This window comes from Vicia villosa, linkage group LG2, assembly GCF_029867415.1.
Source record: "Vicia villosa cultivar HV-30 ecotype Madison, WI linkage group LG2, Vvil1.0, whole genome shotgun sequence".
Lineage (NCBI taxonomy): Eukaryota > Viridiplantae > Streptophyta > Magnoliopsida > Fabales > Fabaceae > Vicia > Vicia villosa.
The window spans coordinates 173559709-173631797 of NC_081181.1; the positions used below are offsets into that span (position 1 = coordinate 173559709).

General features: G+C 34.7%; 7 protein-coding genes across 7 annotated transcripts; 3 read left to right on the plus strand and 4 right to left on the minus strand.

The window, feature by feature from the left end:
- The first annotated feature begins 15807 nt into the window (after positions 1-15807).
- LOC131647469 (low temperature-induced protein lt101.2) lies at positions 15808-16584 on the plus strand. The gene is made up of 2 exons (XM_058917355.1): positions 15808-15964; positions 16419-16584. Exons 1-2 carry the CDS (start codon positions 15884-15886, stop codon positions 16500-16502), a joined length of 165 nt encoding a protein of 54 aa, XP_058773338.1. The 5' UTR covers positions 15808-15883; the 3' UTR covers positions 16503-16584.
- Positions 16585-18231: 1647 nt separating this feature from the next.
- On the minus strand, positions 18232-20491 carry LOC131652999 (pentatricopeptide repeat-containing protein At3g42630-like). Its single transcript, XM_058923015.1, has one exon. It carries the CDS (start codon positions 20377-20379, stop codon positions 19171-19173), a length of 1209 nt encoding a protein of 402 aa, XP_058778998.1. The 5' UTR covers positions 20380-20491; the 3' UTR covers positions 18232-19170.
- An 834-nt stretch (positions 20492-21325) lies between these two features.
- Positions 21326-23961, minus strand: LOC131653000 (uncharacterized). The gene is made up of 2 exons (XM_058923016.1): positions 23550-23961; positions 21326-21572 (listed from the first exon to the last, which is right to left on the minus strand). Exons 1-2 carry the CDS (start codon positions 23797-23799, stop codon positions 21553-21555), a joined length of 270 nt encoding a protein of 89 aa, XP_058778999.1. The 5' UTR covers positions 23800-23961; the 3' UTR covers positions 21326-21552.
- Positions 23962-24974: 1013 nt separating this feature from the next.
- Positions 24975-27987, minus strand: LOC131647470 (probable inactive shikimate kinase like 1, chloroplastic). The gene is made up of 10 exons (XM_058917356.1): positions 27717-27987; positions 27354-27400; positions 27184-27238; positions 27028-27100; positions 26850-26937; positions 26347-26429; positions 25834-25960; positions 25654-25732; positions 25494-25558; positions 24975-25264 (listed from the first exon to the last, which is right to left on the minus strand). Exons 1-10 carry the CDS (start codon positions 27889-27891, stop codon positions 25196-25198), a joined length of 861 nt encoding a protein of 286 aa, XP_058773339.1. The 5' UTR covers positions 27892-27987; the 3' UTR covers positions 24975-25195.
- A 1711-nt stretch (positions 27988-29698) lies between these two features.
- Positions 29699-30798, plus strand: LOC131647471 (NAD-dependent malic enzyme 59 kDa isoform, mitochondrial-like). Its single transcript, XM_058917357.1, has 4 exons — positions 29699-29823; positions 30173-30233; positions 30485-30588; positions 30713-30798. The coding sequence occupies exons 1-4, from the start codon at positions 29701-29703 to the stop codon at positions 30782-30784; spliced, it is 360 nt and encodes a 119-aa protein (XP_058773340.1). The 5' UTR covers positions 29699-29700; the 3' UTR covers positions 30785-30798.
- A 158-nt stretch (positions 30799-30956) lies between these two features.
- LOC131650687 (uncharacterized) lies at positions 30957-31948 on the minus strand. Its single transcript, XM_058920388.1, has 2 exons — positions 31922-31948; positions 30957-31745 (listed from the first exon to the last, which is right to left on the minus strand). Exons 1-2 carry the CDS (start codon positions 31946-31948, stop codon positions 30957-30959), a joined length of 816 nt encoding a protein of 271 aa, XP_058776371.1.
- An 8473-nt stretch (positions 31949-40421) lies between these two features.
- On the plus strand, positions 40422-51176 carry LOC131653001 (glutathione reductase, cytosolic). The gene is made up of 17 exons (XM_058923017.1): positions 40422-40658; positions 40839-41002; positions 41670-41734; positions 42151-42220; positions 44020-44091; positions 44648-44851; positions 45156-45229; positions 45312-45395; positions 45894-45981; positions 46098-46179; positions 46821-46894; positions 47875-47982; positions 48128-48192; positions 48350-48463; positions 48976-49075; positions 50208-50261; positions 50872-51176. The coding sequence occupies exons 2-17, from the start codon at positions 40856-40858 to the stop codon at positions 50959-50961; spliced, it is 1491 nt and encodes a 496-aa protein (XP_058779000.1). The 5' UTR covers positions 40422-40658; positions 40839-40855; the 3' UTR covers positions 50962-51176.
- The last annotated feature ends 20913 nt before the right edge of the window (positions 51177-72089 follow it).

Here is a 72089-nt window from a genome sequence, read left to right on the forward strand (position 1 = left end):
GGCTCCTTGGATCACAGCCTCGAGGTTCGCTTCCAATTTTGGTTGCCGACGGGAGGCTGTGAAATGGCTCAAAAAGAGTTCCTTGAGCTCGGTCCAGGAGTGGATGGAGTTGGGGCGAAGGTTCATGTACCAAGTCATTGCTCCTTTCCTGAGAGTGGTCGGAAAGATGCGGCATTTGATGGATCCCCGGACGAAGTGATAATCCATGACGGCTTCGATGCTCCGAATATGGTCGTCAGGGTCGGTTGTTCCGTCGTACTGGTCCAAGACTGGTGGTTTTTCCATCCCTCGTGGAAGACGAGCTCTTCGGATTTCTTCGGACAAGGGGCTGCGGAAATCTTCCTCGTCGCTAGGTCCAGGGGAGGTTGAGTTTCTGCCTCGCCTGGATTTCGTCTGTGTTTTGCCCAAATTTTTGCGGTTGTCCTTTGGAAGGGAATGCTCGCGGGGTTTCAACACAGCCTTGGAGGGGCCTCGGTAGTCCTGTTCGGGCGAGAGGCTCCTGGTTTCAGTGGTTTCAGGTCTCTGATTCTTTCTGCTCTTTCGCACTGGGGAGCGGGAATATGACCTTTGACGACGATACCTCTTAGGTGGGGAGTGCGAAGAGGATGGGGAACGCCGACGGTACCTCCTCGGCGGTGAGCGCGAGGAAGAGTAGGAGCGGGACCGGTAGTGTCTCCGCGGGGGGGAACGATACTGTTGCTTCCTCTTTAGCTCGTGAATGCGGTCGCCTTGAAGCTGGAGGAGACGGTTTGTCTTCTGCAGTTCTTTGAGCAAGAGGAAGGTGGTGGAGTCGGCCTCCTCGGGGATGTTGTCTTGCTCTTGTTCGTCTTCGTAGTGAACTCTCCGTCTCTCGGAGGTATGAGTGAATGAAGAAGAAAACTGCCCGTCTCTGGCGTCAGTTTCGTTCAGGTTCTGGAGCTGCTCGAGACCGTTCTCGGGTTGAGGTTGCCCGTTCCCACCGTTTTGAACCTGTTCGATGTTCTGAAGCTGCTGTCTTATGTTGGATTGTGAGGCCTCCTGCCTCTGTCCCCTTTGCCCGTCAGTGGTAGGCTGCTGCCCTTCCCGGCGAGGTCGATTCGTCCCCCCAGGGGTGGATTCCTCGATGAGCTGTTGCAGGTGGAAAGGATCAGCGCTTGGGACGTTGGTGTTGTTGTTGTTGCCAGCCATGACGATCGTGAATGGATTAGCTTTGATCTTTGTTAAAGAAGGGGAAGCAAGATTCCCACAGACGGCGCCACTGATCGTACCTGATCAGAAGAATCGTCGCTGGCTGCTCGGAATTGGATCTTCGAGAAATGAGGAGGGGGTGTACCTGCAAGGTACTCCAATGCCAAAGTGAGAAGAGGAGCAAAGGAGCGCAAGTACAAGCTAAAGTGAGTAAGAAGTGAATACCTGACCCTCTAGTGAAAGAGGGTATTTATAGCCCCCAGCGTTGGGCCATGATCTCGCTATTTGGGTTGGATGCCCAGGCCCAATTAGGAGACTGCCAGGTTTCCTGGACGGAAATATCGGAGGTGCGTGAGTGCCCTCTGTCCTGGTTAACCGCTCCGAAGTTTAAGGGAGACGCGGTCTTTTAGGGACTACGTGGACTCCGCATTATTCGGGGGGTTGGATGTGAAAGAGCCCTACGAGGAGCATGGTCCTCGGCAGAGAGTGCTCGCGGAGAGCAGGGTCCTCGGCAGAGAGGATGCTCGTGGGGGCATCCTTTGCCGGGCGTCAGACAGCTCACGAGGAGCATTATGTCGAGCATAGTGGAGACGAGCATTCCAGGCCCAATTATGGGGCACAGAGGGATTTGGACCTCTAAGGTTAACTGGGCCGAAATTAGGTTGGGCCTAGTCTTGGCCCAGTCCAGAACAATTAATGTTATATTATTATTTAATAATAATATCAATTATTATATTTAAAAATTCAAATAACATAAATTAAATTCAAATAATTTTTTTTAGTAATTTATATACTTTAAATAATATTTAAATTTTTTGAATTATTTTTTCTTAAAAGTTTTAAGAAATTAATTAGTTATAGAGATTGAGAAATTATACAAAACAAAATTTTCGTATAGGAGAGAAACAAACTCTCACCCTCATATGGATACAAGATCACCAAACTTATCAACTGAGCTACAGAGAAACAACATGATCAAAGAATGTTTTCCTTTCTTTCTTCTAACAATAAAGTCCCAGTCTAAACATGATGGAAGACCCCGCGCCGCCATTGCTTCTATTGCCATTAATTTATTATTATTATTAGCAGCGTTTAGACATGCACTCCCGTGTCCGTCTATCCGCTTTTTTAAATGTGCACAGAAGGGAAAAATAAATGCGTGTGTAGGAAAATGAAAGAATTTGAAGGTGCTCGCTACTTCTCATTTAACGTTATTATTTATATATACACCAAAATTCTATATTTACACATAGTCTATGTTTAGGATTGACATGTTATACCTAGAAACAAACATAAAATAGCAATATGGTCTATGGTCTATGTTTAGGATTGACATGCTCTACCAAGAAACAAACAAAGATAGCAATATTTAGGCCTATTTTTTAGGATCACTACAAGAAATTTTCCCTACGCCGACAACCACTTACATGGATTTACCTAAAATTATATTAAATTTATATTATTTTTTATTATTATATTTTATTAGAATATTTTTCTAAAACAAAAAAGACTCGGACTTTGGTGAATTTTTCGTTTTGTTTTTTTAGGTTTTAGTTATTGATTCTCCTCCTTCAATCCTACCTACTCTCAAAAGTCAAAACTTCAACCAAAATGTTAAATCCTCTCAAATAGTCATTCCTAGTCTCGATCATCGATCTATTTGAAGCAAATTTCAAAATAGATCCCATTCTAATAACTTAGAACTTCAAACCTCGCTCTTATTTGAATAGTTGAATCGATCCTATTCTAATAGTTGAAAAACTACAAACTTCCTTTCGATCTCAATCATCGAATCAATATCTCTCAATGGTTAAATCACTCTCAATTGTTGGAATCGCTCTTGACCATCAAATCGCTCTGAATCGTTCGTATCACTCTTAATGGTTCGATTCGCTCTTAAAGGTTCCTATCGCTCTTAATCTTTTGAATTGCTCTCAATCATCAAATCTCTCTCAATCGTTGAATTTCTCCTCAGTCGTTCAAAATGTAATTTTTTCATGCATTGATGTTAGTTAGGTTTATTGAATTTTTTATATATATCTTTTCAATTTTAATCATTAGTCGAAATATTTATTTTCATTCGGAGATTATCCTTGTTTATCTTTTTTGTTCTAGATCTTGTGAACAACACATATATCCCATAACACCTTCGCCAATTCAGCATGAGAGATTCTGTCAAAATTTGCATAATCGACGCCATCAGAATGCAATAGGCCGTCTGAATGTAATAGGCAGCCTTGCAATCCTTCTTCTTGGCTTCGGTGTGGGTTGTTTTCTGAGCGTCGGATGCATTTGCAACCAGCGCAGGAACGCCGTCTGTAACCACTTCTAGGGTATAATGAAAGCCAAACAGAGATTGCGTATATTTTCTCCGTCGAATCCAATTTTTGTTGTCAAGCTTTCGAAGCGAATTAGGAATGCCATTAGTGTCATTCATCTTTGCGGCGATTGATTCACATTCCCTGAAAGCACGGTCTCTGACGTGAAGTTCTCAAGAACAATAACCCGAAGCTCTGAATACCAATTTGTTGGTGCGTGAGGCACTTTAGTGAGAAGAGAAAGAGAGAATATAAAGAAAATAAGAATTATAGTGAATTAAATAGTACAAATAATGATACAGACTGTGACTATTTATATACAACCCTAATTGGGTTTGGGCTTACACAACTTGAATTATATTTGATATTATTAGATTAAATTATATTTAATATTATATCAATAATATATCAATTTCCAATAGTATCTCAACAATCCTCTTTATATATAGTTACGGATTATATATATAAATATATATTTCGAAACATCTATATAACAGTCAAAACAAGGATAAACATCTATATAATATAATTGTTGCACTACAGTAGGAATTTCAAGTAGAGATGTTGAATCAGGAGATGCTTCAGAATTTCTTGTAAGAAAAATGTTGGAAGTTGGCATTGGAGTTGATAAAATTTTAAGCAGAAGACCTTCTACACCAGCAACAAATCTTGACGATGTAAGTAGTCAAATCAATGACGTTACAACATATGAGATTACTATCATATCACAAACCTTATGTATAAAAAAGAAGGATGGTATATCACGGATAAAATGGAGGCCTAAGAGTTGTGTTTATTGTCTATAGCAACACCTTTTTACGCAACATATGAAAATTGTTGACGAAAACTGTTTTCTGGCAACAATTTGTACTTGTTGCCAACAATATAAAAGCAACATCACATTATCGTCCCCCAGAGTCTCTATGGGGACAGTTTTAATACGTTGTAAAAAAATATTTGACAATATTTGATAAATTTCCCATTAAATATTTGTAGGAACAACTAAACATGATTTCTAACAAAAAAAAAACTACATTTGTGATGCGTTGCTTAAAATTTTTACTGATTATTGGAAAATTTTGGCAAAAATGTTTCCTCTAAACATATAAATATTTTTTGTGACAAATATTATAGATTAAATTATATATATATATATATATATATATATATATATATATATATATATAATTCAGTTTTTTAAAATTAAAAATAGAATTTATTCTAATGCATGTCTCTCATTGGTTGACACTGTAAAAATACTTTACACTGTCAGTGCATTTCCTTTTTTCTCATATATATATATATATATATATATATATATATATATATATATATATATATATATATATATATATATATATATATATATATATATATATATATATATATATGAGAAAAAAGGAAATGCACTGACAGTGTAAAGTATTTTTACAGTGTCAACCAATGAGAGACATGCATTAGAATAAATTCTATTTTTAATTTTAAAAAACTGAAATTACATGGCAAATTAAAGCATTTTGATTGGTTGTATTTGTAAAACTGTTTTACAGTGACAGTGCACTATCTTTGAACTCATATATATATATATATATATATATATATATATATATATATATATATATATATATATATGAGGTTTGCTAACGTAGATCCACTTATTTTAGTGAAGGTCTATTTTAGCAAGCATTAACTAAAAAATGATTTAATGCACCTTAAGGTGCATGTTGCTAAAACACACCTTTATAAAAATAAGTGGGTGTATTTTAGCAAATTCTATAGGATTTGCTAAAATACACCTTCTTATTTTTATGTAGGTGTGTTTTAGCAAGCTTTAATTAAGAAATTATTAAATGAACCTTAAGGTGTATGTTGCTAAAATATATATATATATATATATATATATATATATATATATATATATATATATATATATATATATATATATATATATATATATATTCCTTATGGAATAAACATTTTTTTATTATAGAAGAGACCCTTCTCTCTCTTGGAACTCGTTTGAAGCCGTCACTCACATATTCAGTTAAAAAACCCAAATTTGTTCCACTTAAAAGTGAGAAATTGAAATTTTCATAATCAAAATTTTTCTTCTCTTAATCCAAATATTGTATTCTATCATTACAAATGGAAATCAATTCATCCCATAACTGAATTCCATTTCTTTTAACATTTAAATCGATTTCTAACATAATTCATGTTATAATATTTTTTAATAATATTATCAATTATTATATTAAAAAATTAAAATAATTTAAATTAAATTAAATTGATTTTATTAATAATTTATATTCTAAAAATAATATTTAAATTTTTTTGAATTATTTTTTTTAAAAGTTTGAAGAAATTAATTAGTTATAGAAATTGAGAAATTATACAAAAAGAGATTTTCGTATAGGAGAGACACAAACTCTCACTCTCATATGGATACAAGATCACCAAACTTATCAACTGAGCTACAGAGAAACAACAAGATCAAAGAATGTTTTCACACATGTCCATGTAAAAAGAATATTATTTGAACACAATTATTTAAAAATAAAGTAAGATACTAAAATATCCACTTTAAATATATTTTCATTATTTTTTATCGAAGCCCGAGTAATTGACATTAAAAAAAGTGTTCTTGAAATCAATTTAACAAAGCAAAAGATTAATTTTTATAATTATAATTTACAAAATATACTAAAATTCTAAAAAATTAAATGTTAAGTTTAGTCTCTCTCTCTCTCTCTCTCTCTCTCTCTCTCTCTCTCTCTCTCTCTCTCTCTCATGATCCTTCACCATTGACACATGCCTAAATTTGGTTATTTAATGTGTAACACCCATCTACCCCACATAGAGTTTCACATATAATTTAAACGAAAACAAAACAAACATTAACAAGAGTGTCACATCTTTATAATAACTGTTCTAGACTGGGCCAGCGCCTGTACAATCATAGCGAGAGGCCCGAACCCTTCTTATCCCAAGGAAAGGCCCGACCTAGCTCCTCGTCTCGGGGGCTTCACCTTTGCCCATACGCCGGGCATAAGTGACACTATATTTAACTTGACGAAACCACTAGTCCACAATCAGGCAGGACTACGCCCGAGCAAATCTTCTTGCTTGGCCTCAAGCAAGTGCTCCCTGCGAGCACCACTGCCTACCTCTTTCCTTGAGGATCTTCATCCTTGTAGGGTTCCTCCACCACGCAATCCTCCGAATAAGACAGAGTCCACGCATCTTCGAGAAGACCACGTCTCCCTTGAAACTTGGGAGTGGTTGACCCAGGATGGAGACCACGTGCTGGTCTCTACTATACACATAGGATCCTGGCAGTCTCCATTTTGGGCTTGGGCATCCAATCCAAGACGGAGATCTTGGCCCAGCGCTGGGGGCTATAAATTCCCTCTTCACTAGAGGGTAAGGTAACTTCATTCATTCTCATTCTTACCTTGTACTTGCACTCTAATTGCTCTCTCTTCTCACTTTGGCATCAGAGTACCTTGCAGGTACACACCCCAAGTTCACAAAAGCCTAAATCGTTGCAGGCCACGAAGATCTGTCTGATCAGGTACTATTAGTGGCGTCATCTGTGGGAACCCTTTTCTACCCCATCTTTTTGAACAAAGATCAAAGCAAATTCAAAACCACCTTCCTGTCATCATGGTCAGCAACAACAATCACCAAAATGGTGACCCTTTCAACATTGAGCAACTGCTTCAGAATCCCACGGCTGACGGGCAGGTCCAGCCCAGGCACCACGAGGTCAACCCAATGGATGGAAAGCTGGCTTCATCCTCCATACAAGCCTCTCGTCGGCTTGAAAACCAACAGGAGGATAACTACGGCCACGTAGACGTCCCCGTGCCCGAAAATGCCGTGGGTTGGGCATGACCTTTTTGAAAATTATCGTATTTCTCGCATTCCAAATCCTCCACAGTCCCGTGCATATCACTTGTATCAATCTCCCATCTTTCTTTTTAAGGACTTCAGCCACCCATTCAAAAACACCTCCTGAATCCGGCAGACGCACTCCAAGAAGGGAGGAGAAGAAAACTCGCTTATCAAAATCGCATTGCAAAAAAACATGTTTGGTTGTTTTAGAGTGCTTATAACAAACGAGGCACAAGTCTTCGAGAGGAATACCTTTCTTTGCCAAGTTGCGGTTAGTTGGAAGAATGTTGTTGAGCAATCTCCATACGAAATTCTTGGTTCTATCTTGTAGAGGTGTTTTCCATAGCTGCTTCCATAACTCTCCCCCCATGCAAGTAGAGGATCCCGCCTTCGCACTTTGGGCTAGCTTTCGCAATAAGTGGTAGGCAGATTTTACTGAATATTCTCCATCTTTCTCATAATGCCAAATGATTTGATCCTCTTGGGGGTGTCCTTGATAAAGATATGCTCTCAATGTGAATTGCGTCCGATGGTGCAAAATTCTCCCTTAAAATTCCAGCGTCCCACCTTCCAGATTCTCTTTCAATGAGGCTTGAGACTTTAACATTTGGCAGCACAGTTTCCTTAGTTGTATTAGGCTTGAAGCCCGGGATTGTTGGAATCCAATTGTCCTCAGCTATTCGAATGTTTTCCTCATTTCCTATTCTTCATCTACTGCCTTTAGAAACTATCTCCTTAGCACTACATATGCTGCGCCAGGCGTAGCTCGGTTTGTATCCCACTCCTGCTTCGGAAATACTGCATCTAGGGTAATATCTTCCCTTAAAGAACCTCTCAAGTAAGGAACCGTCACCTTTCATTAGTCTCCACCATTGTTTCCCGAGCAAGCTGCTATTGAAATATTTTATGCCTCTGAAGCCCAAATCTCCACTTCCTTAAGACTTTGACATTCGCTCCCAGCTCATCCAGTGTATTTTCCTTTCCCCATTTTTGGCTCCCTAACAGAATTTGGATAATATCATCTCAATTTTGTTGCAAACTCCATCGGAAATTATGTAGCAGCTCACAATGTATGTTGGTATAGCCTGTGCCATTGCTTTTAGAAGGATTTCCTTACCTGCCCTAGATAGGAAGCTCTCTTTCCAGCCTTTCACCTTTTTCCACACTTTGCCAACCACCAAGGAGAAGACTACTTACTTTGATCTACCAAAAACTACTGGTAGCCCGAGATACTTTGCATGACTATCTACTGCTTGGAACCCCAACTGACTGCGGATCGATTCCTTAATGTGACAAGATAGGTTGTTGCTGAAGGAGACTTCTAACTTGTTGAAATTCCCATTTACCCTGAAGCCCATTGGTATTTCCCCAGAATATTCAGAATTGTTGTAGCTTCGTTATCATTTGCTCGCGCAAAGATTAGGCTATCGTCTGCGAAGAATAGGTGAGAAATATTGGGTGCCTTTCGTGCTACCTTGACTCCATGTAACTCCTTTGATACAACAACATTCTTTAGCAAGCTTGAGAGAATATCTGCACAAACAACAAACAGGTAAGGTAAAAGAGGTTCTCCTTGACGGAGACCCCGTTCCAGCAAGAACTTTCTGCTAGGATTTCCATTTAACATGGTAAGAGGCAGTGGATATACATCGCTTGATCAGCATCACGAAATTAGGAGGGAAGCCAAAAGCTTCCAAAGGACCCACCAAAAATTCCCATTCGATTCGATCGTAGGCCTTAGACATATCTAGCTTTAAAGCCATGGTACCTTTCTTTCCCGTTTTTCTTGTTTTTCATCCAATGGAAGCATTCCATTGCGATTAGCGCATTGTCAGTTATCAACCTTCCTTTAATAAACGCACTTTGTTCTTCGCTAATGACAGAGGGCAGGATGACTTTCAGCCTATTGGCAATAGCTTTTGTAACTGCTTTCATTATCACGTTGCAAAGGCAAATGGGACGAAATTCACAAGGGGACCAAGGATTTTTTATCTTTGGGATTAAAGCAATGAAAGTAGAGTTTATTTCAGTCGGATCCCTTTGATTATTCAGAACATCCAAATCAACCGCCACTATATCTTTACAAACCGTGCTCCAATATCTTTGATAAAACAGTGCAGGAAGTCCATCCGGGCCAGGGGCTTTGGTGGGGTGCATCTGGAAAATCGCTTCTTTAACTTCATGTTCTTCAAAGGGTGCACCACATAATTCTTTGCTTCCATCATCAATCTCCTTTCCAACGGACCTACAAACCTCTTTGATACCAGTCGGGTTTGATGAAGAAAAAAGCTTGGAGAAATAATCAATGAGGATCCTCTCACACTATGCTGAACCCACACACCATTTGCCGTTAGCGTCCTTCAACCTCTTTATTGTGTTTGTTCTCCTTCTCTGACTTGCTTTTCCATGGAAAAAATTTGTGTTACGGTCTCCGTCCCTCAGCCATGTCGCTCTACTCCGTTGTCTCCAAATTGTTCCCTCAATTGCCAATAATTTTCTTCTTTGAGTCTCTAAGGCTTTGTATTTTTTGATCTCTTCCTCCTCTACTGACCATCTCTTATCGTCTTTCAGCAAAGATTCAATTCACTTGAGTTCCTTAGCCACATTCCATGTTCTATACTCCTTGAAAACCATGTTGAGATCTTGGACAGCTTTAACTTTTTGGACAAGAGAATCTGAAGCGCCTCTCCATATTTGTTTGATCAACTGTTCACACCGAGGATCCTTCGTCCATACTTCTTCGAATCTAAATAGATGCCCTCTTTTTTCTTTCATTTGATCTTTATCAATCACTATACGCAACACCGCATGGTCAGATCCATGTCTAGGCAAATGAACAACTGAGGTGAACGGAAAGACATCCTTGAATATAGCTGAGCATAAGGCTCTATCCAATCTACATTGAATAATTTCAATACCTTGTCGTACATTAGACCACGTGAAGGGGTAGCCAGCGAAGCCAAATCTTGCAACCCACATTGGTCTAAAACATCCCTGCTCCAAGAAAACTGTGAAATAGATCTGGTATTCCTCCCCCCCCCCATCTTTTCGCTCTTGTGAGTGATATCGTTGAAGTCACCAAACAGAACCACCCTTTCGTTAGCCTCACTATTACAATCCTTAACCAGTTACCAAGTATCCCTCTTCTGTTGCTCTTCCGGGAAGCTGTAGATACCCACAAAATCCCATTACTCTTCTTCATTTTCCATCTGGCATCTACCCCCAATATGGTTATGAAAGTGTGAAGTCATTTGGATAGTGACATCCTCATTCCACAATAAACTCTGACCTTCAGCTCTTCCGCGACCCGAACCTATGCATCCCACCGAAAATTAATTTTTGAAGCCCGATACCATCCGAAAACGATCCACTTCATCATAATTTAACCTGGTTTCCATGAGGAAAACCAGTTGGGAATTCTCTAAACGAAGGAGCCTCTAAAAGGCTCGAACTGCACGAGGGTGCCCCAAACCCCTGCAGTTCCAGCTTAATATTTTCATTGGGCTAGGCGGTGTTGGTTCTCCAACACCACCTCTGGTAATTTTTGTTGTTCACCTTGCTCATTTGTTTCTTGCTTTCTCTTTTTCTCTCCGCTTCCGCAAGCCTCAACAGGTCCTTCCGTGATCATGACATCCACCAACTGTCTCTTACTATTTTCAACACTCCTTGCATAAGTGACACTATATTTAACTTGACGAAACCACTAGCCCACAGTCAGGCAGGACTACGCCCGAGCAAATCTTCTTGCTTGGCCTCAAGCAAGTGCTCCCTGCGAGCACCACTGCCTACCTCTTTCCTTGAGGATCTTCATCCTTGTAGGGTCCCTCCACCATGCAATCCTCCGAATAAGACAGAATCCACGCACCTCCGAGAAGACCCCGTCTCCCTTGAAACTTTGGAGTGGTTGACCCAGGATGGAGACCACGTGCTGGTCTCTACTATACACATAGGATCCTGGCAGTCTCCATTTTGGGCTTGGGCATCCAATCCAAGATGGAGATCTTGGCCCAGTGCTGGGGGCTATAAATTCCCTCTTCACTAGAGGGTAAGGTAACTTCATTCATTCTCATTCTTACCTTGTACTTGCACTCTAATTGCTCTCTCTTCTCACTTTGGCATCAGAGTACCTTGGAGGTACACACCCTAAGTTCACAGAAGCCTAATTCGTTGCAGGCCACAAAGATCCGTCTGATCAGGTATGATTAGTTGCGTCATCTGTGGGAACCCTTTGCTACCCCATCTTTTTTAATAAAGATCAAAGCAACTTCAAAACCAACTTCCGGTCATCATGGTCAGCAACAACAATCACCAAAATGGCGACCCTTTCAACATTGAGCAACTGCTTCAGAATCCCACGGCTAACGGGCAGGTCCAGCCCAGGCACGACGAGGTCATCCCAATGGATGGACAGCTGGCTTCATCCTCCACACAAGCCTCTTGTCGGCTCGAAAACCAGTAGGAGGATAACTACGGCCACGTAGACGTCCCCGTGCCCAAAAATGCCGATCCTATCATGACACTCCTGCTCACAGGCATTAACCATACCAATTGTCTCTTGTACCAACAGAATTGAAGAATCACCACGTTGGAAAAGAGACAACTATCACGATCTCCCCCATGGAGATGTCGCCGATCACGCTCTCTTTCTCACTCCCGATCGCCGACGAGGAGGACCCATTGGTATAGGTCCTACACACCCTCTCCTTAACGAAGGGATACCCCATCCCCGAGATGGGGACAAGGACGACAAGACTCAGAAAGCCCCTCTCCCAGACCGCGGACTTGCGGCCCAGTACTGGAGCGGAAGGCGACTGAAAATAAGCAAGAACGGACTCCCCCAGAAGACTGGCGCCCTTCTCTAGTAGTGAAGGAAAGAACCCCTAGAAAGAAGCGACCCCGAATCCCTCCCCGGCATCGCCACCGTCACCGGGGAGGATATTCCCCATCTCCCATGGGCAGCGATGAAGACGATTTTCGCAGCCCCCTGTCCGAGGAGATCAGAAGAGTTCGCCTCCCCCGAGGTATGGAGAAGCCTCTGGCGCTGGACTCCTATGACGGAACCACCGGATTTTTCCAATAACCCTTAGGAAAGGCGCCATGACATAGTACAGGAATCTTTCGCCAAACTCCATTCACTCATGGGCGGAGCTGAAGAGTCTGTTCTCCAACCACTTCACAGCCTCCCGACGACACCCTAAATCTGAAGCCTCCCTAGAGGCCATAGTCCAAGGATCCGATGAACCCCTCTAAGCATACCTCGACAGGTTCAACCGAGAAGCCATCCAGGTCTAGACGACCGACCAGATGAAGAGATACCTCCTCGACCGAGGGCTGAATCCCGGCAGCGATTTCGAGAAACCTATCGGGATCGAAAAAATCCACTCCATGGACTCCCTCCTCCTTAAAGCGTGAGCATACATAGCTTACGAGAAGAAAGAAGATGCAACCAAAAGGGGGCCGATGAGCCAAGATACACCCCCGAAGCTCAGGGTACGACAATCCTCCTCGTCGAGGGGGAGAAAAAAGAAAGGACGATAGGTCTCGGGAAGCAAAAGACCAAAGAGGACCCTTTGTTTGCTTCACTGAGTACACACCGATGAACGCTTCCAGCGAGCGTATCATGGCTGAATGCAAAAGCATTGATTTCAAGAACTCCAGCGTACGCGCCTCGAAGCCGAACACGGCCCGTCCGAGAGCCGACAAATCTAAATAGTGAAAATACCACAAAAGTCACGGGCACCTCACTGAAGACCACGTCCATCTCAAAGACGCGATCGAGACTCTGATCAAAGAAGGGCGCCTCTCAAAATACACCAAAAGGCCAGACCAGGCCAAAAAACTGAGCCTATGATAGACCATAAGCCAGGCTTAGGCCTTTTAAGTTTATTGTAGATCAGACACAGACCTTCTTAAGTCTAACCTAACCTAGCCTATTTTCACTCCTATTCAACAGTATAAAAAAAAAAAAGGAAACATAGGTTACATAAGGAAAAACTAGATACATATAAAAGAGAAGTTCTATTTTCAAGCGATAGATAAATGTGTAGTAAAAAAATTCGTTACAATTTAAATATGTTGTTTTTAGAGTGAGAATAAGTCAGAATAAACTAAGTTTAGAAGGCCTAATTTTAGCTTGTTTCAAACAATTTATTTTATCTATTTCTTGATAATATAGTCTTTATATACTATTTAACCTATTTTTTTTTAGTAATAGATATGTATATATGAACCGTCATATAAAATTTTATAAGTTTTTCTTATAAACTAAATCTTTAATTAAATAAACTTTTAAAAAAATATAAGATTGGTTTTTTTATTAAATAAGTTAGGCCAGATCAAATTTAAATAGCCCAACTTATAGACTCCCTATAAATCTCATATATTCACATCTCTAATTGCTTCTATCACTTAACTAATTATTAGAGTTATTTAATTATTTTTCAAGAAATTTAAATATTAAGTATTTATCAAACTTGGTGGTATGTGATGGAATGAAATGGAGTGGAGTGGTAACTAATGAGGTTCCTGTTAGTGCGTGAGACACTTTTAGTGAGAAGAGAGAAAGAGAGAAAATAAGGATACAAACTATAACTATTTATATACAATCCTGATTGGACTTGGGCTTACACAAATTGGATTTTATTTGATATTAATAAATTAGATTATATTTGATATTATATCTAATATATCAATAATATATCAATCTCAATAATACTCAGCATATCCCCTATAATCCAAGTTCTTGATCCTACGCTAATCATAGTCGATCTGAATTATTCCTAATTTCTTTCTAAAATTCAGGAATCAATCGATCTTCAATCCTTTGGTGAAAATGGCGGTCGATTGTGCTTTGCTTGAGCAATGTCTTAATTCAAATTCACCTTGATTTACCTTTTCCCCAAGAAGTGAAATATAGCTTTGATATGCTTACTCCTTCCATGCAGAACTGGACTCTTCGTCAGGTTTATAGCTGACTTGTTGTCGATTTGCAACACAAGAGGTTTCTTTACTTTGACCTTCATTTCTTCACTTTAATCCTGCAATACATTCCGCTTCACGCAATGATAATGCCATGAAATTGGGACACCAAATACTTGAAAGAAATATCCAATTTTGTTTCTTCGGTCTTCCTTATCTCCACACAATCAGCATCTGAGTAGCAAGTAATAGTAGCTTCTTTACTCTCAGAAGCATCTGAGTCGATCTTCTTGTTACATGCCTTAGGTGCCTGCTTGAGACCATAGAGCGTTTTATGCAACTTATATACTTTACTCGCTTCCTTCTGAATCACAAATCCTGGAGGTTGTGTGACATAGACCTCTTCGTCTAAAGGACCATTCAGAAATGTTGATTTCACATCTAAATGAAATGTCGATCAACCTTAGTTGCATGCCAAGGCTACCACTAGTCGAATAGTCTCCAGCGTTGCTACTGGATCAAATATTTCAGAGTAGTTGAGTCCTGCTCTTTGAAGAAAACCTCGAGCTACTAATCTTGCTTTATGTCTTGCTATCAACTCATCATCATTGTGTTTCAACTTGAACACCCACTTTACTTTGATAGTTTTTGTATGTGCTGGCAATTCGACTAATTCTCATATGTTGTTTCTTTCGATTGTCTGTAACTCGTCGACCATATCAGACTTTCATTGTTTAATCTTTAAAGCCTCACTATAGTTAATTGGTTCAGCGCCTGCAAGTAAAGCAAAATGAACTAATTCTCCATCTAATGTGACTTCATCATCACCAACCACTTCATAGTCTCGAAGTCTTGCTGGAAGAAATCGAGTTCTTTGAGTTCATTGAGGTCTCATTGTTTGGATTAGCTAATAATGAATGGGATGGAATGGAACATGATGGAATACATTCCATCTCATTCCATCCAATTCTCTCATTTTTTTTTCATTCAATTTGGGGTGTATGTGATAGAATGGGACATTTTTAAAAAAATAACTAAACAATTGAGTGAGATATATATTTCATTTCGCTCCACTTCATTTTACTCTGTTACGTTTCTTTCCATCGATCTAATAAGGTTAGACTAATGTATGATCGTAATGTCGTAAATCATTAAGAACTAATTTAGGATCATAGTCTCATAAATCATTAAGAATGTATATCTCGATTTCATAAACTCATAAGAATTTATTAAAAATAGAATTTACGTATCTATTAACTTGTTTTGATGATTTAAAACTTTAGACTAATAAAGAGTTAAAATTTTAAAAATAATAATTTTCAAGTTTTGTGAAGCAAGATGCACATTCCCTATGGTCACTCACTCATGTCTATCTCTACCTTCTATTTTTAGACAAAGCAAATGACTTAATTCAGGTTAAAGTGACACGTGTGATCTGTGTAACACACGTGTCTTCAAATGTGGCTGCAATTCTGCCATAATGAATGAGATCTCCCACTGTAACCGTTTTCATTTGGTTCTAAAAATAACAACAACTACAACACTATTATTTCAATTTTGAGAACAAGAGAGTGAAAAGGAAAATGGGTTCTGAAACATTTATTGAAGTTATACTAGCAATACTCTTACCTCCTGTTGGTGTTTTCCTTCGTTATGGCTGTGGAGTAAGTTTTTCTCTTTCAATTTCTTCTTCAAATTATCAAACACTAACACAGACACACATAAACATCGCATGTGTTTTGTCGATGTCAGATATTAACATGTGTGATGTGTCGATAGATATTGTCAGTGTCACATGTTTATGTCTTTAATCTAAAGTATCGATGTTTTGATAAATTTAAGAGAAATGATAAGTTTACACCCATTTTTAACACCTACACTCTATTTCTATACATAATACATACTAATTTTGTTTTTTAATAATTTATTTACCTTGATTTCTGTGCAAAACCATTTAAATTTGTTGATTTATACGGTGTAACATACGTAGGTGTAGGAAAAAAAATTGTAAACATAGCACAGCTCTAAATTTAATGTTGATACATTTTATAAATAGTTGTTTGATTTTGTGATTTATTTGATTTAATTAGTTATTGGTGTTTGGAAATTGTAATGTAGGTGGAGTTCTGGATAGATCTGGTGCTTACATTACTGGGATACATTCCAGGGATTATATATGCCATTTATGTATTGGTTGGGTGATATTTAGATATTTAGCATTTTATTTTATTTTATTTCATGTATATTTCTCTTATTTTTTTTATATGTATGAGTTTTTCTTTAATGACTGTTTTTAAATTTTATTTGAGATTAATTGATATGCAATTAGAGTTGTGAAAATTTATGTGTGAAGATTGACATGTAGTAAGATCAAGTTCGTAGCACAAAGATTAGTAGCCAAAACTGAAATATTCACACCATCTCCTATACACCATACGTTTTCTTCTCTCAAAATAATTTTAGCACTACATATCATACATATGATACGACATATAAAGCTTGAGCTATCACTCCAATGAGCTAGACAAATATGTATCAAGAAAGTACCTAGCTTTGATAAGTTGCGATATAAGACATTACAGGTCAGTGAGATTACACCACTTTTGTTTATCAATTAAAGCAAGACTGAAAACTGTAAGATTTTTAAAACTCATACCTTCGTCATTTATGTATGTGGCCAATTTATCCCAAGACAACTAATGTATCCGTTTGAGCTAGTACCTGATTTCTCCACCAAAATAAATTCATCATTTTCTTAATTTCATCAATTAGGGAGGAAATTGAAAGGAATATGCTCATGAAATAGGTGGGGATAGATTGGATCACATATTTAATGAGGACTTCTCTTCCTACTCTCGAAAGACATTTGTTGTTCCATGAGTTGATCTTCTTCCAAACCTTATGATAAATTTGAAAATTTCCTTTTTACTCCTTCCAAGTTCCAACCATAGATGGCAGCCCCAAATACTTCCCTGTACCAAGAACAACTTGCAAACCAAGAACACCGACAATAAAATCTCTAACAACTTGTAGAGTATCTGGATTACGAAAGAACTTGAATTTTTGAAAATTGTCTGTTTGCTCCGATGCTGCTTTATAAGTTTCAAGAATGTTTTTATGGTTATGGCTTCATGAGTATTGACCCTGAAAAATTAAAAAGAATTCATTTGCAAATAAAAGGTGAAAATTTGTAGAAGCAATGCGATAAATCTTGACACCATGTATATCTCTACTAACTTCCACTTTTTAAATAAGAGTTGAGAGTTCTTACGCACATATAATAAACAAGTACGGATATAAGACAAATACAATTTTCGTAAACAATCAATTCGGAGAAACGAGGATCATATAAGACAAATACAATTTTCGTAAACAACATGATTCAAGAGATCCATTGTTTGCAAATACTCTCAATCAATTCGGAGAAACGAGGATCATATTCAATCGATTAGCAACGACTTTAGAAATTAATTTGTATGTGATATTACAAAGAGCAATCAAATGTCAATCCCTCATAGAATGGTGTTCATATCCGGTAGATATAAGTGGACTATTAGTGAGAAAATAGTAAAATGCTTCTTTTGCAAAAAAAATACATATCACATAAGATTTTTTTTAAAGAAAATAGTATAATTATATATTCTACCATAGAATAATATATTAAGATTAAAATGTCCTTATTAAAGAGTAAATGTTACATTAGTTATAGTGATTTAATGTAGTAGTAGTAGTTGCGGAGTTTAGTAAGTACAATTAGTTGTTTTAAAAATTGATTAAGTCATTGAATTTTTAATCAATTGAATTGCCAAGGTTACAAATTCAAAAGATCGGTAATCGAATAAAAAGGTTACACATTGAACTAACTTAAATTAAATCAAATAATTTGGTCACATAACTCAGTCTCTCGATAATAAAATTGTATAACTATTAAATCAAACTAAAACCACATGATAAAGTATTCATATTTTAACCAACAAAATTATATTTCTACCTCATTTCAATTATGTAATCACTGGAGGTACTAATACTACTTCAACCTTGAAACAATTATACATTGATCTTCTCAAGATTAAGGAACTCACCGATGTCCTATTCATAATTACTCCCTCAGTCCCATATTAAAAAATAGTAATAAATAAAAGAGTGAATAGTAACTTTACCAAATTATCTTTACCAAATTATCTTGTATTTAAATTAGCATTAATGTTAAGTGAGAAAACAATAAATTAAAAGTATTTATTAGAGAGTACAATTGGAAGATTAAATATAAAATTGTATTTGTAATCTAAAGTGACAAGTATTTTAGAACAAATGTTTTTTCTAAATGTGACACTTAATTTGGAACGGAGAGACTACCATATTATTTAATGCTGAAAATTTTCTTGTATATCTTTTACGAGCATCTGCTGAGACTAATTCCTCAAATTGAAAAGAACTTCAATGAACAGCAAAACTCTTCCTCAAAAATGCTGTTGCATGCACAAGGTTGAGTTCCAACTCTCATATTTAATGTTGAACACTTCCATATACATCATAGACTCATAGTAGATTTATTTAAACCATAATCTTCTGCATACCTCTTCATCTTCTCAATTAAACCTGCTACAGAGTCTGTTTGTTTCAAACTCAACAACTCCCCAAGAAATAGAAGGATGTGATTTTGCAAGAAAATTCTCGTTATTGATACCAACTAAGGACCTTTCCTTCCAAAGCCACCATCACAGTTTGCACTCTTTCTGCATCAATAACCATCTTGTTATCAAAATACCTTTCTAGTCAGCTCAATCACCCATATATGATTACACCCTCATCCGAAAATCGGTAAATTTTTACCATTCTCTCCTTGGATTCTACTCGGTTTTCAGAAGTGTTAGTAGTTCCAAAATATCTGGTCCCTCCTATAATGTTTCTTAACATATTTCTCTATCAAAACCCTATAACTCCATTTCTGTTCTTCTCTCTTATACTCCAAAAACGCCTCCGAAAACAAGTGAAAGTCTCCTTTACCTAAAACCTCAAACACAAAAGGATCCGTCGACAATCTCGGACGATCATCCACATCCATTTTATTCAAAACAAACTCCAAATTCCTTCCAAGCTTCCTATCCAAGTAACCATCCACAACACAACCATAACTAACCAAATCAGGAACAACCTCTTCACTTCTCATATGTTCAATACTAAGATGAAGATCCCAAAACAACGACATCCTCGAAAATGCCAATGCGCGAATATTAAACGTCGTAACATCTGGACGAAACCCTAATCCAACCATCCTAACAAACTCCCTCTGCAAATTCTTCATTTTAAAATTAGCAGCATAAGAAAGCAACAAAAGATTCCACAAAAGATTCCCTACATTTCTCCTACCTAAACCAACATCTCTAACAAACTCACCCAATTCATAGAATTTTCTCTTCTTTATATAACGATAAGCCATAGCCCTAATCACATTTTCCTCAATCAAAAACCTAGATCTCTTAAACCTTCCATAAGCATTCTCCATTTCATTCAAACTACCATAAACAGCATAGCATAAAAGAAATTCATTACCTGTTTTGGAATCCATTAGAAAACCCTTTGAAACCATTTCAATGGTTGTTTCTTCCATCAATTTTAGGTTTCCTGCACTTCCAAAACAGGAAATTGCTAATGAGTAAAATTGAGGTAATAAAGTTGAATTTTTGGAGTTTAGAGAATGGAGAATGTTGGTGATTTGATCAAAGTTTTGATTTTTTGTATATGATTTGAATAATTTTGAAATGAAATTGAAAGAGGGGTTGAAGGAACTGTTTAGGAGTTGTTCCCATGTGGTTTGGGATTGATGAAAGAGGGCATTTTCGGCATAGTATAACATCAATGAAGGTAGAGAAGAGGGTTTGTTATGATTGTGAGAAAGTAAGGAATTGGGTTGGTGAAAAAATGGTTTTTTTGTAGTGGGGTTTTGAAAGGATTTGGGTTTATTGCGGTGGCGAATTAGGTTATGACGGTGATGGTGTTGTTGTGGAGATGAAGATGATGAAGAAGAGGAGTGTTTGAGAAGAAGAATATTATGAGAAGTGAGAGAAACGGTTTCCATTTAGAATGGATGAAAGATTGGAGAAGCAACAGTAGAGATGAGATTACATAAGGCATAAGCTATATGCTTAAAGAATAGCTTATATCTATAAGCTAGTTTATAGTTTAGGTGATAACTTAGCTTATACACATAAGCTAGTTTAAGAGATAACTTATATTATCGCTTCATGTGTTACTATGTAGATGATAATTATTTGGCCACACCTTTTTTTTTTGAAACCATGTGTACATACAAGAAACTCCCCCATTCTTTTATAAATGTCACTTTTGTAAAAAAAAATATTTTAATTTAATTGTCATTTTTAAATTTTAATATAATAATCATATAATTTTGTCAAAATTGACCCTAATTAATTATTATAAAAGAGAAAAAATATATTAAAATAATTAAAAGTTAAAAATATTATAGATTAAAAAAAAATTAACAACTATTATTAACTTCTTTTAGTATGTACATAAACTCAAAATATGATAATTAAAAATAAACTGAGGGAGTAGTTGTTTCTTAAAAGGGCATGATGCTATTTGGGAGGTGGACAGAGCCAATCCGAAGTCATCTATTTCAGGATTTGGGGAAATGATTCACTTCCTTTAAATTAAGATAATTAAGAATGATTACATAAATGAGGATAAGGACTTTTTTTTTTTTACTCTATTTTAGAAACTGAGATGTCTTCGGACAACTAGAAAGACTAATCCTTTGGAAAAAATCAAATACCACATCTAGAAAGACTAATTCTTAGGAAAAAAAATCACAATACCACAATAGACAGTAAAGCTAGGATTTTGTTGTCTTTGCATGACCATAAATTTGAAAAAATCCAACTTTAACTTTTTTATCAAATTTTAATTATCTTCAACTTAACTCCGGATTATCAAGACCACTTCTTCTGAGAACTGTCAACACTTAACACACAAATTTGAGTTAGAAAATTTTCACCTTAGAATAAAACAAGCCAATGACATTTATTGTCTAGCATTAAAATCTAGGAATAATGAAATCCATTAACCAGCTGTACAGTTTTTGGCTCTTGTATGATAGTAACTCTGTTTGACACGAGCATTACAAATCACAGAGTAGAATAATTATATGCACAAAGTTTGATCCTTGTAACACAAGTTTTGTAACCATGACCTTGAAGACATAGTAGAAGTCAAGCCAGCCATTTGTTCCTTATTTCTCTTCGACACAAGCTTCAAAAGAGAACAAAAAACTAAAGTTAAGAAGATCACAAAAGAGTTCCAAAAAGAAAATCATGTTCAAAATGCACTTGAAATTCCTCAAGAAAGAAATGAAAGGAACAAGAGAAAATTTACAATGCCGTATAAAGAGAGTTCGGAAGATTCATTACAATGATCCAAAACAAAATCATATACATTTTAATGTTGGTAAAGATGTGGTAAGCAATTGTTATAGATGAGCTTACTCATTTGCATCAAGCATAGAAATGGACTCGTGTGGTGACTCGGCTACATTCTAAACTAAGTTTGTTTGCATACTATTAGAGTTGTCAACAGCGAACTGCGGAGTATGGTGGAACCCAAAAATCCGCCATTTAAACAAGCCACTGCGGCTTATGGTGTTGTCACAGCGGGCATCGCTACACGCCATTTCACCAAGGTTGCCATTTAACAACACTGCAGTCTATTATTACTCTGCTACTAATCATCTTATTTTATGCTACTATATAATCTTCTCTTGGCTGATGAAATCATCATTAAATGAGAAATTAGTTTGATCCATCATATCATCTTCATAGGAGGCTTTTCAACCCTCAAAGCAAGTGTTGTTGATGGCGGGGAGCCAAGATCCCGTCATACCAGCCGTTTTGCGGCACCATTATAGTAGATTATGGCACAAAAAAACTGCAATATCAGCCGATATTACCATTGCGGCGAGACCAAAAACCGCCATGTATATCTGCCATAGCCGCACTATGACAAGTATTTGATAACACTGCTTGAAGGATAGTAAATTACATCTTCCCATCCCTAAAACTTTGCTGAACACAGTCACAAACAAGTAGTAGATACGGGTCTTATATTGCTTGGACAAGAAGATACTACTTTTTTTTATAGAATTTTGTTGAACACAAGCACAAACAAACACAAACCTGCCTGTGTATGACACTGTTTTTGTTTCCTAAACATAAGCAACATCATCATATAGTAAGTAGTCTAACACAAACGGCCATTATCTAGAACCATGATTTGTTGCCTGAGTATGACACTGTTTTTGTTTCCTAAACATAAGCAACATCATGCAGTAAGTAGTCTAACACAAAAAGGCCATTATCTAGAACCATGATTTGTTTAAGGGTAGTATCATATGACATATACGGCTCACGCGGCCGGAGCGGCTACATCAGAACAGCGTCATTTCAAATTCAATCCCATTATCATGGTTGTTCCGGTCAAGCCACCCATTTGTGACGGAACGACACAGTCTGACACGGTTTTCTTGGTTTTTCTGTTCCATGCCGAGATAATAGACGGAACGGCCGAGTTTGATAACATAGCCTTAAGTACCCGACTGACTTTATCGCTCTAGAACATCTATGCCAGAAACATGGAACACTTTTGATCATGGTTTTAAACAAGGTTTTAAAAAACGGTCCGCAACCACGAAAACGGCTGCGACAAAATGGTATCAACAAATACTATTATTCACAGTTTTCATGTTAAAGAACAAATTGTGATTAATTCATACTGCAACGACTAATTCATACTGCAACGACTGCAATCACTATCACAACATCTCAAGCAAAATCGCAAAAGTCTTTACTCGGTCGCGACCATAATCTTAAAACCTTGGTTTTAAATTGCAGCAACCACAATCTAAAGAATTTTGTGGTTCCACAATGGTATCACAACTGCAATTTCGACCATACTAGCCACATTTTATGCATTTTTTTCGCGATAAATCCGCTCACAGCAGCGTAATTTAAAACCATGCTTTGGTAATTGATTTCAACTCCGATCAATCCCACCAAAAATCATAGTCAATTCATCAAACATCTCATGAACAATCATACATAAGCCAAGACAAACAATCAAAACCAAAACGTTCAGTAACTAATCAAAATTCACCGATTCCCTAATAGACAGTGCATGCAATTACACAATTGTAAGAGAAGAAAAAGCAAGAACTCAAAAGAGTAAAAGAATTACCACCGCAGCAGAAACAACAGTAACAGCAAGAAAAAATCAATAGAAGCTCATGACCTATGGAAGCTACCACTTCCACTCTAGTTTGGGGAGTGTCAACAACGTTGTTGTTGTCGTCGTCTTCCAACAGTTTCTGTTTGGTTGATGATTGACGTTGTTTGTCTTTTTCCATTCTTTGGTAGTTCCATTCGAGGTTTTTAAGGTAAGATAGCTTGAAGGAATCTCTGAGATTTTTTGTTGGCCAAAGATGCATCTCTCTCAATTCTCTTTTTCTCTGTGAATAAACCTACACAATGAAATAGCTAGAGCTCAAACTTGAAATGCGTGTGTTTGTCGAAAACTATATATATACCAAATTCTGGTGTTTGCTGTGCGGTTGGACCGATTCTGAAGTTAAAATTCATCAAAGATAAATTTACTCTTTCTTGAATTCGGTTTTAGACGATTAATTAAACAATCTTATCTAATTTCATGGGGGTTTACTTTGCATTAATTTTTTTAATTTTTAAAGGTTTAATTGTAACTTTAGTCTCTTGTCTTTTTTTTCTTTGATCTCTTTATTTTAAAAATTATTATTTTAGTTCATTTTTTAAATTTTTTGTATAATTTTCGTTCTCCTATTTTACTTTTTCTGTAAAATTAGTCTCTATTTTAGTTTTTTTTCCACGGAAAACTCAAAAGAAGTACCAAAATCGTGGTTTTGAAAATAGGAAACCAAAATCGAAAAAAAATAAAATAGGAGGACCAGAATTATAATTAAGCCTTTTTTAAATTACAAATTTTATTTATTTATAAGATTATAAAAATGGTAATAAATATTTCATTATATTTGATATAATATACTTCTAGTACTCCTTAATATTTCATATTTTATTTTTAGTCTTTCAAAAAATTTCCTTACAAAACTAACCCTTTTAAAAAATCTCATCCACATTTTTGTCTCTCCTATAATTTAGTGACAATTTATGAAGATAAATAAATATTCATATGAGTTCTTTAAATTTTATTATTTATCTTTTATCATTTAAATTTTTTTATTTTTCTTCTATTTTAAATTCACAATTCTATATTTCCTTATTTTAACTTTACAATCTAGATTTTTTGTTTTTCTTCTGTTTATAAAACTAATTTTACAATTAAAAATATTTGTGTTAATATATTCTAAACCATTTAATTAAATTATAATAGTCATCAACTGACATCTTGTTTATTTAAATATAAATTGTGATAGGTGAATTGAATTCCATGTTTATTTATTTTACTCTTTTAAAATATAATATATATTTGAATATGAATTACATTTCAACTATATTATGATATTCTTATAAAATCCATGATTAACAATAACAATGTTTAAAATTGTTGCTAATGATAGTTAAATTATTATTATTATTATGATATTTATTAATCACAATGCAATTAATCGCATGTTTAAAGTGCAATAAGCATTAAAATTGTTGTCTAAATTGTATTGAAATTTTATACAAATTAATTTTTTTGCTAAAAACAAAATGATACTTTCTGAATTTTGAAATGAAACTAGTATCATCAGATCATCCCAATAAACAACACCATATGTAAGCAAATAGGTAAATTCAAAAATACTGCTTGAATTTTGAAATTCGTAAGGCAAACATGCCCCAGATTGATTAAAATGGCCTTGCAGCTTCTTGCATCATCTTCTTTACTCTGGTCAACTTCTCAATCTCCCCAAGAACCTAAAATTTGGGAAAAGTTTGTAAGTAAAATAATGATTGATGGCTTAAAATGTCGACAAAATTTGTGAAGACCCATCCAACTCCAAGAGTTGGAAACAATGCCAAGTCATTATGGCAAATAATGGTGCTTATCACTTATCTGGTACAGTCCTAATATTAAAAAAATATATCGGTGCCACATGCTTCAAAGTTCAAATCGAAGCAAAATTTGCTTAATTAAAATTATAACCTCCAAAGCCATGTCCTCTGCTGTAATGTCATCTAAGTTGTCATAACCCAACTGAGAAGCTACTTCTGTAAAAAGAAAGAAGTTATTTTAGGAACTGAAGCAAACCACCCCTTGCTGGCAAAAAACGTAAAACTGCCCAGAAAGGTTATATAATATATACTTTGAAGTGAAATAGTTGCATCAGCTGTTGCGTAGCCATTTTTGTACTCGTCGTATAGAGCGCCCAGTTCATCCATTACCTGATGTCATTTAATGGAGACATTAACGATTAGGGTTTAGATTTCCTAGACGTGGAAGCTTGTAAACATATATGATTGAATTTAAACAGCAAGAAATCAACCTCTGGGTAAGATCCTGAAGTAGATATCTCAAATGAAGGAAATTGACTCTGATTTTCGGTTACATCCCTGGCCACAAAGTCTAAAGGCAAATCTATCCACAATGTAATCCCATGTCTCAGGAGTGCCCTATAACAATATAAGAGCATGTTAAAACAATAATGAAGTTAAAAAGTTATTATTTAGTAAAGAGCAAATCATCATTTTGGTCTCTATATATGTGTGAAGCGGTGTCACTATAGTTCTTGAATGTATTGAAATTACAAAAACATCCTTGAGTGTGTGTGTCTTTTGTTAGTAATTTTAAGGACTAAATTGCCTATCGGAAGACATATCCTGAGACAAAACTAAGTAACAAAAGACACATTTGACGACCAAACTCACTGAAGAAAGACATATTCCAAGATGTTTTTGTAATTATGTCACATTCAAGGACTACATTGACAACGCCCAAAATAACGGTTTACTCTTTCTTTAGTAAAGGTAGAAAAGTGAGTTCACAATTAAATCCATACAAATTAGTTTTATTTTGAACAGCACCATTTCCAGCACAAACTACTAGTCGAACCATAGACGACAATTGCTTAAGCACTTCAGTCTGCAGAGTATTTGACATGTAAAACATAAGTATAACCTATAGTCTAATTCATCAGAGATGATTCATCTTTATCCTGAAATTAAGTGAGAAGAAGAAGACATCAGCTCAACAAATTAGAAGAAATTTGTCAGGTAGGAATAGGATAGTATCAATCTGTTCTGATGCACAGATGAAACATAACGAATACATAAACATGAAGTCAGATCATGTTCGGATAAACAATTTAATTAAGCTCTTATAGCAGAAGTCCTTATGTATACTATTTCTCAAATAAACGACAAGTTGAAAATAGCTTATGGATAATGTTATAGGTTATTTCTATAAGTTCTCTCAAACTGTCTCACAATTATTTACACTAGTAGATAAACACACATAAGTAAATCCCAACAGGCCCCAAATCAGTATGAGACAATGAATTACCTCAGCGTCATTGAAGCCGGCTTCATCACTCTCTTTGAAGGATTTTGCAACTGATGCACCGCCTATAGCTTCTTCCACCAAATTATCGCTGACAGAGTACATAATCATCAAGTTTAGATAAACATTGGAAGCTACTTACACCTAAAATAAAACCTTTTATCGAAGAATAAACAAATACCTGTCAAAATAATAATATCGCAATACATCAGCCAGCAGTATTCCTAGACTGGTTTTAAGAGAGCTTTTCATACCTTCATCAAATAAATCAGGTTGAGTCACAATAAGCCAGAAACGCCGAAAGCCATTATTTGCATGCCTTAAAGTATATTCTTACCAACCAAAAATATGGAAGTGCCTTTCAACTCTGGGGATACATCTGCTGCTTTCTTCTGAATCATAGGTTAACAGTTAAAATGTGAGTTTTTGTTCAAATACATATATAGATAGAAACAATAATAACAAATTCTTGTATGGTAGTGAGTTGAACAAGAAGGGTAATCTCACCTTGACCGCAAGAGATAAATCTGAGGCAGCAGCCTTAGTCGCTGTAGCTGAATGAGCAGAATAAAGTAAGAACATCAATTTCTACATTACGGATTTGTTTGGATATACAGTTTATTTGCAGCTTATAGAAAAAGTGCTTATCAAAATAAGCGCTTATGTATTTTGTGACAATTTCATCCTTATTTCACCGGATAACTTAATTAATCTTGTAAACAGTACTTAATTCTGCCATTACAATTCAAAATTCGTTAATCATTTTAGACCTAATAACGAAACCCTAACGCATGTGTAGTGTATATCAAATATGAATCAGAAGTAGTAAACAATGAAATTGAGTTGAGAAATAGAGAAAGAGATAGTTACATGGAAGAGGAGAAGTAGCGTCAGGTAGTGAAGAAGAATTGATGGAAGAGTTTGTTTGGCTGCGTCGGAATCGGAAGGAACGAGAGGCTGGGAAATGGAGAATTGATGAAGATGGAGATTGAAGTGAGAATGAGCAGCAGCAAGTGCGTGTCAGAAGAAGATGACTACTCTCCATCGGAAGCAAAAGCTACTTTTTTTTTCCTTCAAAAAAAGCACTTATCTATCTTTCTATCCAGGACACTGTCTACTGTATGTCTTATTAATTCACTCAGGCTATATTTATGTAACTGGTCGAGATGGAATAGAGCAGAATGAAATAAATATATTATTTCATTGTTTAAGTATTTTATTTTTGAAGTAAAATGGAAATATATTACTATCAAAAAACAGTGATACACAAGGCGATCTATAGATTCAACCTTAAAAAAACCAATGAATCTATAACATTAATTGTGCTATGTAGTTTCTAGTTTTCTTATATTGTCAACCTCTATATATTATACTGTATAATGCTTTGTACAATATCTTTATGAATATCTATAATATAAGAAAATTTATTGGTCTGGTATTCACTAAAATACCCTTTGATTAACTTAGTCTAAAATAATATATTTGGGGCAAATAATGTCTTTTGGTGGTTTATTAAACCCATAATCAAAATGTGTGGTGGCCCACAACAACAACTCACACGTTTCATACTAAATATTTGCTATTATTACCTTTTCCTCTTTCCAAAACTTCTTTTCGTCTCTACACGACAATCCAAACAACCCTTTCTCTTCTCTTGCCCAAGTTGTTTTGGGAACCCTAATTTTGCGGACAAAAGCATGCTTTCTGGATTCAAACATGTCAGTTTTTACACGCTATTGTTTCTCTTCTTTTCCTTCAAACACAAACATAACATCTGCCTCACCAACAAATACCGCCATCTCTTCCACGCCAAACATCTCATCTTTTCTCCATCTTTTTTCCATCTCTCTCCACGACAAACATCTCACTATGGCCAGACCTTATGAGAAATGTCGTCAGAATCCATCACAAGTGGATAGTTTTCACAAAGAACAAAGAGCATTTCGAATTGATTCTCATTGATAAAGAGGTTTGTATTTTGTTTTCGAAATTTTCTTGAGTTTCATTTGAGGGTTTCTGGTAAAAAAATGAAATTGTAGCTGGTTTCGTATTAGTCTCCATATTGTTAATTTGTTTTCTTCTTAAAATGAATTTGAATTTTAGGGTTTCGATGTTGCTGTTGTTTTTTGTTTTAAACTTAACATGCTTGGTGATTTAAGAGTATAACCAATTTTGTGTTTGATTCGTATGTTGCTATTCTTCAGGTTCTTATTGACAATATTAAAGAGTTTTCTCCAATAATATATACTCCCACCGTTGGATTAGTGTGACAAAATTATTCAGGGTTATTTAGACGGCCACATGGAATGTATTTTAGTGCCAAAGACAAAGGGGAGATGATGTCAATGATCTATAACTAGCTAGCTCATGAGGTATTGCATTCGTTTCAGTAATACAAGATCATTTTCTTTTTAATTTCATTGTTGAAATTCGAAATAACTCTTTGGCTTTCATTCTTCCCATCTAATCCCTATAGCTTACTGTTCAAGATTATGAACAATTGAATCATTTAAATTTTCTAATCCTTATGCTTAATATAGTAAATTTCCAATCCCTTCAGTATTGATCTGGTACTGCAATAGTTTCTTATGAAGTAGTTTAATAAAAGAAATCCTTTTATAAACACCATGTCAATTTTTTTATCCTTTGTACAATCATTTTAGTTGCAGAGCAAATACGTACCATGAATAATGTTGATATTTTCACTTTGTATAGATTTTTTTGATGACTTAGATCTCGTACTCCAATTGTGCTTACTTTTTCATCACTCAGTTCTTTAATTGAAAACAGATTGTCTCACATTTTTTCATATTATGTTTCGTTTCAACATCTTATTGCTCTTTTACAGGTAGACATGATTGCCTTGACAGATGGAAGTCGAATTCTTGGATTAGGTGATCTTGGAGTTCAAGGAATTGGAATACCCATTGGAAAACTTGACGTGTATGTTGTTGCTGCTGGTATCAACCCCCAAAGAGTATGCTTCTTTTTATGTCTGTATCTTTTTGGCAGTCTTAATCTTTGTCTGTTATTGCTCTTGTGTTTTCTAAAATACATCTGGCAAGCATCAACTTAAGCATTTAAGCCAAATATTAGATGTGCTAGGATAATACTAGCAATATATCATCTCATTGTTGCTTTTAATCTTGTAATGTGTAGTTATGTGTCTTTTATATATGAGTTGACAATATTTTCGTGACAATTTGTCTCAAGACCAGTCATGTGGAATAATATGTCAATTAGGTTCCTTTTGTTTAATCACCACTCGGTAAAAACAGTAATAAATCCTGATAGCTCAACCTATGTTGTATTTTCAAATATGGCAGATACTACCAGTCATGCTAGATGTTGGCACCAACAACCAAAAGCTACTTGAAGACCGCCTTTGTGAGTAAAAATATTCTTAGATCTTTTGTTTGCTTATTTATAGTTGTTATATGTTTCATACTTTTATTTATTGTGGAGCAATGGAGCATGGATGAAACCAAAAGATTCATGTTGGGCATGTCAATTAGTTTAATTTATCATCAACATTTAATTACATTCTAAAAATGCAAAGACTACCATGAAATATAGCATGCTAATTTATATATATTTTGAAAGGGTTTGGATTTTCTAGTGTTGTTTTCATGTGATAGATTTAGGACTTCGACAACCAAGGCTGGAAGGTGAAGAGTATCTGTCAATAGTTGATGAATTCATGGAAGCGGTTCATGCTCGATGGCCCAAGGCCATTGTGCAGGTTTGTTTGTTTGTTTGATATTTTTTATTTTCTCTGGTGATTTGATGGTTTGCATTTATTTTATCATTTTATATTTCATCAATTATTTATTTTTGTAGCTAAGTTACCGTGCCAATTTTATCAGTTTGAAGATTTCCAAATGAAGTGGGCTTTTGAAACTCTAGAACGAAATAAGAAAATATTTTGCATATTTTAATGATGATATACAGGCGAGAAAGTGACATTAAATATTGTTTATGTAGCTTATTTTAAGGTGTTTCCAATACTATGTTATCGAAGTTGCTGATGAAACATCAATATTACTGTGCGATATAGGGCACTGCTGGTGTTGCACTTGCTGGACTATTGGGAACAGTAAGATCTCAAGGTCAACCATTGTCTGATTTTGTGAAGCAGTGAAAGCGCGGTGGTTGCAGTACCTTTTTGTCATAACATATGTCTTTTCGCTTCAGTCGAAACGTTGTTAGAGTTGCTTCTCTATGGCTGGTGCAGTGAGAATTTGCGCCTCTAAGCTCGCCATAGTGATCATTACTGATAGAACTTTCAAGATGATTCTTGCGTACAACAGATAGAAGGGCATTTCCATCACTCCTGCTGCCTGTGCCTTCACACACACCACTAGTGTTGCGATTTTCTGCATCATGGTAAAAGCTAGTACCACAACTTTGACCATTAGATGGAGATTCATGCATAGAACAATCAATATTACTTTGATCATTTTTATTTTGATCACAAGTATAGGTGGTGTTATCCGACCATTGATGAGCTTCTGAGTTCTGACTTTTAGGATTGGAATGGGAGGAAATACTTGTGGGAAATGGAGAACTTTCTTTTTGAAACATTGATTTTGGTTTCCATGTGGGATTCGTGTCTGACTGTGCGTTGCTTATAGAATTTAAAACGGTATCATGCTCCATAGACTTGTTATCAGAAGTATCCCCGGTGTTGGCTGAAAAGAATTCATGTTGACGGTTCATAAATTTTGCATCATCTTGTACAGATTGACCAATCACCAGATAAGTGTTACTTTCCTCTTTTTGGTTTTTTCCATCACACTGATAAGTAGTATTTGTATTTTCAGATAACTTTTGTGATTCATAAGAATTATTTGTTGGAAAAAAAGGCTGCAACAAGCCAACAACATACAGTTGCCATACCTGCAAACAGGAATTTTGTTATAAGCATCATAAAAAATTCTGTAGTTTTTTATTTGAAATGCTGAATAAGAAATATGCTCTGTAAAGCAAGAATTGATACTCATTTCTCAACGAAATAAGAGTTATCAACACAATAAAACCCTATTACAAATAGGTATACAAAAAATACTATATACCAGCCATTCAAATTTTGCTATTAACATCTCTTTGAAGCGTTCAAGAAATTGTTCTGATGATAAACACACCACCAATATGCCAGCTGTCTCTTAAGAAGTTTGACAAATTGTACCATCATTCTGGAGACTAAATTTTTATTCTCCATGTTGTTTTAGTTCATATGATATCTACAATTTAGGTGGCTTTAAAAACCATTTATACATGTGTAACAGCATAAACAAGACAGGAAAAAGAACGGGTAAAGAACATGCATGAGCAGAATTACAGGAAACTAATTATAGCTGTCAATTGTGTCAAATAAAGTTTCTTGCTTTATCAACATAATAAAAAATTTGTATGAAATAAATGTTTAGTTTATTTGCTATCAATAAGAATTCAAAAAATCATAATCAAATAGTGAGCTCACCGAGAAAATGGATAAGCATTTGAATGATTCAATATTTGCCTTTTCTCAGTGGTAGGTTTAGATGAGCTGCCAGGATAATCTCTTTGTAATGAAAGTTCCAATTGTGTATCATATTCTAACTTGGTTGTGTTACCACCGTTGAAACTACAATCTGCATAACTGCTCTTAGGAAGATTCTCAAAAGTAGCCATCAAGTCAATAGCTCCAAAAAAATGATTTTACGGGAATAATGTGGGTCACTAATTATAACTTATATAATTTAAAATATTATTACATTAATATGTTTTATTAATAAAAATGTGAGAAAAATATATATGTAATTAAACATTTGTCCAAATAAGACAATAAATTATAATATAGTTTGTTTTTTCTTGGAAATTATATAAAATGGTCTATTATAATAATAATTGTTTTATTTGTAAAAAAAAAAAACTAAAGTTTGATATTTGTAAAAGAAAACTAAATTTTACTTTTTTTAATTGTAGAAATTATATGAAACGAGGAAAACGAATATATTGATTCAAATATTGAAATATGAAAATTATTATTTTTTTGGGTTAATACCATTTTACCCCCCTGTCATATAGGTCATTTCTGATTTCGCCCCCTGTAAAAAAATTTTTTTGAAAAACAACCTTGTCATTTCAAAATACTAACATTTTAGTCCCTAAAGTCAAAATCCGAAAGAAAATTCGCAGGAAACCTGCAGATTTTCCTGCGGATTTTGACTTTAGGGGCTAAAAAGTTAGTATTTTGAAATGGCAAAGTTGTTTTTCAAAAAAAAAATTTAAGGGGGGGTTAACCAGAAATGACCTATATGGCAAGGGGGTAAAATGGTAATAACCCTATTTTTTAAAAAAATGTTAACAAATGCGCGTACGACACCCGTGCCCGTGCGAATGTACGTGTATTTTTGTTTTATTATTTTTTTTATTATTGTATTTGTTGGAAATTCAACTTTGTTTTTTGTAAAGAAAACCTTTCTTATTGTCACAATTTTTTTTCATACGGTTTGACTCTCTTTTAGTTTCTCTTTCTAATCCTACATTTTAGTTGTTAAACAATTACTAAATATGATGCAACTTTATTTTCAAAAACCGCTCCTAATTTACTTTGAATAAAAATATTTATGTACTTCAAATATTTATTTTATTCTCATTAATGTATTTTTTTTATAAACAACAATTACTATATGTAAAAACAATAGGCGTGTCCGACCAGAACCCGTGCGTATGCACGGGTTTGTTACTAGTTATGTGCAAAAACTTCATCATATCTTCTAATCCAAATGCCATACAAGGTCTCTGTGAAAGCAATCTTCATGACACTTGGTTTCCACCCTTTCTTAGAAACAAGCTGCAAGATCCATTGTAATTCCTCAGGCCAGGGCAACGGTTGGTGATTACTTTTGAGCCATACAAGTATCTGTTTTGAGATAACAACAGTAAATCTGCACTCAAAAAACAATGACAAACACTTTCCTTAGCTTTATGACAGAAACTACACATACTATCAGTTATCACATTGAATCTTCGTAGTCTATCTTTAGTGGCCAATTTGCCATGACAAATCAACTAAGCTGTGAGCTTGGCCCTATGCCTAGCAACATTTCTTTGGAATAATAATCTCCACTCCATAAGATTAATGTCATCACTCATAGCATCATACAATGCATTCATCTTGAACCTCATTTGGTTCAGCATTATATCCCAGACCTGCTGGTACTGTTGCACCACTTCCATGAGTTTCAGAATTTTCTTAATCATCCAAGAGATGCTTTGGGCTATCCTTGCCTCCATAACATTTTGCCCTATTAAGAAATACATGTGGATCCATTTGACCCACATGTTATAAGATTTCATGCACAAGTTCCACAAGCATTTGATCATGGTAATCTTGTTCCACAAAGTCAGATTTATAATCCCTTGTCCACCCTGGCTTTTAGGGCTGCAGACAGTCCACCAAGCCACAGGGCTCTTTTTGCTAGCATCAAGGTTCCCAGTCCATGCAAATGTTCTACACATCCTATCAATCCTGGTTAGAACAAATTGTGGTAGGGGGAGGCATTGCATCCAATAATGGGTGATTGCCAAGACAATACTCTTCACAAGCAGGATTCTAAAAGAGTAACTCAAAAGATTGGCAGTCCAGTGCTTCATCCTTTGTATGATCCTATCAATCAATGGCTTATAGTGGTTGATGTTTAATCTTTTGCTGGTAATAGGCACCCCTAAGTATTTCATAGGCAGATGACCCTCATTAAACCCAATAGTATGTGCCATAAGATCCTTGGTCTCTCTATCCATACCTCCACAAAATACTTTACACTTATTAGGATTTATCACCAATCATGTGGACTCTGAAAAGTTCCTCACAGTGGTCAACAACATTTAGAGAGATATGGCATCACCTCTATAGAAAAGTAAAATATCATCTATAAAGGTGAGATTGGTGATACCAACTTTCTCACACTTTACATGGTAGTTAAATCAGGGTTATGTTGCATATTAACCAGGAGTCTATCAAGATATTCCATCATGAGGACAAAAAGCAAATGGGAGATAGGGCCCCCTACCTTAAGCCTCTCCTGGCCAGTATTGACTCAAAGGTATGCCCATTCACATTTAACTCATAAGAGACATTAGTCACAACTACCTTAATCCAATGAATGAACAATCGAGGCATCCCTATTTCTTGTAAAACTTCTTCCAAAGCATGCTTGTCAACCATGTCATAAGAATTTTGAAGATTTAATTTAAGCATACATCTTGGAGTCCCACCCTTTATAGTATAGCCCCCCAACAACTGAAAAACTAGCATTATATGGTTATGAATTACTTAACGAGGTATGAAAGCTGCTTGATCGATATTGATGATGCTAGGCAGAAAAATTCCCAACCTTCGAGTCATAATTCTAGAAATCATTTTGTACACTGTGGTGTATCCTACAATAGGCCTATAATATCTAGCTTGCTTTGCCTCTGCAGTTTTTGGGATCAGAGTCACCACAGTCCTATTGAAGTTCCTTAAGATTCTCCCATGACTAAAAATCCATGTATGGCAGCTATTACATCTCCCTTGATGGTAGGCTAACATGCTTTAAAGAATTTGGATCCATACTCATCCACCCCTGGAGATTTCTGATCACCCATGCCTTTTTAGGGCTTATTCAATCTCATCATTAGTAACCTGACTGATCAATAGGTATCTATAAACCCTTCAAATCTGCTTACCTCTTCTCATAGCCTCCACATCAATATGGATGGTGCCATCGTTAGCCTTTCCCATAAGGTTCATATAGAGCTTCAAAAATTCATCCTATATATCCTTTCGAGCTGTCAAAACTGTCCCATCCTCTTTTTGTACAAACTAAATGCTCTTTGCATTGCCCCTAGCCTTGAGATAGGCATGAAAGAAAGCATTATTGCCATCCTCCATCTTGAGCCAGTTGATTTTAGTTCTCTGCAGCATGCTCTTTTCCTCCATCTCATTCCAATGAACCAACTCCTCAGTTCTCAATCTGACCATGTCTATATTGTGCTCATTCATCTGTTGAGATCTCAGATCTGCACAGGCTTTCTCAAGATTGATCTTGGATTTCGCAATCTTATTTTGTAAGTTAGACACATGTCTATTCAACTTTCTAAGCTCTGGCTGCAATCTGAGGAGTTTTTTCCATAGAATCTCCATGGGCCTACCATACATGGGTTTATTCCAGTTGTTTCTTACAAGGTCTTGGAAACCATCAATATCAATCCAACTATTGTTAAACTTGAAGCTACTCTTCTTATGTCTAGCAGTAGTGGGGTTGCTAGATACAACATGGCATGGTAAAAAATGTGATGTGACAACACATTTAGACTAAGCTCTCCAGTGTTTAGGTGCTTCTTGATGAAATAGAGTAATTTTGTTATTCCCCATAAATCGGTGGGTACAAAAAATGATGGAAAGTGATGGAAGGTGACGGAATGCATTCCATCTGATAGAGCTTCATTCCATCCGTTGTTAATCAATCCAAACGATGGAACATAATTTTATTCAATTTCACTTTGTTCCATTCCATCAATCCAAACATATCCTAATAGTTTAAAGGATTAAATATGTTTTTGTTCTTTATAAATTATTAAATTTTGTAATGTATACTGTTAAATGATTAACTTGCAAATATCTCATTTTTTAATAGAGATTAAAAATAAAATTTGAGATATTTATAAGGAGAAAAACATATTTAACCTTATTTTTAAACTAGTTAATATATTTTAAGAGTTTAATGGACTGGCAAAACGGGCTCGTCCCGTCAGGAATTCCCGTTTTACCAGCACTTTTTTGTGGGGCAAACCAAACTTTTAGGTCTGCACCCTTTAATGTGTCTGCCTCGCTTCGTTCCGTTTTTACGGGCTTTTGTGGACACGTACTTTTTCTTAAAATTTTACAATTTTTAAGCCTAAATGGCTCAATGTCCGCAGGTCGGCCCTGCCTTCACTTTTTTGCGGGGCGAATCAAAGTTTTAGTCTCGCACCCTCAAATATGTCTACCTCATCGTCGTTCTGTTTTTTCGCAAGCCTGAATGGGGCGGGCATGCCCGTTGCCACCCCTATGCACGACCATTGTAACGAAGTTTTACACGGTCGTCTAATAAAACATCACCAAACTATCAAATAATTTAAGTTATTTTAAATATCGGTATGACTTGGTGGGATGCACGTCGTTCATTGGATGGGAGTAAAATGGCAGTGCATCTTCTATTTTCTCGTATTTTAATAACTTCCAATTTAAAATCTAATATATTATAAAAGATTATGCTATGGAATTTCCTTAATCACCGTTTTTAAACTATGTTTAAGTTGTTAATTTTTTAGGGTAACTTTGGACTAATTACAATTTGCATTACTAATACTCATTATCATTATGATCATATGTTTAACTTCTTGTTATTCCAAAAGTCAATAATGTCTAACGATCATTAGTTGGACCAGTGGTAATTGGCACTGGACTAGATAGGGAGGGCCACGGTTTGATTCCCCGTAACTCCGATCGAGAGTGGATTGGAATCACTTGATACTAGAATTGACCTCTGAACCGGACTATACCTGTGGTGAAAAAGCCAACAAAATCACTAATATCTTTTTCAATCAATTATTAAATTGTAGTTTGATCAATGCACCTGAAACTCAACATTGAGTAGAGCCCATCTCGCTTCCACATTATCACACAATCACAACCACCACCACCTGTGTATATGAAACTGTAATCGTGTCTTGTGTGCCACCCATAAATAATCTACTATGAATATATATTGCATAAGTTGGGTCATGTTCACAAGTCTTACACATGTGCTCTAAATCACCATATCCCCAAACAGTCGCACATACACTCCTCTTTCGATATGTTTAATTCTTTTTGCAACAACAAACTTTAATGCTTAGTTGTTTATAAAAATGCAATATTTTTTCACAATGAACTGAAAAAATTGTCTCTTATGAAACAATAGGAACCTAAGAATGGGTGGTGATGCATGTTGGTTTGAAAATTACGAGTGTAACATATCAAAGGGAAATGAACTTTGAAAATTGCGGGTGTAACATATCAAAGGGAAATGAACCTAATGTTCCATGACTATATCGACACTTTTATGAAAATTAACATAGATGATGTAGTCATAAATCCTCGTCGAAACATGGTCACATCGATTATCTTCAAAAGGAAACATGGACTGAAAATGAATCCCTTAAAATGTGCTTTTTTGTGTTAATGCATAGGATTTTCTCGGTTTTGTGGTCCACAAGAAAAGGATTAGGATCAACCAGAATAAGATGAAAGCGATCCTGGAAACTGAGCCTCATTCGACGAAGAAATAACTTCATTCATTGATAGGAAAGATTAACTTCCTAAGGAGGCTCATATCCAACCTAAATGGAAAAAACAAGCATTATCGCCACTACCTCAACTGAAGAAACAAGAGAGTTCCAGATGGGACGAAGACCATTAGAAGGTGTTCGACGAGATCAAGGCTTATTTGATGAAGCCTCCAATTTTGGCCCATCCGACTAGGAGTAGAAACATGAAACTGTACATAGCAACATTGGAAACGACTATAGAATTATGTTGGCTCAGGAAAATGATAGCGGCATTGAAAAAGGTTATTTATTACTTGAGCCTAATTTTAAACGATGTTGAAACTAGATGCAACTCTATATAGAAGCTTTGTCTTTGTCTATACTTTTCATGTACCAAATTAAAATATTATATAAAACTTGTCGGTGTTATTCTCATAGTGATATAATAAAATATATGTTATTTAAGCCTATTCTACATAGTTGTGTAGGGAAATGGGCATTATCCCTTACGGAATACTCATTGACTTATGTGCCATTGAAGGCCATTAAAGGATAAATTGTAGTTATTGGTGTCGCTACCGCGAATAAACAACAGAGTCGCTACTGAACTTTATTAACCTGATAAGGGAAAGGAAATATCTAACAAACCTCAAACAGGGAAATGATGGTCTTGCAACCAAGAGAATGGTACGAAATTCAGTTATGCAAGGGGAAGGTATTAACACCCCTCACGTTCGTAGTACTCTACGGGATCCACTCTTGTTGTTTCTAATCAAGGGGTGTGTTATTTAATGCTTACTCACTAAGAGAATGCATACAGAGTGAAAATAAAGAAAGAAATAAGGGAACTCGCCAAGATTATTCGAATCTTATGCCTACATATCCCTAACGTATAATAGGGAAATCAAAGTTATGTAGTTCTCCCTAACAGTTTCTTTTTGTTTGTTTAACGTCCGCACTCTAGCATTAGACACGACCTTCAATGCGGTCGAGAGGAAATAACTATCCTGAAATAAAATACGGACAAGGCAAAGAGTTTGTGGTGTTTTGTTAGAAGAATCCTCAAGTGATCCTTTTAGGCAAGAGGTACTTGAATATTTCTTCTTTAGTTGTGAAAGTGTTTGGATATTGTTAAATGTTTTAAGTTTTTGATTAAGAAAAGAAGTTTTAGTTTTATTTAAGAAGAGAGGATGCTATGCAAAAGAAAAGATTAAAGGGAAAGATCTACCCTAATGTTATCATGCATTATTGTCCTAAGGTTGAAATCAAGGGAATTAGCCATAGTTATTTATGCTTGGATTAAGATCCTAAAGTCTAATTAATTCAAATCAATCGGGGGATTAAAATGAATCAACAATCCTAAGAAAACATGTGAGCATACAAACAATAAAACCATAGTCAAACAATCAATCAAACAAAACATCATGAAAAGAATCATCAAGATCATATCGCAAGTCAACAAAAGTCAACACAAGTAGCTAGGGGTATTTTGGCTTGTTAAACTTGTTTTTTTTCTCTTTCTTTCTTTATGAATTTGTATATTAAAGTAAAAATTAGAGGTGATGAATATTTGGAAACGTTATATAAAACATTAACATATATTAATTTGTTTGTTTTTATTTATTATTTTAAAAACACATCATCAACTTAGTCGATATGTGTATTGTCACGTACATCCATTAATACCTAACCAAATGTATTAAATATTAAAATTCAGAAAGATAAAGTTTAAGTTATTGGAGTATTTTAAAAACACATCATCAACATTGTCGATATGTGTATTATCACGTAGATCCATTAATACTTGACCAAATATATTAAAGTTGAGAAAGATAAAGTTTAAGAAAACCATTAATTAGTTTTTAAAATGGCCAAAAATAAATAGAAATATGAGTTAAAAGGTAGTGCACTTGTAAAATAGTTTTACACTGTCATCCAATAAGGAGTCATGAATGTGCCATGTCATTAACGTTTTTTTTAAATAAAAGAATGTTTTATTTAGATGCATGGTGGTGATTTGTTGACAGTGTAAAAATATTTTATACTGTCAGTGCATGACCCATTTTCTCAAAAAATATTTACAAAAACTAAAAACATAGTATTTAATTAGTCTTCATTAACTTCTAAGTTGTATATGGAATTTACGATATCTTCTAAGTATTTGAATTTTCATGGTTTCCCAAAAAAAAAAAATACAAACACCAAATGCACCTGGCTTACTTTATGATTCCATACAAACACAAAATGAATTTGACATGCTTTCTTAAAAGAAAAAGTGAAATTATTATTCCTTCATTGATTTTTCTAACTAAAAAAGGAGTGGTGTAGATACAAATTTGGGGGCGTGAATAGTCACATGCTAGCAACGTATCATAGTTCCCTGCCATTTCTTTCATTCTGCACAATTCATTTCTAAAGACGCGTTCTTCTCTAACTTCATTCATTCATCACCATAACCTAATTTCTCTGCTTTATCGATCCTTCTCAACACAGGTAATTTTTCGCATTCTATTTCTATATTCCATAACATTGCAAAGATCTCAATCGATTTCAATTTGAAGTGAGTGCGAAATTGCGAACCAAGTATTGTTTAGATTTGTTTTATGCGTTCTGAATTTTAACCTATTGTTGATTTAGATTTTAATTTTAACGATATTGATAATGATGATTTAGGTTTTAGTTCGATTGCGATGGCTAGAAAGATGCTTAACGATGGCGAACCTGATTTGAAGATAGGTGAAGAAGAAGGGAAGGATTATGACTTTGATTTGTTTATTATTGGAGCTGGTAGTGGCGGTGTTCGTGCTGCTAGATTTTCATCTAATTTTGGAGCGAAGGTTCGTAACTTCATTCATTTTTATTCGAATCTTTTTCTTTTTGATGATTAGAATCTGTTTAGATTGGTTTATTTGAAGCAAGCGCTCGTGACGCTTTTTAAGAGCTTATGAAAAGAGCTTATTACATGTCCATAAGATGTTTATGATTCATTTCCATAAGCTTTCTAGGATAGCTTATCTTAAAGAACTTATAAGATTATATAGAAACAATTTGACTTTATTTTATCTTGTGTTAAAAAAATGGCTTATTCATAAGCGCTTATATAAAAAGTGTTTATGTCACAAGCTGCAAAATAAGTTGTTTGTTCAAACAGACTTTTAATATGTCGATTAATTTGTGACAACTTTTTTTGCTTATTATTCATGCTAATCTCGTGGGAATATCAGTTACTTATTTTATTTTTCTCAATTTCTCATAGTTTGTTAAAGAAACTATTGAGAAATACATCGAGATTAAGGGTCTGTTTGTTACGGAATATATAAAAGGTGATTTTGATATTTAATAATTTAGAGGTTAATTTTTAGTTATGATATATGACAAAACATAATGCTGTTTTTCAATCAATCTAGCCAATTCTACATTAGTAGGATTAGCCAATAAGGCTTGGTTGTTGCTGTAAGGTTTATTTGTTGTCATCTAATTATTTTCCACATACTGTGTCTGAAGGTTGGGATTTGTGAGCTTCCTTTTCATCCTATTAGCTCGGAAACAATTGGAGGAGTCGGGGGCACGTAAGTTCGTTCAGACCTTATGCTAATTTCTCCACCAAATTTTTATTTGCCTTGGTATTCAGAATATAATGGTTGTTTGTCTGTGACAGTTCCCATGTAATATTATTAGTTCTAAATCAATTGCCTTTACCGGCCTTTGTTTCTAATTTGTTATTTCTTATACCCGGTTCTTAGTTACTATATCTTAATTTTCTAAACCCAGCATATTATATTTTGTTCTTTTTATTCTTCTTGTTTTATATCTTATTTAGGTTTTAGATTGCTCTCTTGTATATCTGATTTAGTTTTATTGTAATTATAATCTTGGATGTATGACATTATTGTTCAGTTTTTTTTGTCTGTTTGTCCTTCTTGCTCTACCCTACCCAGAAATATCTTAATTAATGATATGCGTTATTTATTTATTGATTTCAAAGGTGTGTTATTCGTGGTTGTGTTCCCAAAAAGATTTTGGTCTATGGAGCTACTTATGGAGGTGACCTTGAGGTAATGATTAATTATTGAGTTTCTTAGTAACAACTAGTAACATGGATTAGTTACTGGATATTATATCGAGTGATTATTGTGCTTTGCCCACCTCAGTATTTTTGATTCATTTCCGTAGAGCGTAATGAATGCATTTTATCGAGTGTCATTGCACCAAAATTTGTTTTGGGATATTATTATGTTCTTAGTTTGTATATGTGTGCTACCAAGGTAGTTTTCAGGGAGCATACATACCTGTATACAAAGGGGCTGCGCAGCCTTGTTGCCCTGACTGTCCTGTTTCTTTTTGTAGTTCTAATGGATACTTTAGCTTTGTGATTGTCCTATCTTGATAGGAACCTGTTTCTTTTTGTAGTTCTAATGGATACTTTAGCTTTGTGATTGTCCTATCTTGATAGGAACTTATCAAAATTCTGTTTTGTGTATTAGAATTTCTAAAGGAAATGAACTAGAACAAGAAAAGAAAGAAAAGGGCAAAGTCTCCCAAGCCAGAGTATACAATCTAGACTCGCTATGTCTAATAAGAAACTCAGCTTACCTCATTATTCCTTCTGTTAAGAGTCCCACATTGGATAATATATGGCCTGAACATGTCCTTATAAGTGGGGGCAATCCTCACCCTACTAGCCGGTTTTGTAGGGATGAGTTAGGTCCAACCACATTTCTTAACATGGTATCAAGAGTCTCGTTTAAGATCCGGTGGGCCACCTTCTATGGTTTCCGCTATCGGACCACCCACCGTTTATTTCCACGCTCCAGTTGTCTAGTCCTGGGCGTGAGGGGGTGTGTTAAGAGTCCCACATTGGATAATATATGGCCTGAACATGTCCTTATAAGTGAGGGCAATCCTCACCCTACTAGCCGGTTTTGTAGGGATGAGTTAGGTCCAACCACATTTCTTAACACCTTCTTCCTCTACATAACAGACTGAAACCTCTGTCTCTGACTAACTCCTCCCCCTCCACATTTTCAGTTTAAGGTTACTTTTGGCGCGTGTCTGAAGTTCTGGCAGTGGCGCTCTGGTGGCTGCTACTGCGATCGTTGAGACCCGACGACAATCAAACCAAAAGCTACTAGGTTTAGCTTGACGGTGGCCTACTCCAAAGAATAGGAGCTAGGATTTTGGAACCTAGGTGTAGATACCAGCTTGAATAATTTAGATTGAATGACTTACATGTTCAAGATATTTATACAAAAGATCTTTCAAGATAAGGAAAAGTAAGAAACTAAGTATTTATAATGGACTTGTAACTCACGAAAGCTTCTAACTATTACAAAAGCAAGCTTAAGCTGTTAGGTGAAGAAACTTTAATTATTTTTATACTTTATTTTAATATTTCACCTCAATTAAGAGCCCTTTGAGCTTGAAACATCAACAGTGCATAGACCCTCTTACCTTTTTACTAATACTTAACTTTCCTTATTGAGAATATTTGCACAGAAAAAATCAAGTATAGACCACTCAGGCTCTATACCATCATCGGATTAGCTATTTGAAATTGAAACTCTTGATTGATTTTTATTTTTGTTTTTATCTCGAACATAAACTTTATAAAATTTATGTTATTAGATTAGATATGATGTAATGTAGTTACAGTATTTAGTTCAAGTTCTCATTAAGTATGTGATGCAAATGAAATCAATATTATATTTACAATGTATTCGTTTTTTCTTGATATTCTTACTGGTGCTAGTTCATGATTATTACAATATTCTAAGTGCTTGTGAGATCATCATTTGTAGTTAACTTGTGTTTGACGATTTAACTAACCTTACTGTGGTTTAAACTTTAATGATAGGATGCTAGAAATTTTGGATGGGAATTGAATGAGAATGTTGACTTCAATTGGAAGAAGCTCTTGCAAAAGAAGGTATTTCCTGATCTTATTTATTGGTTTGAATAACATTGGAGTATTTTGATAATATGATTTCTTTTTCTATCAACACTGTATTAGCTTCTGTATTTCAGAACTTTCTTAAAATGTAGTTCCTTTGTTTTTGGTTTTCTGAATAGTCTTTGGTTTTCTAGATGTTACTTTGTTTATTTAAGGGCCTGGAGTTGAAAAGTAAGTAAAAGAAATTTGGAGAGTAATCTCTGAATGCTCAATCTTGATTTCATTCATCATTTAAAATACTTTGGATATTTAACCAACTGAGCTTGATACTGACTCTAACTGATATTGGCTTCACTGACATCACAACTTCAAAATCATGAGAGTCAGCTAAATTAGCTAGCGTAGTGATTAGATACACTGAAAATGTACAGAGACATGATTACATAGTCTGACTCTTAGTCTTTATAAGATCTACCCGCATTTTCTCCAGCTTTTCGAATTTTATTGAGCAGAGCAGTTTATTAGTACCAGAAAAAAATAAAGGCAGGTTAATTGTCTGTTGATCAATTATCTGTGCTTTGTCAAAATGCAGACAGATGAAATAAACAGATTAAATGGAATTTACAAGCGGTTGTTATCCAATGCTGGGGTAAAACTATTTGAAGGCGAGGGAAAGATAGCTAGTCCAAATGAAGTTGAGGTGACACAATTGGATGGCACTAAGTTGTCCTATTCAGCAAAGCATATTTTGATTGCAACTGGCAGCAGGGCTCAGCGTCCTAATATTCCTGGCCAGGTTGGTTTGCTTGTTTTAATATATCATTGTAAAGATGATGATTACACTTTTATTAGTATAGTAAGAATATATGAAGATTAAGAATTTCTTCATATGAAATGTTGGAATTTAGTCTGGACTTATATCTATTCCACTCTCACTCATTCTTGACAAATGACTGTTTTCATATTACCAAGTTCTTATTCCTAAATCTTAACAGATAACTTTTGCAATAAAACTTTAGGACATGTAATGAATGTTGTTGATGTTGTCTGCCCTTTTCTGTTTTGTATTATTGTTTGTGACTGTGGGGGTGGTTTTGCAGGAGTTGGGTATAACATCTGATGAGGCACTAAGTTTAGAGGAGTTTCCTAAACGTGCTGTGATTCTTGGAGCAGGGTGTGTCTTCATCTTCTTCTCATGTGTATTACAATAACTAAGGATCATCTCACTAATAAATTTTTTATATGTTTATGTTCAGTTATATTGCAGTTGAGTTTGCATCTATATGGCGTGGGATGGGTTCCAATGTCAATCTCGTTTTTAGAAAGGAACTTCCATTAAGGTGTGGCTCTGACATGAGTTGAAACTAATGAATTTTAATCTCCTTCATTTTGGCTAACACACACACACACACACACACGTCCAATACAGGTTATAGAAACCATATTTTTTTATCAAAACAGAAATTGAGTGCAGTTACATCACTATAGCCTAGGGTAGAGGAATTCCAATAATGTTAGCACCTCAAAATGTAACAATCATTTGCTGCACACCACTGATTTTTTATAGTTAAAGCAAATAAGACAAAAACATGGAGATTAGAAGTCCCACCAGTAAAAATTAGGATAAACATTGCCATAAGCAACTAGTTTATTATAGCATAGATGTGTAGAAAGGTTGCAAGAAATGTTGCAGTTGAATTAATATAACTTTTCCGATACCACTTACTATTAATAATATCCATTGGATTCACTATTATTATTTTTTTTTGTTTTTGGCCAGCATCATATTTTGATTTCTGTTGTATAATTTTTTCATGCTTCATAAATCTCTGTTGCAGAGGGTTTGATGACGAAATGAGAGCTGTAGTTGCCAGAAACCTTGAAGGCAGGGGAATTAATTTGCATCCAAGGACAAATTTGTCACAGGTACCTTTTGTGGCTTGCTACTCCCTTTAATTTGATTGAGTAATTTTCTAAAATGTGAAATTTTCATTTAATTTCTTAATTGGAGGCTTACACTAATAGCAAAAAATTTCTTCTAGTTGATCAAAACAGAGGATGGCATTAAAGTTATTACAGACCATGGTGAGGAGTTGATTGCGGATGTTGTGCTATTTGCCACTGGTAAGAATACAGTTAACACATACTTCTAAAATGTTTAGTTTCAAAAGGCTGATAGTGTTAGTATTACTAATTACAGTTTAGACTACTGTATTTCTAAACAATTTTATGATCAACGTCAGAAATTTTATTAGCTTTAAAATTAGAAGAATTCATTAAGAATATCTTTGCGAATTCCAGAATTTGATGGTCTGTTTGCTAATAATTGGTAACCTGATCGGATCATATGATTGATCAAATTTTATACCTTACTACAGAATTGGAGCGTCACACTTTAAGTTTATATTTTCACTGATCTAATGAATAATGTATGAAGCGAAGTTTTTATTTATTTATTTGTCTTGTGTGTTTCTTGAACGGATGGGAAAATATCTTGCATATTTATTTCATGAAACATTTGCTTACTGTATTTGAAAGAATTATTCTAGCAACAAACTCTCTTGACACACTTCTCGTTTCAATATACTTTTTTTATTAGTTAGTTCCCATATATCCCATCAAAATTATGTATAATCCACACGATTTAGTGAAACTCGCTTGAATTTTAGCTAATAGTAGAGACTGCGTGACAAGAGTGTGTTGCTAGTATTTGCTCTTCTGGAATAACTATTCATATAATCTTGAGTGCTCTTTTGTTGCTGCAGGTAGGGCTCCTAATTCTAAGAGGTTAAATTTAGAAAAAGTGGGTGTAGAGTTTGATAAGGCAGGAGCAATAGTGGTTAGTAGCTGTCTCTTTTATCATCTGCTTGTATTCTTCTAGTTTACATGAATTCTAAAAGCATGATTTGTTATCAAACTGCAAAACCCATAATTTAGTTATCGCGTTATCTAGTCTACTGTGGTGAATTCCATAAGATCCTGCAATTCATACACTAGTCCTTTTCCAAGTAAAGCTTTAATGAATCTCAATATTTCTACCACTACATAATTATCATTTAAATGAAGATTCAATGGGTGTGATTTTGGAAAATAGAGTAAAATAACATAAACCCATTAAAGGAATCAATGATATTTGTTTTCAATGCTTAGATCTTGGAGACTACAATTTATTTGCTTAGATCTTGGGTTTGAATATTGACTATTAGTTACAGAAGTCCTTAATATAGTGTTTTCTTCTATTTTTTAGCTTTTATATGCATGGTATGAATTTCTTGTCATGTTTCCTTAGGGTGTGTTTGTTTCAAGTTTGAAATCACATTCGTGGGAATACATGGATAAGAAATAAGTATACCCATGTTTGTTACAAGTTTGAAAATAATTATTCCGGGATATAAAGATTCCAAGGAAAAAAATAACTTCTCATATTCCTATGAAATGATTCCCAAGTAAAAGGATGGTAAAGTGAATTCCCATGAAATTTTATAAACTTTTATTTAAAAATTAATTAAAACCAAAAATATTCCCAGGAATATGAAAATGTTTGCCAAACAATTTTTTTAAAAACTTCCTGGAATAAACTTCCTACCTCTATATTCCCGGGTAAATAATTCCTGGGAATAAATTTTGAGTCCGTGAAACAAACGCCCCCTTAGACTTCAATATAGTGGCTACATGCTATCCACTATAGCATTTTGGGGGTGAGCTGATATGCTCTGCTAACCACCATTGACTATATAGGAATTGTAAAAGTTCAGTTGCTAGTGAATGATTATGAGTCACAGTGACACAGTTCTAAATCTTCTGTGTTCCTTTGTTTAGGTAAATGAGTATTCACGCACCAACATCCCTAGCATATGGGCTGTGGGTGATGTAACCAACCGATTAAATCTTACCCCGGTGGCCTTGATGGAAGCATCACTTTTTGCAGTAAGTGTTATGATATTTAGTTGAGCAGTAGAATGGTTTATCTTTTGAATTGGAAAGGAAGGTGTTGGAGATTGGTTGGTTATACGATGATGTTATTTATTGTTGTTTAACATAGATTTATCTTGCTTTATTTGAATATATTCAGAAAACAGTATTTGGTGGGCAACCAAGCAAGCCAGACTATGATGCTATTCCATATGCAGTGTTTAGGTATAGTTGCATTTACGTGATAAAGCTTGGCAGCTTTTAACTACTATGAATATGATTACTTTCTACAATTTATCTGCTTTTCTTCTGCTCAAGTTTATCTTTTACTGTTTCTTGGAGACTTGGACTAATATATGGCTCATTATTCTTGGTTCTGCAGCATTCCACCACTTTCAGTAGTTGGTCTAAGTGAGGAGCAGGCAATAGAGCAAACAAATGGTGATGTATTGATTTTCACATCAACCTTCAATCCTATGAAAAATACAATTTCTGGGTAAGTCTAGTATGGTTTATGAAATAGTATAGAAATCTGTTGCATACACGAGGATTATTTTTTATCCGTATCAGCTAATTATATCTAATAGAGAATACATTTTGAAGGAAAAGTTGTAACAACATAAATATTAACAGATAAAAATAATTATATAAATACAAAAGAAGTCAGATTGAATTGCCCGATTATTGTTAATGCTATCAAGAGGAAATTGTTAGGATCAGGTTAACCAATGATGCAAAGGACAAAAAATCAGTCACATCTAAATGAAAAATTAGTCATCTCTAAATGAGCTACAAATTCATACAAAACAAACATAAAATATGATAATTTTACAAGTGCATCATGTAGTGTTTTGGAAATTTTACACCCTAATACCCTATATATTCATTGGAAACCAATGACTTGCATAGTTGAATATAATTTGTATGAGAACTTTTATTGAAAATATTTTTTGGTACATAGATTTTAAACCCTTTGTGCATCTAGTGATTTATGTTATTTTTCAATAGGCGGCAAGAAAAAACTGTTATGAAGCTTGTTGTCGATGCTCAGACCGATAAAGTTCTTGGAGCATCTATGTGTGGGCCTGATGCACCTGAAATTCTTCAGGTACACTATTATTACTTTACATTATTTGCTATCTATGATGCCTCTGTTATCTGTGTTGTCAATTGTTTAAGAGCCTATACATTTTCATTTCATCAAATTGTTATTTGTTATTGTGGGGCTTATATTGACACTCGGAATATAGAAGTCAACATGAACACACAAGTGGACTAAAATTAGAGGGGCAAGAAAGGAAAGCAAAGGAGAAAGTTGTGAATAATAGGATAGGTGATAACCGAGTTTTAGTCGGTTATGGTTTGGGGAGGGGCTACATGTCTGCGGGGATAGGATTTCAGGTGAGTTGTGTGTAGGTAGGGACGCAAAGAAGTTTTTTCTTGTAGTGGGCAGGTTACAATAGAAGGAAGAAAGAACACACCCATAGGACTCTTATACCCCAAGAGTGTTCTATTAATTGAAACATGTTGCTGTAAGAATGACTTGTACCTAGATTTTTTTTGTTGCTATAGAGTTCGGTTCAGTATGAAAGATGCAACTTATCCTAGTTGCTCTATATTAACATGCTGATTTAGGCCACTGTCTTTTACAAATGCTTCCCTTTTTATTTTTTCTAAGGGTTGAGTGATTGTTGATTGACAATTTTATCTTTTTCTATTTTGAAATTGTCTCCCTTTCCTACCTTTGCGAGAACATGACTGCATGTCATATGTCAACATTTCAACATGACAATCTTCCAGTAACTAGAATGTGGTTATTATGGCAAATAGGTGTATGCACATGAAATTCCTAATGTACATTTACTAAATCTTGTTGAATAACAGTAGAAAATAAGGGTGATTGAGAAGTTTTCTATTCTTACATTTTTTTAATGCTCCTATTATCTTGGCAAATGTAAATTATGAAAGGTACATGATTACTGTTCACTTTGCTTTCTAACAAAATAATATTTCTTAATTAAAAGGGAAGGAAATTTTACTACTTCTCCATCCTTATCCCGTATTTAGTTTCAGTTATAATAAATAGTAACATGATCATTGACATATCTATCTTCTTGTGTGCATCCTTCTCCACAAATTAGCTATGTTTGTGGCCGTACTTCTACAAGTTATTTCTCATTGGTTTTTCTATATTCATTTCTACCTCTATTGATTCATGATATTAATATTGGGATCAACAGGGTATTGCTATCGGAATTAAGTGTGGAGCTACGAAAGCGCAGTTTGATAGCACCGTAAGTTCACATTTTTCTTGATTATTCTGACCTGTCTTTTTTTAGGACAGTTATGGGATGTAGTTGCATCTCTACCCTATTTGCATGACAAACCAAGTCATTCATCTCGTGCTTCATCAGTATACTCTTGCCCAGACAAATTCCAAAATAAACCTTAAAATTGCTTGTGTTAACATCATTGAAGTTGCTTTTATCCTTTCTTTTCCATATCCCTTTCCTTTGAGCTAAATACACCCAACAAAGCTGCTTTATAAATGTAGGACTCCACTACCGGGTGTGCCAATTGGCCTAAACATAAGTTTATAAATAAAAACAATTTTCACCTTACAAATCAGTTTTTTAAGTCACATTAAACCTAAATTTTAAGATGGTATCTGAGTCTATCATTCATACGGGAAAGAGTTACATAGAAGATGGAAAATCTAGTTACACTAGGCCTAATCAAATGTAAATTTCTTTTGTTTTGTGATGATGAATATGGGTACCGTGTTCTCTCCATTAATAGACTTGCTTATTAAGAAAATAGGTTGGGGGAAGAGTTATCCTGATTAATTAGGTATTAACAAACAATGCAACAACTGAGTTCTAATTACTTTGCTCTCTTATGCAGGTGGGAATACACCCATCGTCGGCAGAAGAATTTGTGACCATGCGCACAGAGACAAGGCGTGTTACCGGTGGTGTGAAGCCAAATTTGTAAACATGTTTCGATTAGTTAATTAAATAAAAATAAGATCAAATCATATTGGTCAGGAATTACGCACATGTTTCTTTTCTTGGGCATAGCCCCTTCGATTTTGTAAAATACTAGTAATCTAAATATAAACTATGTTGTTAGTAGTGTGGCTGCTATACTAGAACAACAGAAGAGTATTCTTGAAAACTTTGTAATGAAGATGTTAGCTCATTCTCCCACTGCCACATATTCTGTTTTCTATTCTCAAAGAATTTCCGTAAGGCAATCCAAATTTTAGATATAACTCAGCTTTTTTTTTTTGAAATTTTCATTGAAAGTGTGAATTTGTGAAAATGGTGTAAAATTTGAGCAGGGTTATAATAGTCTTTTTATTGGATTTGGAGGGTACTATATATAACTCAGAGTGGTAAGTAGATTCCTCGTCTAGTAGAAAAATGGAGGTGCCAAAACCATTTGATACGTAATTGAGGCTTTTACTTCGTGAGTTAGATGTAAGGGGTTACTCTTTCCACTTTGTGTTCTTCACTACCGTGAAAAGTCTCAAATGTTTCAGACTCATTATTTTTTACAAACACCACAAAAGAAATTGTTGAGAAATTCTTATTGTAATAAAATTTAGTCCGATGTTCGTAATCTCCTTGAGTTCAATATTATGTGAGCTTTCTAGATATGTAACCTCGAAAATTGTTCTATTAGTTCTAACCAGAAAGAAACAAGCAGGAACATACACACAAAATTGAGAAATAACTTACATTTACATAAATAATTGTTTACATTACATGTCGTTACAAACGGATGGTTAAGAACGTTGCAACATTCTTATAATATCTTTGACTAAATTTTAAATCGTCACATCCACTTCAATCAGATCTTTTGTTGATTTACGGTAAAAGGTACTTTAGATAACCTTTAAATTATCATTCATCTCCAGTTCAAACACGGTGAACCGTATTTTCTCTTCGTTGTTAATCGAGGGTGAACGATACTCGAATTTGACAACTCTAATTTTTTGGAAATCGCAGGAGAGTATTCAATTTGGATTTGAGATCGACGAGAAGTATGTTCTCAGAGACCCAAACCTGAAGTGTTAGATTTGCGCCATTGAAATACACAAATGTAACATGGGGATACGTATTCATTTTGATTTTTGTAAAGAAAATGGAATGAGAGACCATATTTATAGAAGTTATAGAGTAATAAGGCCCTTACAAACCTTATTATACCTGCAGGAAATACTTCAGAGATACATCTTCGGATATGCCTTTAATTTTAAAAAATAAGGGTTTATCTGAAGATGCACATTAGTATAGTCCCCTGTTTTATTTTTTAAAAATAATCAAAAAGTGTGTCCAGAGATGCATCTTCGGATTCACCAAAAAATTATGGAGAGAAAAATCAATGTATTACGCAGAGCAGAATTTCAAAACAAATTGTCCAAAAATAAGATTCAATTCTATAACATTATGCACCGCGTTACATACAAAAAATGTGTTACGTTGTTAGATTACAATTAAAATGCATCAAAATATGTCACTATCTAAATCTATTGGTGGTTCATTCTTTGATCTTTCCTTATTTTCTTTTCTTTCAATGTTGCTCAACTTGGTGAACTCTTCCATCCTTTCTAGAAAGTGATCCGACCAAGTTTCAACATCTTCTGTGAAATATGTTGTCCACTCCGGTGATGTCTTTGGTATAAGACATTCTAGTTTCAAATAAATTTGAACAAAATGTTATTTTTCTTATAGCCAGCTAATAAACATGATGCATTCAAATGGATTTTGAGGGAGCTTACTCCGAAGTGGAAAGAATTTTTTAGAGAAACCATATCTTATTGAATCAATACATCCTATCATAAGCACTTGCTATAAGGTGTTCCATTTTTTAGAAGCACATCAATTATTCAAACGGAACCACACCAATAAGACAATGAACTAGAGCATTGAGAATTGCATCGTAATTTACTTTGTTCTCATTTAACTTTGTTTATGATTCCCTATGCGTCTTCATCTCTTGTATAAGATGATGATGAACAAATTTGGAGTCGGCCTCCCCCTTACCAAGCAAATCCAAAACAACACAAAAACCACAATTGTCGTCGCCTTTAACATTTACAATCCGCTTAATGTATTTGTACATAAAAAGAGTCATCTCTTTAATGTGTTTGATTTTTGGTAACGACTGGGGAAGACATAGTTTGATAATGTGAGAACCATTGAAAACACTTTTTTTTTTTGGAATTTTGGAGTCGGAGAATCCAGAAATATGAGTCAACATGTTCAAAGTATGAAAGGGACCGTCTAACAGAGTTGTCATTTTGTGTCGGTTTGACCTTTTTAGGGGCACTCTTTGTTTAACAGATTTTGACAGTGGTTTCAAGTCTGTTGTTTCTAGATAGGAAATGTTCCTCATTTTCTCTTTGATGTGTAATTTCATTATGTCACGAGCTTTCATGAATCTTTCATGGATCATTTCCCACTCGATCATGATAAATATGTTTGATTTATCATCTTTCATGACACCATCATCATCAAAAGTGAGTCTTTTTCAATAACTGCAAACTTCACCCGTACATATTGTTCTTTCAAGATTCATTTCGTTGAAATTAAATAAGCACATGGAAGACAATACGTATTCTTAAGTGTACATCCACACTTTCATCTATCTGAATTTGTTTTATCTGCTTTCCTGAAAAATAAAATTCAATATCGTCCGAGATACGTTGCCAACCAACTGTGAATAAATGAAGTTGTCTTTGAATTAGTGTTTTAACACAATAATGCTCCAACAAAAATATGTTTGTATCTCATTATGTTAATTTCAGAGCATTTGGTTAACAACGTCCCAATCTCGACAAAAATCACACTTATTGTTTCCCAACGAATTCTTTAGTCTAGCATGTGCAGATTCAACTATGTTAGATGTTGTATTGTAAGAGTATTGAAGATGATCAATCTATGCATAAACAATATTCTCTTTAACCTGATCCAAAATAGTGACCTCAATATATTTTAGTAAATTTGGATATATCACATATACACTCCTGAAATGTAGCACAAATTCGACATATAATTCTTCTATGGAGGAATTTATTATTGCAAGGAATGATGGATGAAATGAGTGAGCTTTGTCAGCAATTCCAACTTGTTTTGATCCCTTTGGAATGATGAGATATAAGAATGATATTTTGGTGTTGAAAAGTTGATTAAGAATCAAATAATTTTTTAAAGGGTTTTTAGAATGAAGTGTTGTTTTTCGCATGAAGATAAAGATCATGCAAGGTGGTGTTTTATCCATTTTTCCTCTAGGCATTTCTTGAGATTGTTGTGAATTCAATGCAAATAAAGAAGTATAAAACAAGGAAAGAATAAAGAACAAGGAAGAAGAAGAACATAAGAATTCATTATAACTTATATTCTTTTACTTTCTCTTAGAAAACAAGATTACAAGTTTACAAGAATAACACATAACATCTCTCACCCTAAATTAGGATTTGCAGTATGCAATGATGAGAGACTAGTATGCTATTTATAATAAAACCTAACATACTAACTAATGGGCTTTTTCCACAAGGCCCATTACACAAGCTAACTTAATAAACAAGCTAAATTAACAAATTAGGGTTTAAACACTAAAACATAAATTAACATGCTAACAACCCTAGCATCTTCGTCACCTGCATGCTAGACCCATCTTCGACTACAACATGCACACTTCGACACCAGCATGTGAACAACCTTCAACTTCATGCTTAACCCTGTCAAACTATCGAACCAAAAAGCTACCCTTCGACCATGCTAGAGTTTGATCCAATATCTCACAAAGATGCATCTTCAAAAACATCATTGAGCCGCTTATTAAATTAGCTTAGTGAAATAAAACACCATAAATGAGTTCCTGAAATATTTTGGAGATACATCTTTGGAAGCATTCAAATAGCATACCGAAGATGTATTTCCGGATCATATTTTGTTCAAAATGGGGTGGATCACATAATAATACATTTTGGTATGATTTGGGCGTGGGATGCACACATAATGGTGGAAATAGCAACCCATTAGACATATTTTTTTTAAATAAGCAATTTGTGTCTAGTCGGATTTGAACCTGAGACCTTGAGGGAACCACACCATCAAGACCCAAACTGGACGTAAGTTGTAATACCCTAAATGTTAGAACAAGATTTTGTTATGCAATATATCTCTGAGTTTTGATGATAACAATGATTATATTTGTATGAACAATTTGGATACTCTAATGTTTTTTATTTTTTAGAATTTAACAAACAGATTCTGATCTAATTCAAGGCGCTGTCATATCATTAGAAAAATCCTTGTTACGTTTCTGCGATACATATGTTCTGCTGAATAATAGCAAAACACATCAGAAGACTCTGAAGTATATGACTCTGATACGCTATCTGAAGAAACCAAGTGCTGAAGAGCTGAAGACAAAGTTTCTAAGGAACAATCCAGGTGCTAAAGACTTTTGTTTCTAAAGATAAAGGGTATTGAAGACCAAATGCTGAAGACTCTAAAGATGCGGTTCTGAAGACTCTGGATGCTTGAAGCTCTGAAGACCCTGGACTTATTTTCTATCTTCTAACTCATGCTCAGTAGAGCCTCTGAAGTCCAAGAAGAATAGAATATAACGTTTACATAGTACATAGTACGTGCTACAAACCGAATATTTCACTCTACTACCATGAAAGGACGCACGCGTCGTACAATCTTGTCCCCCACTACGTTCAAGGTGCCAACTTTATGGAAGTCCAGATTTGCCCTTCAATGGATATATTATTATATTTGGCTATATAAAGGCTGGAAGACTGAAGAGGAAAAGCTGCTAATTCACTATTATTCTTACGCTCTCAAAAGACTGTTCATACGCTTTTCAATTCTCTTAAGTCTAGAATATGAATTTACTATTTACGCCAAATTGTGTAAAAGCATTTATTGTAAACAAACTTTCTTTCAAACTGTAGTTTGATTTGTTCCTTAAGAGACTAGTTGGTCATATTTCTTAAGAAGTCTAAGATTAGTGTGTCTTAGAGATTGTATGTTAGTCACTTGTAGTTAACTTGTGCATTGTAATAATCTTGAGATTATTGTATTAAGAGCTTGTTGATAAGGAGAAATTACCTTGGCGGATGTATTAGATTAGCTTGATATTTTTCAAGTGAACTAGTATAAACATACCTTGTTCTTTCCTTCTTGCAAATCTATCATTATTATCAAGAATCAACTTCTTTTTAAAGGGAAAAGTTTTGGTGTTAACACCCTTTTCAAACCCCACATTTCTAGTATTTTTCACACCTTCACTAAACCCCAAAATTTATATTAAAATATTTATTTGACAATTTAAATTGTTAACACGAAAACCATCCAAAAACTTTCAAAACATTTGACAACACACAACGGAAAATCATAATATGACACTTCAATTCAAAACTTCTCAAATAAAGTATTAAACTTTAAACCACATAAAACAATCATAAACTAAAAAATATAATAAAACTCCCTATTTCCGATGTTACAAGATTAGAGCACCAAAACCACTAAAATGCGATAAAGATAAAACAAAGAAGAATAGCTCCAACAAGCCACCTTCCGCACACATCAACAATTCTACTCTTGATTATTTGCAAGATGTCCGTGGTGGACAACATAAAACAAAAAGAGTGAGAAATAAACTTCAATATAAAATGGTGTCAAGAATGCAAGGGTAGATAAACACGCAACATATCATACATTCAATACAAAATCAACATCATCACAATCTCACGCCCATTCTACAATAATATATACATATATGTGATGAGACACACGACACAACGTGGCACTATGCATGTGGTACCTACTCAACATTTAGTTCTCTCAAGAACCGGGCCCCCACCTTTGGAACCCATGAGCCCCCCTTTATGGCTCTAAGCCCCCTTCCGAGCATGGAACAAACCACTAGTCCCCCCCCCTTCTAAACTATCGAACACACCTCTTTCAACAATATTACACAAATGATGCATGTTATACAATTCAATACAATAATAATAATAATGTTTAAGGCCCACTTTATGAATGTAAACAACATGCATTAGCACTTAATAACAATTATCCCTTTTGAATTACTATCCACCACTTAGTAATATTTAATTATATCACTAAAACATCACCAAACAACATCATATGCATTCCATATAATTGCTACACCATTTAAACAATGACATTTAATTAAATCAATTATTATACAGCAATGATAATCCACCATGATAAAAAATCTCATATTAATTAATTAACAACACCAAACACATGCAAACAATAGCCAATTATCGACTAAACTTTAAAACAATATAAAAAATGTTTTCATCGTCACTAAACATTAAATAGCGTTACACAAAAGTAAAATGACATAATCACATCCTCAAGTACACTTTCAACATTTAGGGACATTATCATATGGTAGTTCTCTGCATTAGCTTTCCAACGCTTCAAACAGTGCGTCAAACAAAGTTATAGAACTTCAAATACACCATTTTCAATTTTGCAATTTCCCACCGCAAACAGTGGTGACCGGTTACACTCAGTGCTTAACTAGTTGCAGACACGAAAAATAGCCTCGTAACCTGTTTTATTTTACCATTGGAGGTCTTCCGAACCTCTGATTTTGCTTCTATAAAAATCCTCGATCTTAGAATTCGACATACTACAATTATCCAATGATTAAAACAACAAATTCACAATATATCACAGATTGACATCAACAAAATCACCACTTTTAAATATTTTCAAGTTATGTTTTCAAAGCATTTTCATCACAACAATAGAGGAGTTTTAAAGCAAACATAGACACAAAAAATTCACTATAACATCCCTATGAAAATCAATCATAAAATCATATTTCAATAACAATCATACTTAGAATTTCATATTAACACATGCCAACTACAATTCCAAACATAATCACAAAATACATTATAATCCTAAAGAGAGTAAGATACAAAACACCCATATAGAAGTACTTTCTCCCCTTACCTCATATTCCTAGTGCAATTTCAACTCTTTAATAATTATATTTTCCTCCCTATAATATTCACTCTTCTTTCTCCTTATTCCTTTTATTTTCTCTTAATTCTACTTTGACCCACAACTCTACAATTTTAACTATTTCTCGTATATTTTAATTAATAAAAAATAACTAATAATTCTTATTATTTATAATTATTCTAATAACCTTCCAAAATCTCACATACATATACATATATAAGATCACAGTTTATTTAATTAAAGGCATATCACATACTAAATAATTAAATAAAAACATAAGTAATACTATTAAATAATTTAATTAAATATTGGGATGTTACATAAGTGGTTGTCAGTTTGATGTTTCATATTATTTGGAGATCACCCTTATTACCCATAGTGGCAAAGAGCGACTGTTAAAAAAAAACTCAAAAATGTTTTTGGAATATTACGACAATTGACCTTCAGACTCCTCCCATCCACACCAATTTTTTTTTTAAGGGAGTCACCCCCATTTTGTAAAAATTATTACGAAAGTTAATCTTGATATTGATGGAATGGTGAGTCCATAGGCTAAGTTCCAAACCAAATCATATGACATCTTTTGAACTCATGATAATGTGTTTACTTCACAACTATATTACGGAAGTAATCTCCGGTATTAACCCTCGGGACAATAAAAAAATTTCTTGACAGTATTTTTTTATTTATAAATTTGACATATTTTAGTAAAGCTTATATAATCCAATCAAACCATACATTGATCACAAAATAAATGTATAATTTTATCAAACCATACACTTATGTAATTCATTTATAATATCATATATATTAAGTCAAAATTCAAATCATATATTTTTCACAAAATACAAACCAAAATATAAATTATAAAATACAAAAAAAAATTACTGGGTATATTTGACCCAATGGTTCCTCCTTTGCCTCCTATACAATTAGGCATTATGTGTCTTGGTTATCATGGCCTCTATAATTATCCTCCCATTAGCACCTTCTTGAAACTCTTCTTTATATACCCGTTAGGCCAATAGCCACAATACGCTGACATGCAAGTAACACCATCAACATCATGTCATATCCTAGCCTGCTCCTCTTTTAATATCTCCTGGTGAGTTAGCTTGTGTGGCTCTCCCTCTGTATCCAGTGTCATGTAAGGATGTGACACCCTAAAAAAACATTTGATGTAGTTGAATGCAATACTCTATGGTTGAGGAGCTGAAACACTACATATATCCTCTAGAACCAGATGATCAAGGTACTCTACAAATATCTCATCAACATCTCAGCGACGGAGTGTGGGAGGAGCAATAATGGTACAAGCTCTAGGAGTACCCTACAATTAGCTCAAGAGGAGAATAACTTGTTTAGGTAGATGTCGATACATCAGTCGTGACCCACAAACCAACCATATAGACTAGAAGGACATCTCATCAAAGGGGTGTGTTTGATTGTGATCCTCGTATAGTGAAGTTTATATCATTTGTCGCGATATTGTTAAGATAAACGCTGAAGGACTCGATTGTCTGATTCCCTTTGAGGGGGTGAAGGATCAGGCATTTAGAAAAGCCTTGTTATATTCATCCACATATGCCCATCTGAAGAGGCGTGAAAAGTACAGGAGGATTCATGTTTGAAAATGGTTAAGATGAAATATTAGTAACGACATAACACAAGTATTATGAAATATTAGTAACAGTTGAATGCACAAATATATTACCGTAAATAGTGTCTGAGGGGCCTCTTAGATAAACATCAAGAACGACAACAACATGTTGGGCAGCAACATGAGACTTATGTCTTCAGGAGGACGATGCCAGAGACGTGTGAAATTCGGAAGACGGTGCTTCAACATTAAATGAATTGGCACCGATAGATGGACAAGAGAGTCTATGGCTATTTTCCTCCAAACGGAAACATGTTGGGTCACTCTACCAGGCCTTAATTTGTATACGTTGTTAGACATTTTACCTGTAATTACCTAAAAAAATCATATCATAATCAGATAAACCAAAGCCATGAGACAAAACATGCAAAATAAAAAATAATGCAGAACAACAAAACAGGAAAGTTAACTTTCGTATTCTCCTGAAACTTAAAAAACGTAGAAATAGAGCAATGTCCAAATATTTCAACTTCAAACTTCAAAAAAATTACATGCATGCCTCATTAAAAAACCTATTACGCTTCATAATGTACCATAAACAATCTATTATGCGTTTAACTTCAAATTACTGCGTTACCAAAAAAAACTTACTGAATGTAAGAAATCGACAAATTTCGATTGAATTGAGTGGAGTATAAATTGATTGATGTGTTAGGCTTAAATGCAATGGAATATAAGTAACGAGAAAATTTAAAAAATAATGGAAATGAAGTTTGCTCACGAGCTCTCTTCTTTTTTGGATTGTGAGTAAATTTTCTGAAATAAAATTAAGAAAAAGGAAGAGCGAAAGTCTAATGCATTATATGAATCAAGTGTGTAAGAAACTTAATTTCCGTAAAAAAAAATACATAGCTTATCCTCCAAATATTTTCATCTATGTTCTTGTAAATATTTTCATCTATGTTCTTCTCCGAGTCTAAGACTTAACTTTAATTACATTTTGAGTGTGTCTGTCTGAAAGTTAAGTTTAAAATTTTAGAGACGTTATTGATTTTTGGGTTAAATAAGTTTTTGGTCCCTATAAAATTACCAAATTTCGTTTTAAGTCCCTTCAAATTTCTCCTTCAAATTTCAGTCCCTACAAAATCTTCCGTCTAAAAAAATGGTCCCTGACGTTAAAAGCCACTAACGGCTGCTGACGTGTCAAGACAGTTGGAAATTTTTTAAACCATTTGTTAATTGTTTTAATCCAGCGTGTTATTAAAGGGACCACTCATCATTCCTTTGCCCTAATTCCTCTTCTTCATCTTCTGCCTCCATCGTGACCTATACTCCCCATCTTCTTCTTTTGCCCTAATTCCTCATTCAGTGTCACTTTGTGCTTCTTCTTCGTTCTTTCGTTTTAGTTCTTCTTCGTTCATCGTGACCTATGTCGTCTGTTTCAGTGAAATCGCGATTTGGTGGTAGGTTTTGTGGGTGTCAAGCTCGGATGGTGATGTATCAATGTAACAATGGACCAAATAAGGGGAGGTTGTTTTGGAGATGTCCTTACTGGAAGAATGCTGATACTTGTAATCTATTCATATGGGCTGAAGATGTTGGTGAAAATTCTGGAAATGAAGATCTTACCATTAGGAATTCAAAGTTTGAAGTCATGGAATCTGTGGGATATATGAATTCATTGTATGAGGATGCAAGGAAGAAGAACAAGAACTTAAAGGCCAAGTTGAAAATATTGGAATTTCATGGAAAAATAAAGATGTTGGTTCTTGTTGTGTCCTTTATGATTAATTTGTATTTTGTGTTCAAGTGTAATTACTGAGTTGTTTAGGCTTGTGAACACTTGTTAATGTAGTTTGGTTATGTTCATTGTTTGATGTATTTGTTTGATGTTCTTGTTTGATGTTCTTGTTTAATGAAATACAATGTAGTTCTTGTTTCAATTTTGTTTGTTATGATACACATAAATGAAAAACCAAAGCAACTGATAACATAAGAGTGGTTCATAATACATCTTAGATTCAGTACAAAACAAAAGAGATACATCCAAAAGTGGTTCATAATACATCACACAAATGTTTCAAAGTAAATAACAAAATAGTAGGACAATTTTGGATCACTGAGTCAAGCTCTTTTGGATGCCAGCCCATGGCTTTCTCCCACTAGCACTGCTCACAGTAGAGTCTTCCTCAGGAATTACAAATGGATCATTTTGATCCCTTCCAGGCCCCTGTATATTTTTTGTCTTCAAAGTCCTTAGTCTATCACTCTTTCTAATTGGAGATGCAGCAAGATTGGACTTTTTCCTTGGTGATATCATTACCTTCACCTGTTAAGACAAAAAACAGTTAACAATGGTTTATAAACATAGCATGCCAAGGTATATCACCACTTGTTACAAACTTACAGGGTCACTCCTAGTTGACATAGTTGACTTGTTGGCAGCTTTGGACACCTTTGGAGCAATGGGTGGTTTGACAGGTTTTGGAACCTTGGGGCATTTCCCAATAAAGGTCTTGGGACCAGATCTTTTACTCTTGACAGGACTAGTATCAATTCTCAATGGTGCAATATCAAGTATTTCCTCATCATCTAACAAGGCCTCCAATTCATCAGGATCAATTCCACAATACATTTTCATTGCCTCAGCTGAACTGACAGTGTTTTGTGAATGAGGCACATCTTCATTGCTATGAGGCACATCTTCAGGTTGAACATCATTAGTTTGCACATCATTAGCTTGCACATCATTAGCTTGATTCTCATTGCTATGAGGCACATCTTCAGCTTGCACATCATTAGCTTGATTCTCATTGCTATGAGGCACATCTTCAGCTTGCACATCATTAACTTGATTCTCATTGCTATGAGGCACATCTTCAGCTTGCACATCACAAAATTGATTCTCACTTACAGCTTCATGTTGTGGCACATCATTAGCTTGCACAGAAGTTGGTGCATTTGCAGTAGACTTTGAATTCTTTGATTTCCCTCCTACATTTGCAGTAGACTTTGACTTCTTTGATTTCCCTCCTACATTTGCAGTAGACTTTGACTTCTTTGATTTCCCACCTACTTGCACAGAAGCCTGCAGCCAATTTAATTGTAAGAAAATCAACCAAAATAACTGTAACCAATTTAGTTGTATTACTTACCCTTTTTTTGACTCCAGAAGTTCCCACATTAGGTGTTTGGCTTCCTTGGGTGGGTGCAACACCTGTTGGTACATCTGTTGGTACATCTCTTGGTACATCTCTTGGTACTTCACCAACAACAACTGCTAGCTGTTTGTTTTTCTTACAAGTCCTTTTGTTATGTCCATATTCAAAGCAAATCTTGCACCTATGACTTGTGTTAGTCCTTTGCCACCTTGTTTGACTTTCTTCATCAGGCTCTCTTCTTCTCAATTTCTTTGGTCTGCCAGGACCTCTCTTATAACTAGGTGGCAAGATTTCAGGGTCAGTGGTCTTTGGCCATTTGTTTTGGCCATTAATAGGACTGATAACTTCATTGTAACATGTTACATAGGTAGACTTATGATAACACTTGTGTACATAGTTAATGGGGTTATCTACCTTCCTATGTATGGCTGCAACAACATGTCTACATGGGATCCCTACCAAGTCCCAAAAATTACAAGAACAAGTATGTTTTGCCAAGTCCGCAACAAAACTATCTGTGAACATTACATGAGTAACCTGAAATGTTAATCTACCTCCATAAGTGGGCAGCCAACTAGCACTTTTTTCTATCTCCCTATCTAACCTTCTAAGTGGTTTAGACATAATCTCTCCTTTGTAATTCTCTACCTTCTCCCTAAGAGTGGCAAACCTACCCATTAGATAGTTCATAATCCATTCAAACATGGTAAGTATAGGTTTATCCCTTTGCATCAAAATAGTAGCATTAAAAGATTCACTTAGGTTGTTCATAAGAACATCACACTTAGAGTAGAAGGGAAAGGCATGCTTACACCACTTATTCTTGGGAATAGCATTCATCCATTCATAGGCATCTGGATTTACCTCTTTAATTTGATTCATCTTAGCCTCATGATCTTCAAAATAGGTTGCCTTTGCTGTAGCCATTATTAGATCTCTATATAGTGTACCACCCCTAAACTTCTTCTTGAAGTTAGCATACAAATGTCTTAAGCAAAATCTGTGCTCAAATTCAGGATAGTCTTCCTCAAATACATTCACCAATCCCTGCATATAAAGACCTAAGTTAATACCTAAAATCACATATAATCACATATAAGGAAAGAAAGATTAACAAATAACACCTTTTGCTGATCAGAAATGAAGCAACACCTATTATCAGAACCTATGTCTTCAAGAAGCAACCTCATAAACCAGCTCCAAGAGTCCCTACACTCAGTCTCCACAACACCAAAGGCAAGTGGAAGATACTGATCATTAGCATCCCTACTGACAGCTATCAACAATATTCCACCATATTTGTTCTTTAAGTGACAACCATCCAATCCTATGAAAGGTCTACAACCATTCTTGAATGCCCTCTTTGTACCATCAAAGCACATGTAGCACCTTTCAAACTTAGGTGGAAAACCAGAAATGTTCAACTTAAATGTATTACCTATACATGCCCTTCTCAATTCAGCTCCATATGACCATAACATACTATACTGCTTGGTTGAGTCACCTTCAACAACCCTTCTAGCTATTTGCCTTGCTTTGAAAGCCCTACATCCAGTAATTTCTGTGGCAAACCTCAATCTAACATCAGAAACAATCTCATTCAATTTCATACCTGAATTGTTCTTCAACTTGTCCACAATTATTCTAGACACCCAATCAGCATTAGCATTCTTGTTGAAGAACTTTCTTCCACATTTGTGCTTCTGAATTAAAGTCTTAATCCTGAAAGATTCAGTTCTCAAAACTCTACTGCATAAAACAGTGTAACCACATTGTTGTTTATCCTTACAAATAACCCTGCACCTTTCCCCATCATTTTTGGCAAACTTAACTTCCCTACCATTCAACGCATTGTGTTCCAATACAGCCTTTTTAAATTGCTTCAGAGATGAAAATTCCATTCCAACCTTGAACTTAAATTCCTTTCTAAGTTTTTCATCATCCCTAAACCTTATCACTGAAGGCCTACCATCATCACTATCATCATCTGCCCCACTATCAAGCTCATCTGTTAAGTATTCATCATCAATTAAATGTTCCATTTCCATCTCTTCTGTCATCATTCCTGTATGTATCCCACCTGCACCATTTTCTACTCCACCTGCACCATTTTCTACTCCACCTGCACCAGAATTGTTGATCTCTTCACCTACATCTTCATCAATATCATTCATCCTCTCCTCTTCACTATCTTCAAAATGTATGCCATCCAAAGAGTCTTCACTTGATTCACCATCTTCACTTTCCTCCACATTAACATTTTCTTTTTCTTTTGGCTCAGTATATATCTCAATATCAGACTTTGTCTCCTCAGCACACATAGCTAACAATGTTGCATCCTCATCATTAACAAGTGGTTTTAGATCATTTTCAAGTGAGCCATGTTCGAACTTCCACCACATTTTCACATCTTCCTTTATAAATGAAGCATCCAAAGCCTTAAGTAAATCACATGCTTCAAAATATGACCAGAAATCTGGGTCCTGACCAGCTATAGCAAAAACATCGCCCTCTTCATATGTTACCCCTTCATCTCTTACAAATTTTCCTTTGGTAAAAAAGACAACCTTAAATAACCCCATTCCCTACACATTTCAAGTTAACCAATGGTATATCAGACAGTGAGTTGACAACAAAATAAAACCCTAAACAATGGTATATGGCATGCAAGGAACAACCAACCCTAAACAAGATTCAAGACAGAAATCTCGCAATTATTAAACAATAGAATGAGAAAGTGGGACTTACCTTGTCGTTTTTTGGGTGTTGTCTGTATGTTTCTACTCTTATTTGAGTTTCATTCCAATGGTGGGTGTTGTCTGTATGTTTCTACTCTTATGGTGGGTGTTGGCTGGAAGACTGAAGAGGAAAAGCTGCTAATTCACTATTATTCTTACGCTCTCAAAAGACTGTTCATACGCTTTTCAATTCTCTTAAGTCTAGAATATGAATTTACTATTTACGCCAAATTGTGTAAAAGCATTTATTGTAAACAAACTTTCTTTCAAACTGTAGTTTGATTTGTTCCTTAAGAGACTAGTTGGTCATATTTCTTAAGAAGTCTAAGATTAGTGTGTCTTAGAGATTGTATGTTAGTCACTTGTAGTTAACTTGTGCATTGTAATAATCTTGAGATTATTGTATTAAGAGCTTGTTGATAAGGAGAAATTACCTTGGCGGATGTATTAGATTAGCTTGATATTTTTCAAGTGAACTAGTATAAACATACCTTGTTCTTTCCTTCTTGCAAATCTATCATTATTATCAAGAATCAACTTCTTTTTAAAGGGAAAAGTTTTGGTGTTAACACCCTTTTCAAACCCCACATTTCTAGTATTTTTCACACCTTCACTAAACCCCAAAATTTATATTAAAATATTTATTTGACAATTTAAATTGTTAACACGAAAACCATCCAAAAACTTTCAAAACATTTGACAACACACAACGGAAAATCATAATATGACACTTCAATTCAAAACTTCTCAAATAAAGTATTAAACTTTAAACCACATAAAACAATCATAAACTAAAAAATATAATAAAACTCCCTATTTCCGATGTTACAAGATTAGAGCACCAAAACCACTAAAATGCGATAAAGATAAAACAAAGAAGAATAGCTCCAACAAGCCACCTTCCGCACACATCAACAATTCTACTCTTGATTATTTGCAAGATGTCCGTGGTGGACAACATAAAACAAAAAGAGTGAGAAATAAACTTCAATATAAAATGGTGTCAAGAATGCAAGGGTAGATAAACACGCAACATATCATACATTCAATACAAAATCAACATCATCACAATCTCACGCCCATTCTACAATAATATATACATATATGTGATGAGACACACGACACAACGTGGCACTATGCATGTGGTACCTACTCAACATTTAGTTCTCTCAAGAACCGGGCCCCCACCTTTGGAACCCATGAGCCCCCCTTTATGGCTCTAAGCCCCCTTCCGAGCATGGAACAAACCACTAGTCCCCCCCCCCCCTTCTAAACTATCGAACACACCTCTTTCAACAATATTACACAAATGATGCATGTTATACAATTCAATACAATAATAATAATAATGTTTAAGGCCCACTTTATGAATGTAAACAACATGCATTAGCACTTAATAACAATTATCCCTTTTGAATTACTATCCACCACTTAGTAATATTTAATTATATCACTAAAACATCACCAAACAACATCATATGCATTCCATATAATTGCTACACCATTTAAACAATGACATTTAATTAAATCAATTATTATACAGCAATGATAATCCACCATGATAAAAAATCTCATATTAATTAATTAACAACACCAAACACATGCAAACAATAGCCAATTATCGACTAAACTTTAAAACAATATAAAAAATGTTTTCATCGTCACTAAACATTAAATAGCGTTACACAAAAGTAAAATGACATAATCACATCCTCAAGTACACTTTCAACATTTAGGGACATTATCATATGGTAGTTCTCTGCATTAGCTTTCCAACGCTTCAAACAGTGCGTCAAACAAAGTTATAGAACTTCAAATACACCATTTTCAATTTTGCAATTTCCCACCGCAAACAGTGGTGACCGGTTACACTCAGTGCTTAACTAGTTGCAGACACGAAAAATAGCCTCGTAACCTGTTTTATTTTACCATTGGAGGTCTTCCGAACCTCTGATTTTGCTTCTATAAAAATCCTCGATCTTAGAATTCGACATACTACAATTATCCAATGATTAAAACAACAAATTCACAATATATCACAGATTGACATCAACAAAATCACCACTTTTAAATATTTTCAAGTTATGTTTTCAAAGCATTTTCATCACAACAATAGAGGAGTTTTAAAGCAAACATAGACACAAAAAATTCACTATAACATCCCTATGAAAATCAATCATAAAATCATATTTCAATAACAATCATACTTAGAATTTCATATTAACACATGCCAACTACAATTCCAAACATAATCACAAAATACATTATAATCCTAAAGAGAGTAAGATACAAAACACCCATATAGAAGTACTTTCTCCCCTTACCTCATATTCCTAGTGCAATTTCAACTCTTTAATAATTATATTTTCCTCCCTATAATATTCACTCTTCTTTCTCCTTATTCCTTTTATTTTCTCTTAATTCTACTTTGACCCACAACTCTACAATTTTAACTATTTCTCGTATATTTTAATTAATAAAAAATAACTAATAATTCTTATTATTTATAATTATTCTAATAACCTTCCAAAATCTCACATACATATACATATATAAGATCACAGTTTATTTAATTAAAGGCATATCACATACTAAATAATTAAATAAAAACATAAGTAATACTATTAAATAATTTAATTAAATATTGGGATGTTACATAAGTGGTTGTCAGTTTGATGTTTCATATTATTTGGAGATCACCCTTATTACCCATAGTGGCAAAGAGCGACTGTTAAAAAAAAACTCAAAAATGTTTTTGGAATATTACGACAATTGACCTTCAGACTCCTCCCATCCACACCAATTTTTTTTTTAAGGGAGTCACCCCCATTTTGTAAAAATTATTACGAAAGTTAATCTTGATATTGATGGAATGGTGAGTCCATAGGCTAAGTTCCAAACCAAATCATATGACATCTTTTGAACTCATGATAATGTGTTTACTTCACAACTATATTACGGAAGTAATCTCCGGTATTAACCCTCGGGACAATAAAAAAATTTCTTGACAGTATTTTTTTATTTATAAATTTGACATATTTTAATAAAGCTTATATAATCCAATCAAACCATACATTGATCACAAAATAAATGTATAATTTTATCAAACCATACACTTATGTAATTCATTTATAATATCATATATATTAAGTCAAAATTCAAATCATATATTTTTCACAAAATACAAACCAAAATATAAATTATAAAATACAAAAAAAAATTACTGGGTATATTTGACCCAATGGTTCCTCCTTTGCCTCCTATACAATTAGGCATTATGTGTCTTGGTTATCATGGCCTCTATAATTATCCTCCCATTAGCACCTTCTTGAAACTCTTCTTTATATACCCGTTAGGCCAATAGCCACAATACGCTGACATGCAAGTAACACCATCAACATCATGTCATATCCTAGCCTGCTCCTCTTTTAATATCTCCTGGTGAGTTAGCTTGTGTGGCTCTCCCTCTGTATCCAGTGTCATGTAAGGATGTGACACCCTAAAAAAACATTTGATGTAGTTGAATGCAATACTCTATGGTTGAGGAGCTGAAACACTACATATATCCTCTAGAACCAGATGATCAAGGTACTCTACAAATATCTCATCAACATCTCAGCGACGGAGTGTGGGAGGAGCAATAATGGTACAAGCTCTAGGAGTACCCTACAATTAGCTCAAGAGGAGAATAACTTGTTTAGGTAGATGTCGATACATCAGTCGTGACCCACAAACCAACCATATAGACTAGAAGGACATCTCATCAAAGGGGTGTGTTTGATTGTGATCCTCGTATAGTGAAGTTTATATCATTTGTCGCGATATTGTTAAGATAAACGCTGAAGGACTCGATTGTCTGATTCCCTTTGAGGGGGTGAAGGATCAGGCATTTAGAAAAGCCTTGTTATATTCATCCACATATGCCCATCTGAAGAGGCGTGAAAAGTACAGGAGGATTCATGTTTGAAAATGGTTAAGATGAAATATTAGTAACGACATAACACAAGTATTATGAAATATTAGTAACAGTTGAATGCACAAATATATTACCGTAAATAGTGTCTGAGGGGCCTCTTAGATAAACATCAAGAACGACAACAACATGTTGGGCAGCAACATGAGACTTATGTCTTCAGGAGGACGATGCCAGAGACGTGTGAAATTCGGAAGACGGTGCTTCAACATTAAATGAATTGGCACCGATAGATGGACAAGAGAGTCTATGGCTATTTTCCTCCAAACGGAAACATGTTGGGTCACTCTACCAGGCCTTAATTTGTATACGTTGTTAGACATTTTACCTGTAATTACCTAAAAAAATCATATCATAATCAGATAAACCAAAGCCATGAGACAAAACATGCAAAATAAAAAATAATGCAGAACAACAAAACAGGAAAGTTAACTTTCGTATTCTCCTGAAACTTAAAAAACGTAGAAATAGAGCAATGTCCAAATATTTCAACTTCAAACTTCAAAAAAATTACATGCATGCCTCATTAAAAAACCTATTACGCTTCATAATGTACCATAAACAATCTATTATGCGTTTAACTTCAAATTACTGCGTTACCAAAAAAAACTTACTGAATGTAAGAAATCGACAAATTTCGATTGAATTGAGTGGAGTATAAATTGATTGATGTGTTAGGCTTAAATGCAATGGAATATAAGTAACGAGAAAATTTAAAAAATAATGGAAATGAAGTTTGCTCACGAGCTCTCTTCTTTTTTGGATTGTGAGTAAATTTTCTGAAATAAAATTAAGAAAAAGGAAGAGCGAAAGTCTAATGCATTATATGAATCAAGTGTGTAAGAAACTTAATTTCCGTAAAAAAAAATACATAGCTTATCCTCCAAATATTTTCATCTATGTTCTTGTAAATATTTTCATCTATGTTCTTCTCCGAGTCTAAGACTTAACTTTAATTACATTTTGAGTGTGTCTGTCTGAAAGTTAAGTTTAAAATTTTAGAGACGTTATTGATTTTTGGGTTAAATAAGTTTTTGGTCCCTATAAAATTACCAAATTTCGTTTTAAGTCCCTTCAAATTTCTCCTTCAAATTTTAGTCCCTACAAAATCTTCCGTCTAAAAAAATGGTCCCTGACGTTAAAAGCCACTAACGGCTGCTGACGTGTCAAGACAGTTGGAAATTTTTTAAACCATTTGTTAATTGTTTTAATCCAGCGTGTTATTAAAGGGACCACTCATCATTCCTTTGCCCTAATTCCTCTTCTTCATCTTCTGCCTCCATCGTGACCTATACTCCTCATCTTCTTCTTTTGCCCTAATTCCTCATTCAGTGTCACTTTGTGCTTCTTCTTCGTTCTTTCGTTTTAGTTCTTCTTCGTTCATCGTGACCTATGTCGTCTGTTTCAGTGAAATCGCGATTTGGTGGTAGGTTTTGTGGGTGTCAAGCTCGGATGGTGATGTATCAATGTAACAATGGACCAAATAAGGGGAGGTTGTTTTGGAGATGTCCTTACTGGAAGAATGCTGATACTTGTAATCTATTCATATGGGCTGAAGATGTTGGTGAAAATTCTGGAAATGAAGATCTTACCATTAGGAATTCAAAGTTTGAAGTCATGGAATCTGTGGGATATATGAATTCATTGTATGAGGATGCAAGGAAGAAGAACAAGAACTTAAAGGCCAAGTTGAAAATATTGGAATTTCATGGAAAAATAAAGATGTTGGTTCTTGTTGTGTCCTTTATGATTAATTTGTATTTTGTGTTCAAGTGTAATTACTGAGTTGTTTAGGCTTGTGAACACTTGTTAATGTAGTTTGGTTATGTTCATTGTTTGATGTATTTGTTTGATGTTCTTGTTTAATGAAATACAATGTAGTTCTTGTTTCAATTTTGTTTGTTATGATACACATAAATGAAAAACCAAAGCAACTGATAACATAAGAGTGGTTCATAATACATCTTAGATTCAGTACAAAACAAAAGAGATACATCCAAAAGTGGTTCATAATACATCACACAAATGTTTCAAAGTAAATAACAAAATAGTAGGACAATTTTGGATCACTGAGTCAAGCTCTTTTGGATGCCAGCCCATGGCTTTCTCCCACTAGCACTGCTCACAGTAGAGTCTTCCTCAGGAATTACAAATGGATCATTTTGATCCCTTCCAGGCCCCTGTATATTTTTTGTCTTCAAAGTCCTTAGTCTATCACTCTTTCTAATTGGAGATGCAGCAAGATTGGACTTTTTCCTTGGTGATATCATTACCTTCACCTGTTAAGACAAAAAACAGTTAACAATGGTTTATAAACATAGCATGCCAAGGTATATCACCACTTGTTACAAACTTACAGGGTCACTCCTAGTTGACATAGTTGACTTGTTGGCAGCTTTGGACACCTTTGGAGCAATGGGTGGTTTGACAGGTTTTGGAACCTTGGGGCATTTCCCAATAAAGGTCTTGGGACCAGATCTTTTACTCTTGACAGGACTAGTATCAATTCTCAATGGTGCAATATCAAGTATTTCCTCATCATCTAACAAGGCCTCCAATTCATCAGGATCAATTCCACAATACATTTTCATTGCCTCAGCTGAACTGACAGTGTTTTGT

Excerpts from the sequence above, each read along its gene's own strand:
- LOC131647471 (XM_058917357.1), top strand. The coding sequence starts at position 29,701 with ATGATTGCCTTGACAGATGGAAGTCGAATTCTTGGATTAGGTGATCTT. Across the intron at positions 30,234-30,484 it reads GCTACTTGAAGACCGCCTTT|ATTTAGGACTTCGACAACCA; the intron begins GTGAGTAAAAAT and ends TTCATGTGATAG. Across the intron at positions 30,589-30,712 it reads GGCCCAAGGCCATTGTGCAG|TTTGAAGATTTCCAAATGAA; the intron begins GTTTGTTTGTTT and ends CAATTTTATCAG.
- LOC131652999 (XM_058923015.1), bottom strand. The coding sequence starts at position 20,379 with ATGGAAACCGTTTCTCTCACTTCTCATAATATTCTTCTTCTCAAACAC.
- LOC131650687 (XM_058920388.1), bottom strand. The coding sequence starts at position 31,948 with ATGTTAATAGCAAAATTTGAATGGCTG. Across the intron at positions 31,746-31,921 it reads TAGCAAAATTTGAATGGCTG|GTATGGCAACTGTATGTTGT; the intron begins GTATATAGTATT and ends TCCTGTTTGCAG.
- LOC131647469 (XM_058917355.1), top strand. The coding sequence starts at position 15,884 with ATGGGTTCTGAAACATTTATTGAAGTTATACTAGCAATACTCTTACCT. Across the intron at positions 15,965-16,418 it reads TCCTTCGTTATGGCTGTGGA|GTGGAGTTCTGGATAGATCT; the intron begins GTAAGTTTTTCT and ends ATTGTAATGTAG.
- LOC131647470 (XM_058917356.1), bottom strand. The coding sequence starts at position 27,891 with ATGGAGAGTAGTCATCTTCTTCTGACACGCACTTGCTGCTGCTCATTC. Across the intron at positions 27,239-27,353 it reads ATTTATCTCTTGCGGTCAAG|AAGAAAGCAGCAGATGTATC; the intron begins GTGAGATTACCC and ends CCTATGATTCAG. Across the intron at positions 25,559-25,653 it reads TGCAACTATTTCACTTCAAA|AAGTAGCTTCTCAGTTGGGT; the intron begins GTATATATTATA and ends TTCTTTTTACAG.
- LOC131653001 (XM_058923017.1), top strand. The coding sequence starts at position 40,856 with ATGGCTAGAAAGATGCTTAACGATGGCGAACCTGATTTGAAGATAGGT. Across the intron at positions 45,982-46,097 it reads CAAGGACAAATTTGTCACAG|TTGATCAAAACAGAGGATGG; the intron begins GTACCTTTTGTG and ends AATTTCTTCTAG. Across the intron at positions 48,464-48,975 it reads ATGAAAAATACAATTTCTGG|GCGGCAAGAAAAAACTGTTA; the intron begins GTAAGTCTAGTA and ends ATTTTTCAATAG.
- LOC131653000 (XM_058923016.1), bottom strand. The coding sequence starts at position 23,799 with ATGCATCTTTGGCCAACAAAAAATCTCAGAGATTCCTTCAAGCTATCT. Across the intron at positions 21,573-23,549 it reads CTGTTGTTTCTGCTGCGGTG|CTTGTGTCGAAGAGAAATAA; the intron begins GTAATTCTTTTA and ends TCTCTTTTGAAG.